Source organism: Molothrus ater, chromosome 12 (assembly GCF_012460135.2).
Source record: "Molothrus ater isolate BHLD 08-10-18 breed brown headed cowbird chromosome 12, BPBGC_Mater_1.1, whole genome shotgun sequence".
Taxonomy (NCBI): domain Eukaryota; kingdom Metazoa; phylum Chordata; class Aves; order Passeriformes; family Icteridae; genus Molothrus; species Molothrus ater.
The window spans coordinates 1813767-1882510 of record NC_050489.2 but is presented as its reverse complement, the minus strand read 5'-3'; the positions used below and the strand labels follow the sequence as shown (position 1 = coordinate 1882510).

General features: G+C 46.9%; 4 protein-coding genes and 3 long non-coding RNA genes across 10 annotated transcripts in view; 4 read left to right on the top strand and 3 right to left on the bottom strand.

The window, feature by feature from the left end:
* Positions 1-8660, top strand: part of LOC118691038 (uncharacterized) — a 12111-nt gene extending 3451 nt beyond the window's left edge. Inside the window, exons 1-3 of one of the 2 annotated variants that reach the window (XR_004980948.1) lie at positions 5793-5916; positions 7771-7904; positions 8408-8660. This is a non-coding gene — a long non-coding RNA (uncharacterized LOC118691038). Of the gene's footprint in view, positions 1-5792; positions 5917-7770; positions 7905-8407 lie in introns of those variants that run through there. The other variant, XR_008508579.1, reaches the window with a different exon arrangement.
* Positions 7070-16216, bottom strand: LOC118691034 (fatty acyl-CoA hydrolase precursor, medium chain-like). Its single transcript, XM_036390058.1, has 13 exons — positions 16141-16216; positions 14844-15036; positions 14034-14178; positions 13458-13591; positions 12969-13122; positions 12000-12101; positions 11054-11158; positions 10260-10400; positions 10089-10175; positions 8958-9105; positions 8641-8772; positions 8238-8310; positions 7070-7813 (listed from the first exon to the last, which is right to left on the bottom strand). The coding sequence occupies exons 1-13, from the start codon at positions 16214-16216 to the stop codon at positions 7639-7641; spliced, it is 1665 nt and encodes a 554-aa protein (XP_036245951.1). The 3' UTR covers positions 7070-7638.
* A 6195-nt stretch (positions 16217-22411) lies between these two features.
* LOC118691035 (uncharacterized) lies at positions 22412-25258 on the top strand. Its single transcript, XR_004980945.1, has 3 exons — positions 22412-22513; positions 24368-24501; positions 25006-25258. It is a non-coding gene; the product is annotated as an uncharacterized LOC118691035 (long non-coding RNA).
* Positions 23667-32773, bottom strand: LOC118691033 (fatty acyl-CoA hydrolase precursor, medium chain-like). The gene is made up of 13 exons (XM_036390057.1): positions 32698-32773; positions 31430-31622; positions 30620-30764; positions 30043-30176; positions 29554-29707; positions 28585-28686; positions 27654-27758; positions 26850-26990; positions 26679-26765; positions 25556-25703; positions 25239-25370; positions 24836-24908; positions 23667-24410 (listed from the first exon to the last, which is right to left on the bottom strand). Exons 1-13 carry the CDS (start codon positions 32771-32773, stop codon positions 24236-24238), a joined length of 1665 nt encoding a protein of 554 aa, XP_036245950.1. The 3' UTR covers positions 23667-24235.
* Positions 32774-36065: 3292 nt separating this feature from the next.
* Positions 36066-45840, bottom strand: LOC118691409 (fatty acyl-CoA hydrolase precursor, medium chain-like). Of its 3 annotated transcripts, none has more exons than XM_054516169.1 (12): positions 45732-45840; positions 45236-45374; positions 44851-44984; positions 43371-43524; positions 43029-43130; positions 42107-42205; positions 41494-41634; positions 40237-40317; positions 39252-39399; positions 38494-38643; positions 36676-36748; positions 36066-36526 (listed from the first exon to the last, which is right to left on the bottom strand). In XM_054516169.1, exons 3-12 carry the CDS (start codon positions 44979-44981, stop codon positions 36337-36339), a joined length of 1269 nt encoding a protein of 422 aa, XP_054372144.1. In that variant the 5' UTR covers positions 44982-44984; positions 45236-45374; positions 45732-45840; the 3' UTR covers positions 36066-36336. The 3 variants fall into 3 exon arrangements, with proteins under 3 accessions (XP_054372144.1, XP_054372143.1, XP_054372145.1); XM_054516168.1 differs by lacking the exon at positions 45732-45840 and adding an exon at positions 45562-45673; XM_054516170.1 differs by lacking the exons at positions 45236-45374; positions 45732-45840 and adding an exon at positions 45083-45217.
* Positions 45841-48288: 2448 nt separating this feature from the next.
* CIAO2B (cytosolic iron-sulfur assembly component 2B) lies at positions 48289-50584 on the top strand. The gene is made up of 5 exons (XM_054516176.1): positions 48289-48492; positions 48593-48670; positions 49322-49447; positions 49905-49950; positions 50370-50584. The coding sequence occupies exons 1-5, from the start codon at positions 48352-48354 to the stop codon at positions 50465-50467; spliced, it is 489 nt and encodes a 162-aa protein (XP_054372151.1). The 5' UTR covers positions 48289-48351; the 3' UTR covers positions 50468-50584.
* A 3745-nt stretch (positions 50585-54329) lies between these two features.
* LOC118691323 (uncharacterized) lies at positions 54330-57446 on the top strand. Its single transcript, XR_004980993.2, has 2 exons — positions 54330-55463; positions 57263-57446. It is a non-coding gene; the product is annotated as an uncharacterized LOC118691323 (long non-coding RNA).
* Positions 57447-68744: the final 11298 nt, after the last annotated feature.

Sequence of the window (68744 nt, the reverse complement as noted above, 5' to 3'; positions counted from 1 at the left end):
CTCCGTGGGGGAAACAGTCTAGCCAAGACCAAACCTATAGCCCTGCAGGTGTACTTTTACTGAAGTAAAAGTGGAGTCATTTTTATTCTCAGAAAAGCATTTTTCTGAACAAAAACACCAATACTAGAAAACCCCCAGCTTTTCCTGCAGCTTGCAGGAGGCAGCTGTGAGTTCTGTGTGTTCAGGGATGTTTGGAATAGTGTTGCAACACAGTAACAACCAGAAAGAGATGAATGATTAGCTTTTGTCAAGTGGGAGCAATATTAAAGGGTGGTATTTGGGTGGTAACTCTATATCTAATGCCTCTGGAAAATCCAGAGGATTTATTTCAATACATTGCACACCCATAATTGAAGGATGATATGAAAAGGGGAGAACAGAATAGCTGAGTAGAGATTTTCTGCTCACATTAACTAAGAGGTTGTGTTGGTTTTATGCAGGTATTAGGCTCTGCCTTTTTCTTCTTTTTTTTCTGACTCAGTAGCTCTTGCCCCAGAAAGTTTTGCAGTTTTGCAATTTCCGATCATGTGAATTCTCAGTTGTCAGAACGAGCATTTCAAAGAATCTAATGCGTTTCAAAAGCTGATCTGATGACAGAATGGTTTGGGTTGGAAGAAACCTCCAAGCTGTACTCATGCCACCTGTGCCATGGGCAGGGACACCTTCCTGTCCAAGCTGGCCTTGGGCACTGCTGGGGGTGGGGCAGCCAGAGCTGCTCTGGGCGGCTCTGGGTGCCAGAGCCTCAGCACCCTCAGAGGGGGGAATTTCTTCTGTGCATCTGATTTAAACCTACCTTAGTTGGTTTGAAGCCATCCCCCTTGTCCTGTTGCTGCATGCCCTTGGCAAATGCCCCTCTCCATTTTCCTTGGAGGCTGCCTGGGGCTCCTGCAAGGGGCTCTGAGGTGTGCCCAGAGCCTTCTCCTGTCCAGGCTGAACATCCCAGCTCTCTCAGCCTGTCTCCACAGGAGAGGGGCTCCATTTCTCCAGATCCAGTCCTGCTCACACCTCTTTTTACAGCTCAGTGGCTTACAAGAGCCACAGTCTTCAAATTAGTTTAGCACATCTCTTTTGCTCCTGTTAGTGCTGAGTGCTGTGGCTGTGCTTGTGCACTTTACTCCAAATGCTCCTTGTGCACTTTACTCCAAATCTTCCCCTGTGTATTTGCACAGGTGTGATTTACAGTGCCTGGAGATAAACCCCAGCCAGCTTTAACCTGGCTGCTCCCAGGGCAAACTGGTGGCAGGCACTGCAGGTGACCCCAAGCAGTGCTGGCTGTGTCTGCAGCCTGTGCTGGGTTTGTGGTGGCTCCTGAGCTCTGCCCCAGTGCCCTGCCTGCCCTGCCAGGCTGTGCTGGGTGCAGCTCCTGAGGCTGAGGGCACGGCCAGTGCTCACTGTGCACTGCCAGATGGGCAATGCTGTGAGTGTCAGCTGCTGAGAAAACAATGAGGACTGTAAACTCACGGTAAATTATCCTAAATACACTGAAAAAGATATACCTGTTCAGAGAAAATTCCTGTTAGAGGTTGCAAGTGAATATTTTGCTTCTAGTTCTTTGGTTTCTGATGACCTACAATTTACTAACAGTGTTTTCAACTATCACATGGGAATCAAATCCACCAGATATCTGCTGTATTCAACAAAACCCCCTTCCTCTAATAATTTCTCAAACATTTTTGTGGTTCTTAAATGTGATGGTATTATTTTCAATTTTGAATCCAGCATAATTAAAATTCCACAATTTTATAAATGTCAAAAAAAATCAACAGGACCCCCACTGCTGAAAAGTCTTCTATGCAGATTCTGCAGTTGACAGCGGCTTTAGCTACAAACAAATCCAATGCTGTCCCCAATCCAGGCACAAGAGGCCAGAAGTCCTCACTGTAACCCCTTAGTTAAATATTTCACTAAGAGATATTTTCAGTAACCACGCTCAACAACTGTTTTTCAGGCAACCTTTACTAAACCTTCAGGTATCTTTCCATCAGCCAGCTCTCTAGCCAAAATCCCTACAAAAATTAAACTCCTAAAAATGCCACTGAAATGCAAGAAAAGCTTTAGGCCTGTAAAGGGGAAAGTGTGGAATGTCATGATCTAAAGTCCTGCCATTTGGCACAGATCTTGCATCAGAGATTAACCATCCACTGCACCTCCTGGAGCCCATGAACACGGCTCAGTCACTCAGAAACAGCTGAGCTAAAAGCACCTTGGAGTAACTCCAGCTTTGGCAGCACTGGGTGCACTGCACAGCGCCCCAATGGTTCCTAAAGGAGCTTCCAGACAATTGTCACCATTCAGGTTTAGTGAGAGTGCCATTGAGATTCTCAGCCAGCGTACAGCAAAGCACACAATTCCTTCAGTTTCACCATGACCTGCAGACCTGTTCTCACCTTTCTGACATCATCTGTTCCAAATCAAGACACTCTCTCTGCTGATACTCCTTCAGTAGCTTATCTGCATGATCCGTATCAAGGAAACCCATGTAATCTTCCTCCTCCACAACATTAATGTAGAAGGGCTGGAACACAGGAGCTGAACCAGCCATTGCCATCAGCATGTCCTCACTGGCTGCAGGATGTGTGTCCTGTAGAGTGTGAGAACCTTGGTAGAGTTGAAGCAGGGGAAGGCAGGGTGGCTCTGGGGCTCTGCTGAGCTATGTGGGGTAGCTGGTATGTTGGTGTTGCTTCGGCTGGTGCTGGTAAATTTTTTAGTTTGCCTCTTCAGTGCCCACGCTCAGGAGCTGCTGGTTTCCCGCTGGGCTTGGTGAGAGGGTGTCCTGCTCTTAGCCACTGACTGATGGGGTGCCATGTGGTCAGCACCATTTTTTTGGCAAAGGCAGGTTTGTTTGCTACAGTCCCCACGGTATAACACTCCTGCATGATTTTCCCTCCACCCTTTGTTTGGTGGGAACCCCTGCAAGGGCTCTTCCCACGCTCTGGAAACTTACAATTGGTGTTTGGAAATGTAGAAAGGCTCAGAGAGGCTGTGGCAGTGGCAGGATCGGGGAGGGCTGTTGGCAGCAAAGCATCTGTGGTGTGTCACAGTGTGTACCAAGCAGCCATGCAGTGCTGCCCTGCCTGCTGCCACGCTGCAGACTGCAGGGGACGGGACACTCCTCCGTGCTCGGGATGCACAGGGGCAGCTAAGGGTGCGGCCCTTTCCTTGGGAGAGCACAGGTGAAGGAAGGGAGTAGGAATTCGGAGGGTAATTAGTCCAAAGCTTTATTAGGAGCCATGAAGAGCTCCCAGCCTCAGGGCTTACCACTCTGAAAAGCCCTGAGACAATCAGAGCAGTTATCTTTTATTCAGTGGTGGTACCAAAGGAGGGGGTTTAACTACCCATCAATAGGGGATCAAGGGGGACTGAACTGGGAGACAATTGACAACTAGAACAACCTTTCAGGAAACTTAGTGGGAGGGATCCCTGAACCTTGACCAATCATCCAACACTCTTCATGGAAGTTTCTAGAGATGAGGGCAGAGAACCAAGTGACAGACGAGGCACTGGGGAGGGGATTTGAGGACTGACAAGGAAGTCTCCAGTGAAATGGGCAGAGCGGGGATAGGATTGACATTGGGGAAAGGAAGGTATCTTAGTGTGAAACCACAAACGGGAAAAATCAGGAATAAACAAAATAACACAACACAACAGCAGTGCTCTCATGGTGTTCTGCAGGGAGACGATGATCCCTTGTGTCTCTGGAAGGCTTTAACTCTGGCAGGGGTGGTTCTGAGGGAAGAGTGGCCCCACTTCTTGGTACGGCAACTGCAGGAGCTCCTGGTGATGTAATTGCCACATCTGCCCATGGAGGCAGGGCCAGGGGCAAGGCCACGCCAGGAGTGATGCTGGCTTGGGGACAGGCCCTGCCCCCCGATGTAGGCTGGATTGGGGCTGTAGGTACATTTCCCCAACGGAGGCACGGCCGTGCTCCATGGAGCTGGGAATTATCTTTGGGGCCAGGCCACCTGGCCTCAAGAGGAGGCGGTCCTGGTGTGCGTGGGGTCACAGGGGGTGCTAACATGGCAGTGTGGGGCAGTGCCGGAGCGGCTGCTGCGTGGTCTGGCCCCACAAAGAGGGCGGCATGCTCGGCGTGCTATTGCCTAGACCGGCGATGCAGCCCTGGGCGGCCGGAGAGCGACTCAGCTGGGCACAGCAGTCCTGAGTGGGCACTGCGGCTGTGCTTGCCTCCGCTCCAGGCTGCATTGCACAATCCAGCGTGCCACCTGGCCAGGCACCGTCTGCCGCAGCGGCGCGGGCAGCGTGTGGGGTTCCCCGTCTGCTGGACCTGGACCCCGCCAGGGCCGCGCCACCGGCCGGGGCACTGCCTGTGCACGCCGAGGTAGCGGCTCCGCGCGGGCTCTCACCGCCCACCGGGATTCAGCTGTCCCTCCACCCTTGCCAACCCTCTGGGATGTTTGCAATCATCCCTGTGGTGCCCGTTCAGCGCCTCACGGTGCAGCGTGGCTGCTTTTCGCAGCACTCAGTTCTCACCACACATCTTGGTTTTTATCCATCTTATTAAATTCAGTATCAGTTTCCAAGGCCTTAGGATTTTAATTGCATTTCTGTTGCTTTTGTAAGCTGCATCCATTATATATTCACCAGTTTGTGTCCTTGTATGAATATTTTATGCATTCTCTTTGGTAGGTTCCAATCCCCGATTTTCAGTTCATATTATCAAATCTAATAAATTCTCTTTTTCAAAGGCATTTCTTTAGAAAATGGGTCCATACCTGCATTGCTGGATGTTCTTCCATGGAGTCGGATCCTCCCATGTTCTCTGGTGGAGTCTTCTTCTATTTAGAAGGGGTATATAAAAAAGAAATCCAGATTTTTAGAAGCTTTTTGCCACAAAATAGACCTGCCCACTGTATAAACTGGGTGGATCTTCACGCTCGCCCCTATTTATATCTTGTTATTTGCTGGCCTGGCCACCCTCTGCATGCACCTTTTGATTATTTCTTCATCTTCCCCGCTGGTCTGTCTGGTGGCTCTGCCTGCACATTGGCCTGCCTGCTCCCCTTGTAGCCACAGGAGCTGGCTGAGTCGTATCACGTCGGGGACACCACAATTACCTTGGAATCCACGTGTGCCGTGGGGTCGGTGGTGAGACAGGGATGACACACCCCCAAAGCTCCATGTGACAAACTCTGTGCTTTATTGTTTGGAGCCTTCTTATACAGGGAGTTCCAAACTCCCGGGTCGAGACAGCTCACGGGTCTGAGTCTCACACAGCCCAGCTCCTGAGCAGTGAGGTGCCTGCAGCCCAAGATGGAAGGTGAGAAGTGAAGGTGCCGGTCTCTAAACCCAGGGACTCGAATGCCACAGAGCTGCTGGAGCTGGGAGCACACTCCACCTGCTCACAGCTTCCTTTATCCCAAGCAGCTCAAGGGAGGCACAAGCAGCTCTGTTAACTTCCCACGGGGCTGAGATCATCGGAACATGTCCAGCCCCAAACCTTAACAAGGCAATGCTGCTGACCAGGAATTTGTGTTTCTAACAGCTGCACATCACTTAGAGCTTGTTGGCTGCTCTGTTTCACAGATTAAATCTCCCTCCTTGTTGATCAGGTTTGCAAGTTACAAGTTATCAAGCTGAAAACAACATCATATCTTAATAAAAAGTTGCATATTTCACACTTAGCAACAAGATGATCTGAGAAGAGGGACTGGCACAGAACAAACATACTGACCACCTTGGAAAGGCAATTATAGTAATTATGGATAATTAATAAACTTCAAAAGAAAGATGAAGGCTTTTATTGACAGAATGTGAAAAACAGAACAGCAGCAGTTCTTGCTGAATAGTATCAGTAAATATACTGCTGAGAATTTCTTCAACGATAGCTGCAGCTGGGAATCTGAACCAAGTGACCATGAATACTGAAGCTATGAAATAAAATGAGGTTTGGGACGTAAGGTAAGGATCTGCTGTTTAAATGTGGCCTATTCACTGTGGCCGTGGTGTCATTCCTTTCTCTTTAAAAGTGTGTACCAGTCTTTATATTTGGGCTTTAAAATCCACAGATGGACAGAACCCTTCCTCTCACACAGTCAGAAACGACTTTGTTCTCATGTGTGCCCAATGTGTGCCTCCTTTCTACCCAGGAGTTATACTGATGGTTCTGCATTCCCAAAGACACAGGATTCCTTCTGTCTTGTCAGGATAATGATTTTTGTGAATGTACAGGGACTGACACATTGATTCAACAAACACACCACTAATGGACATAAAGGCTGTGTCAGAGCAGAACAAGGGAAGGGGTAAGAAATGTGTGACAGAAGTGGCAGCATGGTTGCTGCAATTAGCTGTTCCTAATTGCCACAGCTGGAGTTTTTCACAAGTTATGGAAAATGCAGAAAAGGGGGTGGCCAGATAGTGCAGATGGCACTGCTTGAGATCCACAGGTGTGCAAAAGCAAGTGAACCCAGGGGTGAGCAGGAAGAAGAGGACACCTACAAGGGTCAATACCTGCAGCAGGAGCTTGGGCTGTCCCTGTGAGAGCCCCCTGGGTGCTGTGGGATGTGGGAGCTGGGCAGCAGTGCAAGGGGTAGTTGGAGTAGGGCTGTTTGTTTGTTAATGGCCATGAGGAGAGCTCTCCTGGCTTCCTGGATTCCCACATTGTTCCTCTGTATCCTGCTTGCCATGTAACTTGGCAAAAAGCCACTTGCCTCCCGGTGTGCCCTGAGCCCTTCCCCAGCTGGGGGAGGCTGGGGGTGCACACTCTGCGCGTCAGCAGATCTTCTCTCTGGTGCTGCTGAGCCAGCAAAGCGCAGGGAGCACCAGCAGCCTTTGATCCCCCCCTGCCTCTGTGGGCGTCTGTCCTGCCAGCAGTGCGTCCTCCTGCAGCCCCTGGACTGGGCAATTGCCAGGAAGGAATGAAGGACACACAGTCACACCCCAGAAGAGTCTGTGGAAGAGCCTTAAGCCTCAGGTCCTGCACAGACACCTGAAAAGATTCATACCTGAAACCATTTGTGTGGAAGAAAGAACCTGGGCAGGTTTCTGGCTCCTCGCGTGTGCCTCGACCTCTCGGAATGAGCCTCCATCAGTTAAGTGAAAGAAAAGGAAGTTCCAAAAAATCAAAGCAGCATTTATTTAGAACAATTCACAAAGCAATAAAACAGGTAGAGATTTTCTGTCCTCTTTTGTGAGATGTCAAGCCCACCTCCCAGGCGTAGTTTGATGGATGCTCTGCTGCCTACAAGCTATTTCCAGTTAAAGAAAGCAGAAAGAGTCCCTAGGAAGGACAACTGGCCATGCCTTTCTGCAAGAAGAAGGGAATAAGCATATAAAATATTCTGACACTTATGGTATAGTCTATATCTATAACTTCTTACAGATTTCAGTTCATTTGCCCATTCCCACCTCAGTATTCAGTTTTGATTTGCCCTGAGTAGGTACCATGGTCTGTCTGGACCTGGACAGATTGGGGTTTTGTTTTTCTGCTTGCTTCATTAAATAGTGATTTTCAGTCTGACAAACATTCTGAATGCCCCTTGTTTCTCTCCCTTCACTGTGATTAGGATAGCAGATTACACAACAGTGAGTTAGGAGGTGATTATTACTCTGTATGCTGACAAACTCATTTTGTTTGACTTTCCTTTGGGCTTTAAAAGCAAACTGTGCCCTCCACAGTTCTTATAAATCTGTGTGTTTTCTCCTTCCAGTCTGACTTTGTTTCATGAGCTGTGCCCAAAACTGCACTCTGTGTTCTTTCAGTTTCTCTGCTGCCTTTTGCTCCAGGTCTATTTCCAGGTATTTTTCCTCCAGGTCATACTGTGGCCAATGGACCAAGCCCTCTCCGTTGGGATTTCTGGAAACAACAGAAGGACAAGTTAGCTCTCCATTTGCCAATCCATTGCTGTCTGACTGCTCAGGTTCAGAGCAGTTCAGAAAACCAACAGGTGAGCCCAGCTGATGTGATTCTGGTACCTGAATAAATGGACAGTATTTTATGAAAATGCTCATCAGTGGAACAGCAAAAGTGTAAAAGTTGCCATTCATTTTAGATCTAAAACTCCATTGCAGGTGGAGTAACTGCTCTTAGATTTTTTTCTTCCTCATTTCCGCTGTTTTTTTTATTTTAAGAGACCATTAAGAAGAGATATTGCTTCAATATTTCTCTTAAATTCTGTCAAATTTCTAGGAAGCAGCATGTAAGTACTGCTTCAGGCAGGTAAGTACCTTCTGGGCAGCACAGACTGAACTTGAGCTGTAATTAGCACTGTGATTCTCACCCATTTTTAGCAAAGTTGGTCCAGTATCTCATAACAGTTCTGCTAAGTTCATTTTCTTCTTCTGTAGCCCCTCCTGCAAAGGGAGAGAGGGAAGGGCCACATTAGAAAGTAACTAATGAGTATCAGCTGTATCAATTGCAACACTTCTCCTGGTTGCCCTGTTTTTCTAGGAGGTTTTTGTAGGAGAGACCTGCAGATGAATGATATAATGAAAAGTATCTGCTCCTGAAGACAGAAGGTGCTTATGCTCATAATGATGCTTATGATATATAAGGTATGCTTATAATAAGTATAATGTTTATAATGCTTATAAGAGAGAAATTCTATTCTAAAGCCCTGCAGTAATTGAAATGAGAAATAATGAGGGTCTAAAAGGAAGATGGAGTGCATATGGGTACATTACCAGCTAAGAATGGCTTTCCAAAGACAAAGGCAATCTCAGCTCCATGATCTGCTTTTACAAACTCTGGTACCAAACCTTCCGCGGAACTCGGCCGATGTTGGAATTCATAAAAGTAGACTGGGTTGCCAGCATCTAGAGGATACAGAAAAGTGCTGGTTTGAGAGCTGAAAATACTGCTCCAGAGATGATAAACTTTCATGAAAGACTGTTTTGGTTAAATAAAAGCACTGTCAGTGCTCTGGATGGTGAAAAGTGCTGCACACTGTCCACACCAGCCCCCGACAGAATTGTACAGCTGTTCTGAAGCTGCTGGGTACCTCTGTGGTATCTGGCCACTTCCACAGATGAGATGACAAAGTAGACATCTCCCATTGCATCCAGGAGGCCATCTCGGACCTGAGCAGGGCTTTCTGCATCCCCCATGTACTCCTTGTACACTCTGTCAACAACTTCAGATGTAAGGCCCTGAAACAGCAATGAAAAGTATTATAATGATGATGAATGTTACAAGGAGCAACAGCAGTGGGTGAGTGTGGCCTCTGCACATCCCTGGCTAATCCTCAACAACAGCTTTCAGAGAAAATCCCCAGCTGTGTCAGAGTGTGGCTCAGAGCTCAGAGTGAAGTTCCACAGCTGTGGATACAGGTGATCTTGGGGAAAAGAGGGATGCAAGATCAAAGGATCAAGCACCTTTAGATAAGCAGCAGTCAGTGATGCTGACTCTTCTCTCTTCTGTGGAAACACCTTCACAACAGCACAGAGATCCTGCTGGATTTCATAAAATCCATTGATTGTGGTAGATAACCATAATTTTTCCCGTTCAGTACAAGCTTGGGCTCTGCATTTCCAAGTTCATGGTGGATGTTTGTGTCATTGAAAGATCCTTGCAAGTACTGGCCCTGCTTCTAGAGTCCTTAATTCTTACCTCATAATCTGTACTTTTCTATGGATTAGCTTCAGGAGAGCACAAAGGCACCACAAAGCCAAGAGATTTGTAAATTACAGGGAAGCAAAACCTCGAGAAACCTGAAGGAAGGTGTCAGAGCACCCCAAACCTCTCAGGCTTTCCTTTCCAGTGCCCAGCTACTGCTTTAGGAGGTTGTGTCCCATAGGTGTCCTGCCAGACCTGCTGCTACTCTGCACGTCTTGCATAACTGGGAGGATCTACAATATCCAAGAGACCTTGTTTATGTACCTGCATCACTCCTGGATTCCCACAGAACTCCTTTTGAGGAAGATGGACATTTAGGCTGGAAATGGAGAGGGTATTTGCAGTCACTGGAGGTAACAGGAATGCAGCACATGGGTGCCTGTTTCTGCCCCAGTTCAGGGAGCTGTCCAGCACAATGGCATTTCCCTGTGAAATGTGTCCCTCCAGGGGTGAAACCAGCCTGACCAGCCAAGCAGCAGCACTGAGTTATTCTGAAACTGCTAAACTGCTCTCTTACCTTAATGAATACTGCTAAGTTGCTCTGTAAAGTTTGACGTGCAACATCTTTATCCAGACCATCTACAAAAGGAGGATATTTCAATCCCTGCGTGATACACAGAATCATACTTAATTAAAAATCTTCAATTCACAAAATGATGTTTAAATATCAATATGTTTAGTGTCTTACCATAGGCATTACCCATCCAAATTCACAGTTATTTATTCCTATGATGTATGGGACAGCATTGATTGATTTTTCTGAGAGTAGTTCCCTGGGACTCTTTGGAAAAAATACACCATCTACACATCCACTGCTGAAAAAGACATCCTGAACAAAAAGGGAACAAAGAAAGTTTCATTAGCGCATTCATTTTGCTTCCTAAAAAGTTCAGATTTTAACCGCAGTTCCAAACTGAAGCTAAAATAAAATTCAAAAATTAATGGTATCCATGCCATCTTAACATTTTTTCCGACTGATTTTTTGCATTCAGCCAAAGACTGTGAAGATTACATTGTATTTCTAGTATTTGTGAAGCAGAAGTCTTTATGTTGAATTATATCTTTTCTTAGTACAATATGGCCATAGATGTGTGGAACAGTGGGGGAAAACCACTCCTATATTGAAGTTTCAAAGGCACATAAGTAATGTGATAAGAAGTTTTAAGTTGGACATAATATATGGTTTGATTTTCAGGTTCTCCAGAATCATCTGTGCCATTTTCTTTTCCTTGCCCTGGTAGAGCATGACAGCAAACCACAGGCAGCTCCAAGTGCATGCAGAATGAAGGGCAGGAACCTGTTTGCACTTTTCAGGCAAGAATTCACTGCAGATCTGCAGTGCTGTCATGTCCTGAAAAAGTCAAGAACGTCAGATTTTACAACCACTTCAGGTTCTGCTAATATTACAGCCCACAAAGAGTATTCTCTGGGATGAAAAGATCTGAGATGTCATTTAAATGCAAGAAGAATCATTTCACCTACCATTTTTTGTGTTATCTGTAGTAGTTCTTCTTCTGTTTTTCCTCTCAAGCATTCAACCATTGCAGCTGAACTGGATTTTTCACAGCCAGAGACAGCAGCAATTTTCTGCAAGCAGTGAGAACAAACAGTCTTGGACACATTTCCTCTGTCTGGCTCTGTGAGACACCGAGTGCAGCAGGAGCAGCCAAAGCTCCTGCACAAAGGGTGCTGGAGCCTGGCTGTCCCAGCTCCTGAGAGAGGGCACTGGAAGCCCTCACAATCCTTCACACCATGGGCTGGGAAGAAGGGGAAAACCTCTGACTGCAGGTTTTTTTGATACAGAAATATTCTGAGACAATGCTGGTGAATAACAGGCTGGGCTGAGAAGGCTGGGTGACATAAAGGAGTTAGAGAATAAACCATCTGCACCAGGGAGCACATTCTACCACTCTTGGTGATGTCTTTTTGGCTGGAGCAAGAGCTGTCATTAGAGACAGCTGTCTCTCTTATGTCCCAGCTTCCAGGTTCTGGAAATTGTTCCTTGCAGTTGAAGAGAAAAGAAAGGGCTGGAAGCCTGTAGTTCTCAAAGTAAAAAAAACAACTGAATAAAGTCTTGTTTATTTGCACACTACAGGCATCAAACAGGAGGGGAAGAGAAGAGTATTCAGAGTCTGATACTGGTTTCAGTATCAGACAGTATAAAACTGAACAGTATAAGTTCAGTTTTTTTGAAGATACATGTTACAATATTCCTGGACTTTTCATTCTTCTCTCATTGGGGATATTTGGGTGTTTGAAAAGCAACACATCATTAAACATGTACTATTTGCACACAGAAATACTGTCTTTAATGACTGCTTTGATCCACAAGAAATGTGAATTCACATGATTCAATATTTTGGACTGGACAGTGTAATATATGCAGAACTATCTGGAAAAAGGAATTAAAATTCCCACAAGTACCCACCTGTGCATCCTCCTTAGGCTGGTCAGTGAACAAGCCCAGGGCTGCAGTGCCACTCTCTGAAATGGCCTTGTGGAACAAGCCCTTGGCCAGGGGAGATAAGACCTGTGAGAAAGCAAGGACAAGCATGACAAGCACTGTGTTCTCCCCTGGGATTTTGGGTTTCAGTATCAGCAGTGGCCATTGGGAGCATTTGGAAAGGCCATGTGCTAAGAGTGTCCCTGTGTAGCCTCTGGCCATAGCCCAGCTGTGCAAAGTGCTTTGGCAGCCCTGGCAGGGATGAGGAGTTCAGGGCCTTTCCCTCCCCCTGCCCTTTGCTCCCAGGGCCTCCCAGCACCGCCCTGCAGGGCAGGTACAGATGGGATGTGCCCAAGGCAGGCTGGCTCTGCTGCAGAAGGGCAGGAAAGAGCTTCTGGCCCGAGGAAGCAGGGATGTGTATGCCAGGTACAAGGAAGCCTGGCTGGGCTGTGTGAGCTGTACCAAAGCGGCCTCCTGGAGAAGGAGAGAGTCACAGCCAATGTGCTCCGTGTTGGAGTAAAGATTTTACACAATCTCAGCATCACAAACTGCAGGGCTGCACCAGCTACCAGAACTATTCACCTCAATCACTTTGCGCTGTCAAAGCAAACAGAATTGGGCAAGAGTCCACAACTCCTCCTAAAGGACTTTTCTCATGAGATTAGACCTTGAGGGTTTTTTACATTGGGGAAAAAAACCCAAATCGACCAAAATTTAATTCAACAGATGAGTAATAACATTCTCTTCCTTAACCACAACATTTGAGCATGAAAATGACACATTTTTGTCATTCAAAGTCTGTGTTGTTTTGCCTTGTTGTGTTATCAAAGACCCAGGTGATGTGTCACTGTAACCCCGCCCTTTTCTCTCGCTGACTTCCCATGCGGATACTGAAAATGGAAGGAGGGGGTTTTTCCCCTAAGTAATTACAATTCAATATTACTGTGAACTTACAAGAGCAGAAACACTGATTCCTCCTGCAGATTCTCCAAAGATAGTGACAGATCTTGGATCTCCTCCAAAATGCATGATATTTTCCTGAATCCACCGAAGAGCCGCCACTTGGTCTAAATATCCCCAGTTACCTCGGGCATGCTCATCACCAGTGCTGCCGGGAGAGAACAGATTTGTTCAAGTGCTCAATGCAAGCCAGGAGGCAGAGGAAAGTACAATCTGTGGTGTGAGAAATCATCTGCCATTCTCTGCACAGAACTTGCCTCCACGACTGACAAATGGATGGCTCGGGCATCCCTGAGATTGGAGCAGCAGCCCCACAAGAACAGACCTGGAAGCTGCCTAGGGACTGGAAATTGTCCCCAGTGCTGCAGGTGCAGTTCAGAAATGTTTCTTTGCATAAGCAAGTCTTCTGCACTTCTCTTTACAAGGGCTTTGCACACATCCTTTTAGAAAACACTTAGGAAAAACTGAGAGCAACCAACTTACCTAAAATATCCAGCAATACCTAATCTGTACTGAATTGCTACAACCACCACATTGTCAAATGCCGCAAGTACTGAGCCATCATATGATGAAGCTGCTCCAAAAACTAATGCACCTCCATGGATCCACACTAGGACCTGGAACAAGAAACACAGGATCAACCCAGCAAGGTAAGAGCCCGCAGTGAGAAAAACTAAATATAGCCCAAGAAACAACATTTGGTGCTATTTCTCTCCTGATTCTTTCAGAATACATTTCACAAATTGTAGAAATCATTCAAATCTAAGGTCTGCAGGGCTACAAAATGGCACTGCTTTTGTTAAATGCTTACACTGTGTCAGTGCCCTGTGACTTTGGACAGATCCTTTGGATTAAATCAAGCACTGCTTAGCCAAATGGCAATACAATTTTACTTGTAAAATAGGGTGTTGTGTCTCTTTAATTCCAGCTAATATTGGCTGGGACAAAGCATGTAAGTTGTTCACCGCTACAAAAGTGCCCCTGCATGTCTGCTCATGGGAGAGGTTGAACTTTCCTGTCAGATAATTTTGCTCAAAATGTTTTAAGGGTTTTGCTTACAGGCAGCTTCTCGTTTTCTCCTGTAGAAACAGGTGTGTAGACATTTAGGTACAAGCAATCCTCAGACACTTGCAGAGCAACTTTCTCTTTTCTGTTGGTAACCATGTCTGAAAAATCCTGTCCATGTACTTGGTCCTGAAGACACCTGAATAAATACAAAAGTAACAGGCAAGAGAATTCACTAAATCCTGAAAGCAGTGAAGAGAAGCTTTTTTGTACTTCCACAACAAAGTGCCAAGCAGAAATTGATCTGCAGCAAACTTTTAGATTGGTATGTGAAATACATATGAAAATATAAATGAATTATTTGAAGTCCCCAATAGCTTTTTGCATTGCAATGGCAGATATTAGCCTTGAGACACTAAACAAGGCCAGTAGGACAACAGGAGTGAGTGAGACATTTACAAGGTAGATTGGAATTGCTGTGCATTTCCTATGTGCCCTTTTAAGCACTTGACTCGGCAGTTTCCCCCTAAGGTTGTGTTCCAGCATTTCCTCAGCTCCTTTCTGTCCATGCTGCCAAGGTTTCCAGTGCTTGGTAAGGGATGGCCAAGTGCTCCTGAGGCAGAGCATTGTCTGTAGGTGCTGCTCCATCTCAGCTCATCTGTGATGCCTGTCAAACAGCAGCTGCTGGTACAGAGAGCAGCTCCCAGAGTGTCTTTAGAAATGCATCCACTGGGACAGCTGCAGGTGCAACGAGGGGGCACCAAGGAATTTGCCTTCATGGATGGCCCTGTGAGCACATCAGTGTCATGGAAGTGCCCAGAGTTTAACATCATGAAAGATTCAGTGGTTTGGTCATTGCCTTACATTGGTGGGTAGGAAGTGGCATCTCTGACACCTTCCCATGGCTCAGGTGGCTGGGGTTCAGAAAACCTCAGTGATCCAAGTGGAGGCTTAGCAAAAGGAAGTCCCAAAAAGACATTTACAGTCCTGTCAGCTGTGTCCACTTGGAATTGGTACCCTCGGACTCTCCCGTATTTGGTCTCTGCTTCTGGTTGTTCTGTGGGACAGCAGCACAGAACCACATCACTGGTCTGTTTGTAAGGAATTACTAGATTTGCTGCTTAAATATACCCCATTTGTGCACTTAAAGAAGTAGTTTTTATACATAAAGCTTCAACAAACTCTCATCAGCTTTAACACTATACTATCTTAATATGCTATATTATTTTACTCTTTTATTTTACTAATTTGATTACTAGAGTTTACGCATGTAAATTTTAGTTTAATTGAATTTAAGTTTTAATCTTTAATTTTTTTTAGTTTAATTTTAATTTATTCTGATGTACTTTCATTATACCCTAATTAAATCAGTAGAGCTGCCATTATTACCGCCTTCATTTTGATTGGCCTGTATGTCCATCCCCTTCAGGTATATAATTTGTATTGTCTTACCACATACGCATTGGTGGTTGCATAGAGATCTTAATATTTTTTTTTCAGCCCTGGGTGGTTAGATAAAAACCCATTTTAAGATCTGTGTGAAAGTTCTAACATCAAATACAGATGTGGTACTGTGGCTGCTCAGCCTCAGCAGGCAAGATTTTGGGACAGGGATTTGACTTTGCTTATTGCAAAGGAGGCAAGTAAAACAAATGATTGAAAGCAGATTAAAAATAGAAATGAACTTTTTGCTACTGCAGCTCAGTTTGTGTCCAGATAAGCCCAGGGTTTTTGCCCATCCCTGCTCAGGGTTTGAGCCCATCCCTGCCCAGGGTTTTTGCCCATCCCTGTCCAGGGTTTGTGTCCAGCTCAGCCCAGGTGTTCTCCAGCTCAGCCCAGGGTTTTTGCCCATCCCTGGCCAGGGTTTCTGCCCTGCTCCCAGCCCAGGGTTTTTGCCCATCCCTGCCCAGGGTTTTTGCCCATCCCTGCCCAGGGTTTGTGCCCATCCCAGCCCTGGGTTTGTGCTCAGCTCAGCCCAGGGTTTTTGCCCATCCCAGCCCTGGGTTTGAGCCCATCCCTGCCCAGGGTTTTTGCCCATCCCTGCCCAGGGTTTGAGCCCATCCCTGCCCAGGGTTTGTGCCCTGCTCTCGGCTGGCCCCGGGAAGCAGCTGCAGGTGCCGTGTCTCCTGCAGCTGCCCTGGGCAGTATCCCCGGTGTTTACCTGTGTTTACCAGCAGCGCCGTGCCGCCGAGGCAGAGGATCCAGGCCAGCAGCGCCGTGTCCCTCGCAGCTGCCATGGTGCCACTGGCACCGAGCCCGCGGGCCGGGCCTTTATAGGCTCGGCCTGGGCCGCCTTACGCAAGGCAAACCCGGCTGAGGCGAGGGAGCGCTCGGGCTGCGAGCCAGGCCGGCACTGCCGGGCTGGGCCCGGGAGCCCTCCTGCCCACGGCGCTCCTGCTGCCTCCCCAGCGCTCCTTGGCCATGGCATTGCCAGAATCCCGGGCCCCGCGGGCTCCAAGTGCTTTGGAAACGGCCCGGCATTGCCGGGAGCGCTGTCCTGCTGCTGCGGCACCTCCGGCTGCGGCTCCGGGGGAGGCTTTGCTCAGCCTGCCCCGCACACACCTGCAGGGCACCTCGGCTCTGCTCGCTCGCATTCACTGCCTTTGGCTACTGAGATCTCCGTGGGGGAAACAGTCTAGCCAAGACCAAACCTATAGCCCTTGCTTGTGTACTTTTACTGAAGTAAAAGTGGAGTCATTTTTATTCTCAGAAAAGCCTTTTTCTGAACAAAAACACCAATACTAGAAAAACCCCAGCTTTTCCTGCAGCTTGCAGGAGGCAGCTGTGAGTTCTGTGTGTTCAGGGATGTTTGGAATAGTGTTGCAACGCAGTAACAACCAGAACGAGATGAATGATTAGCTTTTGTCAAGTGGGAGCAATATTAAAGGGTGGTATTTGGGTGGTAACTCTATATCTAATGCCGCTGGAAAATCCAGAGGATTTATTTCAATACATTGCACACCCATAATTGAAGGATGATATGAAAAGGGGAGAACAGAATAGCTGAGTAGAGATTTTCTGCTCACATTAACTAAGAGGTTGTGTTGGTTTTATGCAGGTATTAGGCTCTGCCTTTTTCTTCTTTTTTTTCTGACTCAGTAGCTCTTGCCCCAGAAAGTTTTGCAGTTTTGCAATTTCCGATCATGTGAATTCTCAGTTGTCAGAACGAGCATTTCAAAGAATCTAATGCGTTTCAAAAGCTGATCTGATGACAGAATGGTTTGGGTTGGAAGAAACCTCCAAGCTGTACTCATGCCACCTGTGCCATGGGCAGGGACACCTTCCTGTCCAAGCTGGCCTTGGGCACTGCCGGGGGTGGGGCAGCCAGAGCTGCTCTGGGCGGCTCTGGGTGCCAGAGCCTCAGCACCCTCAGAGGGGGGAATTTCTTCTGTGCATCTGATTTAAACCTACCTTAGTTGGTTTGAAGCCATCCCCCTTGTCCTGTTGCTGCATGCCCTTGGCAAATGCCCCTCTCCATTTTCCTTGGAGGCTGCCTGGGGCTCCTGCAAGGGGCTCTGAGGTGTGCCCAGAGCCTTCTCCTGTCCAGGCTGAACATCCCAGCTCTCTCAGCCTGTCTCCACAGGAGAGGGGCTCCATTTCTCCAGATCCAGTCCTGCTCACACCTCTTTTTACAGCTCAGTGGCTTACAAGAGCCACAGTCTTCAAATTAGTTTAGCACATCTCTTTTGCTCCTGTTAGTGCTGAGTGCTGTGGCTGTGCTTGTGCACTTTACTCCAAATGCTCCTTGTGCACTTTACTCCAAATCTTCCCCTGTGTATTTGCACAGGTGTGATTTACAGTGCCTGGAGATAAACCCCAACCAGCTTTAACCTGGCTGCTCCCAGGGCAAACTGGTGGCAGGCACTGCAGGTGACCCCAAGCAGTGCTGGCTGTGTCTGCAGCCTGTGCTGGGTTTGTGGTGGCTCCTGAGCTCTGCCCCAGTGCCCTGCCTGCCCTGCCAGGCTGTGCTGGGTGCAGCTCCTGAGGCTGAGGGCACGGCCAGTGCTCACTGTGCACTGCCAGATGGGCAATGCTGTGAGTGTCAGCTGCTGAGAAAACAATGAGGACTGTAAACTCACGGTAAATTATCCTAAATACACTGAAAAAGATATACCTGTTCAGAGAAAATTCCAGTTAGAGGTTGCAAGTGAATATTTTGCTTCTAGTTCTTTGGTTTCTGGTGACCTACAATTTACTAACAGTGTTTTCAACTATCACATGGGAATCAAATCCACCAGATATCTGCTGTATTCAACAAAACCCCCTTCCTCTAATAATTTCTCAAACATTTTTGTGGTTCTTAAATGTGATGGTATTATTTTCAATTTTGAATCAAACATAATTAAAATTCCACAATTTTATAAATGTCAAAAAAAATCAACAGGACCCCCACTGCTGAAAAGTCTTCTATGCAGATTCTGCAGTTGACAGCGGCTTTAGCTACAAACAAATCCAATGCTGTCCCCAATCCAGGCACAAGAGGCCAGAAGTCCTCACTGTAACCCCTTAGTTAAATATTTCACTAAGAAAATATTTTCAGTAACCACGCTCAACAACTGTTTTTCAGGCAACCTTTACTAAACCTTCAGGTATCTTTCCATCAGCCAGCTCTCTAGCCAAAATCCCTACAAAAATTAAACTCCTAAAAATGCCACTGAAATGCAAGAAAAGCTTTAGGCCTGTAAAGGGGAAAGTGTGGAATGTCATGATCTAAAGTCCTGCCATTTGGCACAGATCTTGCATCAGAGATTAACCATCCACTGCACCTCCTGGAGCCCATGAACACGGCTCAGTCACTCAGAAACAGCTGAGCTAAAAGCACCTTGGAGTAACTCCAGCTTTGGCAGCACTGGGTGCACTGCACAGCACCCCAATGGTTCCTAAAGGAGCTTCCAGACAATTGTCACCATTCAGGTTTAGTGAGAGTGCCATTGAGATTCTCAGCCAGCGTACAGCAAAGCACACAATTCCTTCAGTTTCACCATGACCTGCAGACCTGTTCTCACCTTTCTGACATCATCTGTTCCAAATCAAGACACTCTCTCTGCTGATACTCCTTCAGTAGCTTATCTGCATGATCCGTATCAAGGAAACCCATGTAATCTTCCTCCTCCACAACATTAATGTAGAAGGGCTGGAACACAGGAGCTGAACCAGCCATTGCCATCAGCATGTCCTCACTGGCTGCAGGATGTGTGTCCTGTAGAGTGTGAGAACCTTGGTAGAGTTGAAGCAGGGGAAGGCAGGGTGGCTCTGGGGCTCTGCTGAGCTATGTGGGGTAGCTGGTATGTTGGTGTTGCTTCGGCTGGTGCTGGTAAATTTTTTAGTTTGCCTCTTCAGTGCCCACGCTCAGGAGCTGCTGGTTTCCCGCTGGGCTTGGTGAGAGGGTGTCCTGCTCTTAGCCACTGAGTGATGGGGTGCCATGTGGTCAGCACCATTTTTTTGGCAAAGGCAGGTTTGTTTGCTACAGTCCCCACGGTATAACACTCCTGCATGATTTTCCCTCCACCCTTTGTTTGGTGGGAACCCCTGCAAGGGCTCTTCCCACGCTCTGGAAACTTACAATTGGTGTTTGGAAATGTAGAAAGGCTCAGAGAGGCTGTGGCAGTGGCAGGATCGGGGAGGGCTGTTGGCAGCAAAGCATCTGTGGTGTGTCACAGTGTGTACCAAGCAGCCACGCAGTGCTGCCCTGCCTGCTGCCACGCTGCAGACTGCAGGGGACGGGACACTCCTCCGTGCTCGGGATGCACAGGGGCAGCTAAGGGTGCGGCCCTTTCCTTGGGAGAGCACAGGTGAAGGAAGGGAGTAGGAATTCGGAGGGTAATTAGTCCAAAGCTTTATTAGGAGCCATGAAGAGCTCCGAGCCTCAGGGGTTACCACTCTGAAAAGCCCCGAGACAATCAGAGCAGTTATCTTTTATTCAGGGGTGGTACCAAAGGAGGGGGTTTAACTACCCATCAATAGGGGATCAAGGGGGACTGAACTGGGAGACAATTGACAACTAGAACAACCTTTCAGGAAACTTAGTGGGAGGAATCCCTGAACCTTGACCAATCATCCAACACTCTTCATGGAAGTTTCTAGAGATGAGGGCAGAGAACCAAGTGACAGACGAGGCACTGGGGAGGGGATTTGAGGACTGACAAGGAAGTCTCCAGTGAAATGGGCAGAGCGGGGATAGGATTGACATTGGGGAAAGGAAGGTATCTTAGTGTGAAACCACAAACAGGGGAAAATCGGGAATAAACAAAATAACACAACACAACAGCAGTGCTCTCATGGTGTTCTGCAGGGAGACGATGATCCCTTGTGTCTCTGGAAGGCTTTAACTCTGGCAGGGGTGGTTCTGAGGGAAGAGTGGCCCCACTTCTTGGTACGGCAACTGCAGGAGCTCCTGGTGATGTAATTGCCACATCTGCCCATGGAGGCAGGGCCAGGGGCAAGGCCACGCCAGGAGTGATGCTGGCTTGGGGACAGGCCCTGCCCCCCAATGTAGGCTGGATTGGGGCTGTAGGTACATTCCCCCAACGGAGGCACGGCCGTGCTCCATGGAGCTGGGAATTATCTTTGGGGCCAGGCCACCTGGCCTCAAGAGGAGGCGGTCCTGGTGTGCGTGGGGTCACAGGGGGTGCTAACATGGCAGTGTGGGGCAGTGCCGGAGCGGCTGCTGCGTGGTCTGGCCCCACAAAGAGGGCGGCATGCTCGGCGTGCTATTGCCTAGACGGGCGATGCAGCCCTGGGCGGCCGGAGAGCGACTCAGCTGGGCACAGCAGTCCTGAGTGGGCACTGCGGCTGTGCTTGCCTCCGCTCCAGGCTGCATTGCACAATCCAGCGTGCCACCTGGCCAGGCACCGTCTGCCGCAACGGCGCAGGCAGCGTGTGGGGTTCCCTGTCTGCTGGACCTGGACCCCGCCAGGGCTGCGCCACCGGCCGGGGCACTGCCTGTGCACGCCGAGGTAGCGGCTCCGCGCGGGCTCTCACCGCCCACCGGGATTCAGCTGTCCCTCCACCCTTGCCACCCCTCTGGGATGTTTGCAGTCATCCCTGTGGTGCCCGTTCAGCGCCTCACGGTGCAGCGTGGCTGCTTTTCGCAGCACTCAGTTCTCACCACACATCTTGGTTTTTATCCATCTTATTAAATTCAGTATCAGTTTCCAAGGCCTTAGGATTTTAATTGCATTTCTGTTGCTTTTGTAAGCTGCATCCATTATATATTCACCAGTTTGTGTCCTTGTATGAATATTTTATGCATTCTCTTTGGTAGGTTCCAATCCCCGATTTTCAGTTCATATTATCAAATCTAATAAATTCGCTTTTTCAAAGGCATTTCTTTAGAAAATGGGTCCATACCTGCATTGCTGGATGTTCTTCCATGGAGTCGGATCCTCCCATGTTCTCTGGTGGAGTCTTCTATTTAGAAGGGGTATATAAAAAAGAAATCCAGATTTTTAGAAGCTTTTTGCCACAAAATAGACCTGCCCACTGTATAAACTGGGTGGATCTTCACGCTCGCCCCTATTTATATCTTGTTATTTGCTGGCCTGGCCACCCTCTGCACGCACCTTTTGATTATTTCTTCATCTTCCCCGCTGGTCTGTCTGGTGGCTCTGCCTGCACATTGGCCTGCCTGCTCCCCTTGTAGCCACAGGAGCTGGCTGAGTCGTATCACGTCGGGGACACCACAATTACCTTGGAATCCACGTGTGCCGTGGGGTCGGTGGTGAGACAGGGATGACACACCCCCAAAGCTCCATGTGACAAACTCTGTGCTTTACTGTTTGGAGCCTTCTTATACAGGGAGTTCCAAACTCCTGGGTCGAGACAGCTCACGGGTCTGAGTCTCACACAGCCCAGCTCCTGAGCAGTGAGGTGCCTGCAGCCCAAGATGGAAGGTGAGAAGTGAAGGTGCCGGTCTCTAAACCCAGGGACTCGAATGCCACAGAGCTGCTGGAGCTGGGAGCACACTCCACCTGCTCACAGCTTCCTTTATCCCAAGCAGCTCAAGGGAGGCACAAGCAGCTCTGTTAACTTCCCACGGGGCTGAGATCATCGGAACATGTCCAGCCCCAAACCTTAACAAGGCAATGCTGCTGACCAGGAATTTGTGTTTCTAACAGCTGCACATCACTTAGAGCTTGTTGGCCGCTCTGTTTCATGGATCAAATCTCCCTCCTTGTTGATCAGGTTTGCAAGTTACAAGTTATCAAGCTGAAAACAACATCGTATCTTAATAAAAAGTTGCATATTTCACACTTAGCAACAAGATGATCTGAGAAGACGGACTGGCACAGAACAAACATACTGACCACCTTGGAAAGGCAATTATAGTAATTATGGATAATTAATAAACTTCAAAAGAAAAGATGAAAGCTTTTATTGACAGAATGCGAAAAACAGAACAGTAGCCGTTCTTGGTGAATAGTATCAGTAAATATACTGCTGAGAATTTCTTCAACGATAGCTGCAGCTGGGAATCTGAACCAAGTGACCATGAATACTGAAGCTATGAAATAAAATGAGGTTTGGGACGTAAGGTAAGGATCTGCTGTTTAAATGTGGCCTATTCACTGTGGCCGTGGTGTCATTCCTTTCTCTTTAAAAGTGTGTACCAGTCTTTATATTTGGGCTTTAAAATCCACAGATGGACAGAACCCTTCCTCTCACACAGTCAGAAACGACTTTGTTCTCATGTGTGCCCAATGTGTGCCTCCTTTCTACCCAGGAGTTATACTGATGGTTCTGCATTCCCAAAGACACAGGATTCCTTCTGTCTTGTCAGGATAATGATTTTTGTGAATGTACAGGGACTGACACATTGATTCAACAAACACACCACTAATGGACATAAAGGCTGTGTCAGAGCAGAACAAGGGAAGGGGTAAGAAATGTGTGACAGAAGTGGCAGCATGGTTGCTGCAATTAGCTGTTCCTAATTGCCACAGCTGGAGTTTTTCACAAGTTATGGAAAATGCAGAAAAGGGGGTGGCCAGATAGTGCAGATGGCACTGCTTGAGATCCACAGGTGTGCAAAAGCAAGTGAACCCAGGGGTGAGCAGGAAGAAGAGGACACCTACAAGGGTCAATACCTGCAGCAGGAGCTTGGGCTGTCCCTGTGAGAGCCCCCTGGGTGCTGTGGGATGTGGGAGCTGGGCAGCAGTGCAAGGGGTAGTTGGAGTAGGGCTGTTTGTTTGTTAATGGCCATGAGGAGAGCTCTCCTGGCTTCCTGGATTCCCACATTGTTCCTCTGTATCCTGCTTGCCATGTAACTTGGCAAAAAGCCACTTGCCTCCCGGTGTGCCCTGAGCCCTTCCCCAGCTGGGGGAGGCTGGGGGTGCACACTCTGCGCGTCAGCAGATCTTCTCTCTGGTGCTGCTGAGCCAGCAAAGCGCAGGGAGCACCACCAGCCTTTGCTCCCCCCCTGCCTCTGTGGGCGTCTGTCCTGCCAGCAGTGCGTCCTCCTGCAGCCCCTGGACTGGGCAATTGCCAGGAAGGAATGAAGGACACACAGTCACACCCCAGAAGAGTCTGTGGAAGAGCCTTAAGCCTCAGGTCCTGCAGAGACACCTGAAAAGATTCATACCTGAAACCATTTGTGTGGAAGAAAGAACCTGGGCAGGTTTCTGGCTCCTCGCGTGTGCCTCGACCTCTCGGAATGAGCCTCCATCAGTTAAGTGAAAGAAAAGGAAGTTCCAAAAAATCAAAGCAACATTTATTTAGAACAATTCACAAAGCAATAAAACAGGAAGAGATTTTCTGTCCTCTTTTGTGAGATGTCAAGCCCACCTCCCAGGCGTAGTTTGATGGATGCTCTGCTGCCTACAAGCTATTTCCAGTTAAAGAAAGCAGAAAGAGTCCCTAGGAAGGACAACTGGCCATGCCTTTCTGCAAGAAGAAGGGAATAAGCATATAAAATATTCTGACACTTATGGTATAGTCTATATCTATAACTTCTTACAGATTTCAGTTCATTTGCCCATTCCCACCTCAGTATTCAGTTTTGATTTGCCCTGAGTAGGTACCATGGTCTGTCTGGACCTGGACAGATTGGGGTTTTGTTTTTCTGCTTGCTTCATTAAATAGTGATTTTCAGTCTGACAAACATTCTGAATGCCCCTTGTTTCTCTCCCTTCACTGTGATTAGGATAGCAGATTACACAACAGTGAGTTAGGAGGTGATTATTACTCTGTATGCTGACAAACTCATTTTGTTTGACTTTCCTTTGGGCTTTAAAAGCAAACTGTGCCCTCCACAGTTCTTATAAATCTGTGTGTTTTCTCCTTCCAGTCTGACTTTGTTTCATGAGCTGTGCCCAAAACTGCACTCTGTGTTCTTTCAGTTTCTCTGCTGCCTTTTGCTCCAGGTCTATTTCCAGGTATTTTTCCTCCAGGTCATACTGTGGCCAATGGACCAAGCCCTCTCCGTTGGGATTTCTGGAAACAACAGAAGGACAAGTTAGCTCTCCATTTGCCAATCCATTGCTGTCTGACTGCTCAGGTTCAGAGCAGTTCAGAAAACCAACAGGTGAGCCCAGCTGATGTGATTCTGGTACCTGAATAAATGGACAGTATTTTATGAAAATGCTCATCAGTGGAACAGCAAAAGTGTAAAAGTTGCCATTCATTTTAGATCTAAAACTCCATTGCAGATGGAGTAACTTCTCTTAGACTTTTTTCTTCCTCATTTCTGCTGTTTTTTTTTTTATTTTAAGACCATTAAGAAGAGATATTGCTTCAATATTTCTCTTAAATTCTGTCAAATTTCTAGGAAGAAGCATGTAAGTACTGCTTCAGGCAGGTAAGTACCTTCTGGGCAGCACAGACTGAACTTGAGCTGTAATTAGCACTGTGATTCTCACCCATTTTTAGCAAAGTTGGTCCAGTATCTCATAACAGTTCTGCTAAGTTCATTTTCTTCTTCTGTAGCCCCTCCTGCAAAGGGAGAGAGGGAAGGGCCACATTAGAAAGTAACTAATGAGTATCAGCTGTATCAATTGCAACACTTCTCCTGGTTGCCCTGTTTTTCTAGGAGGTTTTTGTAGGAGAGACCTGCAGATGAATGATGTAATGAAAAGTATCTGCTCCTGAAGACAGAAGATGCTTATGCTCATAATGATGCTTATGATATATAAGGTATGCTTATAATAAGTATAATGTTTATAATGCTTATAAGAGAGAAATTCTATTCTAAAGCCCTGCAGTAATTGAAATGAGAAATAATGAAGGTCTAAAAGGAAGATGGAGTGCATATGGGTACATTACCAGCTAAGAATGGCTTTCCAAAGACAAAGGCAATCTCAGCTCCATGATCTGCTTTTACAAACTCTGGTACCAAACCTTCCGCGGAACTCGGCCGATGTTGGAATTCATAAAAGTAGACTGGGTTGCCAGCATCTAGAGGATACAGAAAAGTGCTGGTTTGAGAGCTGAAAATACTGCTCCAGAGATGATAAACTTTCATGAAAAACTGTTTTGGTTAAATAAAAGCACTGTCAGTGCTCTGGATGGTGAAAAGTGCTGCACACTGTCCACACCAGCCCCCGACAGAATTGTACAGCTGTTCTGAAGCTGCTGGGTACCTCTGTGGTATCTGGCCACTTCCACAGATGAGATGACAAAGTAGACATCTCCCATTGCATCCAGGAGGCCATCTCGGACCTGAGCAGGGCTTTCTGCATCCCCCATGTACTCCTTGTACACTCTGTCAACAACTTCAGATGTAAGGCCCTGAAACAGCAATGAAAAGTATTATAATGATGATGAATGTTACAAGGAGCAACAGCAGTGGGTGAGTGTGGCCTCTGCACATCCCTGGCTAATCCTCAACAACAGCTTTCAGAGAAAATCCCCAGCTGTGTCAGAGTGTGGCTCAGAGCTCAGAGTGAAGTTCCACAGCTGTGGATACAGGTGATCTTGGGGAAAAGAGGGATGCAAGATCAAAGGATCAAGCACCTTTAGATAAGCAGCAGTCAGTGATGCTGACTCTTCTCTCTTCTGTGGAAACACCTTCACAACAGCACAGAGATCCTGCTGGATTTCATAAAATCCATTGATTGTGGTAGATAACCATAATTTTTCCCGTTCAGTACAAGCTTGGGCTCTGCATTTCCAAGCTCATGGTGGATGTTTGTGTCATTGAATGATCCTTGCAAGTACTGGCCCTGCTTCTAGAGTCCTTAATTCTTACCTCATAATCTGTACTTTTCTATGGATTAGCTTCAGGAGAGCACAAAGGCACCACAAAGCCAAGAGATTTGTAAATTACAGGGAAGCAAAACCTCGAGAAACCTGAAGGAAGGTGTCAGAGCACCCCAAACCTCTCAGGCTTTCCTTTCCAGTGCCCAGCTACTGCTTTAGGAGGTTGTGTCCCATAGGTGTCCTGCCAGACCTGCTGCTACTCTGCACATCTTGCATAACTGGGAGGATCTACAATATCCAAGAGACCTTGTTTATGTACCTGCATCACTCCTGGATTCCCACAGAACTCCTTTTGAGGAAGATGGACATTTAGGCTGGAAATGGAGAGGGTATTTGCAGTCACTGGAGGTAACAGGAATGCAGCACATGGGTGCCTGTTTCTGCCCCAGTTCAGGGAGCTGTCCAGCACAATGGCATTTCCCTGTGAAATGTGTCCCTCCAGGGGTGAAACCAGCCTGACCAGCCAAGCAGCAGCACTGAGTTATTCTGAAACTGGTCTCTTACCTTAAAGATTAGTGGTAGGGTGCTCTGTAAAATTTGACGTGCAACATCTTTATCCAGACCATCCACAAAAGGAGGAAATTTCATCATCTGTGTGATACAGAGAATCATACTTATTAAAGCAGCCTCTATTTACAAAATGATATTTATATATCAACTTTATAATTCTCTTACCATAGGAAGTCCATATCCAAATTCACAGTTATTTACTCCTATGATGTATGGGACAGCATTGATTGATTTTTCAGAGAGTAATTCCCTAGGGCTCTTTGGAAAAAAATCACCATCTACACATCCACTGCTGAAAAAAACATCCTGAACAAAAAGGGAAAAAGGGAAAAGAAAGCTTCATTAGTGCATTCATTTTGATTCTGAAAGTAGTTCAGATTTTAACTGCTGTTGCAAAATGAAGCCAAATGAAAATACAAAAAGTAATGATATCCATGCTAACTGAACAATCTCTGACTGATTTTTTGCACTAGGAAGGAGGTTCTGTGAAGATTAACATTATATTTCTAATGTTTGTGAAGCAGAAGTCATTATGTTCAATTTACATATTTTCTTAGTGCAATATGGCCATAGATGTGTGGAACAGCAGGGAAAAAACCACTTCTGTATTGAAGTTTCTAAGGCACATAAGCAATGTTATAAGAACTTTTAAGTTGGACATAATATATGGTTTGATTTTCAGGTTCTCCAGAATCATCTGTGCCATTTTCTGTTCCTTGCCCTGGTAGAGCATGACAGCAAACCACAGGCAGCTCCAAGTGCATGCAGAATGAAGGGCAGGAACCTGTTTACACTTTTCAGGCAAGAATTCACTGCAGATCTGCAGTGCTGTCATGTCCTGAAAAAGTCAAGAACGTCAGATTTTACAACCACTTCAGGTTCTGCTAATATTACAGCCCACAAAGAGTATTCTCTGGGATGAAAAGATCTGAGATGTCATTTAAATGCAAGAAGAATCATTTCACCTACCATTTTTTGTGTTATCTGTAGTAGTTCTTCTTCTGTTTTTCCTCTCAAGCATTCAACCATTGCAGCTGAACTGGATTTTTCACAGCCAGAGACAGCAGCAATTTTCTGCAAGCAGTGAGAACAAACAGTCTTGGACACATTTCCTCTGTCTGGCTCTGTGAGACACCGAGTGCAGCAGGAGCAGCCAAAGCTCCTGCACAAAGGGTGCTGGAGCCTGGCTGTCCCAGCTCCTGAGGGAGGGCACTGGAAGCCCTCACAATCCTTCACACCATGGGCTGGGAAGAAGGGGAAAACCTCTAACTGCAGGTTTTTTTGATACAGAAATATTCTGAGACAATGCTGGTGAATAACAGGCTGGGCTGAGAAGGCTGGGTGACATAAAGGAGTTAGAGAATAAACCATCTGCAACAGGGAGCACATTCTACCACTCTTGGTGATGTCTTTTTGGCTGGAGCAAGAGCTGTCATTAGAGACAGCTGTCTCTCTTATGTCCCAGCTTCCAGGTTCTGGAAATTGTTCCTTGCAGTTGAAGAGAAAAGAAAGGGCTGGAAGCCTGTAGTTCTCAAAGTAAAAAAAACAACTGAATAAAGTCTTGTTTATTTGCACACTACAGGCATCAAACAGGAGGGGAAGAGAAGAGTATTCAGTCTGATACTTGTTTCCAGCCAAACAGTATAAGTTCAGTTTTTTGGAAGATACTACATGTTACAATATTCCTGGACTTTTCATTCTTCTCTCATTGGGGATATTTGGGTGTTTGAAAAGCAACACATCATTAAACATGTACTATTTGCACACAGAAATACTGTCTTTAATGACTGCTTTGATCCACAAGAAATGTGAATTCACATGATTCAATATTTTGGACTGGACAGTGTAATATATGCAGAACTATCTGGAAAAAGGAATTAAAATTCCCACAAGTACCCACCTGTGCATCCTCCTTAGGCTGGTCAGTGAACAAGCCCAGGGCTGCAGTGCCACTCTCTGAAATGGCCTTGTGGAACAAGCCCTTGGCCAGGGGAGATAAGACCTGTGAGAAAGCAAGGACAAGCATGACAAGCACTGTGTTCTCCCCTGGGATTTTGGGTTTCAGTATCAGCAGTGGCCATTGGGAGCATTTGGAAAGGCCATGTGCTAAGAGTGTCCCTGTGTAGCCTCTGGCCATAGCCCAGCTGTGCAAAGTGCTTTGGCAGCCCTGGCAGGGATGGGGAGTTCAGGGCCTTTCCCTCCCCCTGCCCTTTGCTCCCAGGGCCTCCCAGCACCGCCCTGCAGGGCAGGTACAGATGGGATGTGCCCAAGGCAGGCTGGCTCTGCTGCAGAAGGGCAGGAAAGAGCTTCTGGCCCGAGGAAGCAGGGATGTGTATGCCAGGTACAAGGAAGCCTGGCTGGGCTGTGTGAGCTGTACCAAAGCAGCCACCTGGAGAAGGAGAGAGTCACAGCCAATGTGCTCCGTGTTGGAGTAAAGATTTTACACAATCTCAGCGTCACAAACTGCAGGGCTGCACCAGCTACCAGAACTATTCACCTCAATCACTTTGCGCTGTCAAAGCAAACAGAATTGGGCAAGAGTCCACAACTCCTCCTAAAGGACTTTTCTCATGAGATTAGACCTTGAGGGTTTTTTACATTGGGGAAAAAAACCCAAATCGACCAAAATTTAATTCAACAGATGAGTAATAACATTCTCTTCCTTAACCACAACATTTGAGCATGAAAATGACACATTTTTGTCATTCAAAGTCTGTGGTGTTTTGCCTTGTTGTGTTATCAAAGACCCAGGTGATGTGTCACTGTAACCCCGCCCTTTTCTCTCGCTGACTTCCCATGCGGATACTGAAAATGGAAGGAGGGGGTTTTTCCCCTAAGTAATTACAATTCAATATTACTGTGAACTTACAAGAGCAGAAACACTGATTCCTCCTGCAGATTCTCCAAAGATAGTGACAGATCCTGGATCTCCTCCAAAATGCATGATATTTTCCTGAATCCACCGAAGAGCCGCCACTTGGTCTAAATATCCCCAGTTACCTCGGGCATGCTCATCACCAGTGCTGCCGGGAGAGAACAGATTTGTTCAAGTGCTCAATGCAAGCCAGGAGGCAGAGGAAAGTACAATCTGTGGTGTGAGAAATCATCTGCCATTCTCTGCACAGAACTTGCCTCCACGACTGACAAATGGATGGCTCGGGCATCCCTGAGATTGGAGCAGCAGCCCCACAAGAACAGACCTGGAAGCTGCCTAGGGACTGGAAATTGTCCCCAGTGCTGCAGGTGCAGTTCAGAAATGTTTCTTTGCATAAGCAAGTCTTCTGCACTTCTCTTTACAAGGGCTTTGCACACATTCTTTTAGAAAACACTTAGGAAAAACTGAGATCAACCAACTTACCTAAAATATCCAGCAATACCTAATCTGTACTGAATTGCTACAACCACCACATTGTCAAATGCCGCAAATACTGAGCCATCATATGATGAAGCTGCTCCAAAAACTAATCCACCTCCATGGATCCATACTAGGACCTGGAACAAGAAACACAGGATCAACCCAGCACAGGTAAGAGCCCGCAGTGAGAAAAACTAAATATAGCCCAAGAAACAACATTTGGTGCTATTTCTCTCCTGATTCTTTCAGAATACATTTCACAAATTGTAGAAATCATTCAAATCTAAGGCCTGCAGGGCTACAAAATGGCACTGCTTTTGTTAAATGCTTACACTGTGTCAGTGCCCTGTGACTTTGGACAGATCCTTTGGATTAAATCAAGCACTGCTTAGCCAAATGGCAATACAATTTTACTTGTAAAATAGGGTGTTGTGTCTCTTTAATTTCAGTTAATATTGGCTGGGACAAAGCATGTAAGTTGTTCATCGCTACAAAAGTGCCCCTGCATGTCTGCTCATGGCAGAGGTTGAACTTTCCTGTCAGATAATTTTGCTCAAAATGTTTTAAGGGTTTTGCTTACAGGCAGCTTCTCGTTTTCTCCTGTAGAAACAGGTGTGTAGACATTTAGGTACAAGCAATCCTCAGACACTTGCAGAGCAACTTTCTCTTTTCTGTTGGTAACCATATTTGAAATAAACTGTCCTTGTACTTGGTCCTGTAGACACCTGAATAAATACAAAAGTAACAGGCAAGAGAATTCACTAAATCCTGAAAGCAGTGAAGAGAAGCTTTTTTGTACTTCCACAACAACTTGCCAAGCAGAAATTGATCTGCAGCAAACTTTTAGATTGGTATGTGAAATACATATGAAAATATAAATGAATTATTTGAAGTCTCCAATAGCTTTTTGCATTGCAATGGCAGATATTAGCCTTGAGACACTAAACAAGGCCAGTAGGACAACAGGAGTGAGTGAGACATTTACAAGGTAGATTGGAATTGCTGTGCATTTCCTATGTGCCCTTTTAAGCACTTGACTCGGCAGTTTCCCCCTAAGGCTGTGTTCCAGCATTTCCTCAGCTCCTTTCTGTCCATGCTGCCAAGGTTTCCAGTGCTTGGTAAGGGATGGCCAAGTGCTCCTGAGGCAGAGCATTGTCTGTAGGTGCTGCTCCATCTCAGCTCATCTGTGATGCCTGTCAAACAGCAGCTGCTGGTACAGAGAGCAGCTCCCAGAGTGTCTTTAGAAATGCATCCACTGGGACAGCTGCAGGTGCAACGAGGGGGCACCAAGGAATTTGCCTTCATGGATGGCCCTGTGAGCACATCAGTGTCATGGAAGTGCCCAGAGTTTAACATCATGAAAGGTTCAGTGGTTTGGTCATTGCCTTACATTGGTGGGTAGGAAGTGGCATCTCTGACACCTTCCCATGGCTCAGGTGGCTGGGGTTCAGAAAACCTCAGTGATCCAAGTGGAGGCTTAGCAAAAGGAAGTCCCAAAAAGACATTTACAGTCCTGTCAGCTGTGTCCACTTGGAATTGGTACCCTCGGACTCTCCCGTATTTGGTCTCTGCTTCTGGTTGTTCTGTGGGACAGCAGCACAGAATCACATCACTGGTCTGTTTGTAAGGAATTACTAGATTTGCTACTTAAATATACACCTTTTGTGCACTTAAACAAGTAGTTTTTATACATAAAGCTTCAACAAACTCTCAGCTTTAACACTATACTATCTTAATATGCTATATTATTTTACTCTTTTATTTTACTAATTTGATTACTGGTGTTTACTCAATTAAATTTTAGTTTAATTGAATTTAAGTTCTAATCTTTAATTTTTTTTAGTTTAATTTTAATTTATTCTGATGTACTTTCATTATACCCTAATTAAATCAGTAGAGCTGCCATTATTACAGCCTTCATTTTGATTGGCCTGTATGTCCATCTCCTTCAGGTATATAATTTGTATTGTCTTACCACACACACATTGGTGGTTGCATAGAGATCTTAATTTTTTTTTTCAGCCCTGGGTGGTTAGATAAAAACCCATTTTAAGATCTGTGTGAAAGTTCTAACATCAAATACAGATGTGGTACTGTGGCTGCTCAGCCTCAGCAGGCAAGATTTTGCGACAGGGATTTGACTTTGCTATTTGCAAAGAAGGGAAGAAATACAAATGACTGAAAGCAGATTAAAAACAGAAATGAACGTTTTGCTACTGCAGCTCAGTTTGTGTCCAGCTCAGCCCAGGGTTTTTGCCCATCCCTGTCCAGGGTTTGTGCTCAGTTCAGCCCAGGGTTTGTGCCCATCCCAGCCCTGGGTTTGTGCCCATCCCTGCCCAGGGTTTGTGCCCATCCCTGCCCAGGGTTTGTGCCCATCCCTGCTCAAGGTTTTTGCCTGGCTCCAGACAGGGTTTGTGCCCAGCTGAGCCCCAGTTTTGTGCACATCCCTGCCCAGGGTTTGTGTCCAGCTCAGCCCAGGTGTTGTCCAGCTCAGCCCAGGGTTTTTGCCCATCCCAGCCCTGGGTTTGTGCCCATCCCTGCCCAGGGTTTGAGCCCATCCCTGCCCAGGGTTTGTGCCCTGCTCTCGGCTGGCCCCGGGAAGCAGCTGCAGGTGCCGTGTCTCCTGCAGCTGCCCTGGGCAGTATCCCCGGTGTTTACCTGTGTTTACCAGCAGCGCCGTGCCGCCGAGGCAGAGGATCCAGGCCAGCAGCGCCGTGTCCCTCGCAGCTGCCATGGTGCCACTGGCACCGAGCCCGCGGGCCGGGCCTTTATAGGCTCGGCCTGGGCCGCCTTACGCAAGGCAAACCCGGCTGAGGCGAGGGAGCGCTCGGGCTGCGAGCCAGGCCGGCACTGCCGGGCTGGGCCCGGGAGCCGGGAGCCCTCCTGCCCACGGCGCTCCTGCTGCCTCCCCAGCGCTCCTTGGCCATGGCATTGCCAGAATCCCGGGCCCCGCGGGCTCCAAGTGCTTTGGAAACGGCCCGGCATTGCCGGGAGCGCTGTCCTGCTGCTGCGGCACCTCCGGCTGCGGCTCCGGGGGAGGCTTTGCTCAGCCTGCCCCGCACACACCTGCAGGGCACCTCGGCTCTGCTCGCTCACATTCACTGCCTTTGGGTGCTGAGATCTCCGTGGGGGAAACAGTCTAGCCAAGACCAAACCTATAGCCCTTGCTTGGGTGCTGCTGTGCATTCTCTCACTGCTTCTTCCTACCTGGTACTGTTTGGGTTCCTGGTAAGGGAAAACTCTTTCCATGCAAATTGGAACTGCAGGAATCCCTCCTTGTGGCTCAGCTCCCGCACTGGTGGGCATTCATGCCTCACTAGTGACACACAAGCTACACGAGGCGTCCTTTGCTGCAAAGCCAAATATCCTGTATTCCACCTGCTGCTCTCTCCTTTTGATGAATTTATTATCTATAACCTGGTCTTTGCTGATTTTCTTAGACTCCATATTTTCCCATTTACTTTCCTTTTATTTTCCACCTTCATTACTATTTTAATTTCCAAGCTTTTCTCTTCTTTGTTCTGCTCACTACTTCTCTCTCAAGTACCTACTCTGCAACAACTCTGAGCCCACATCCCATCCACAGGCCTAGAGAAGCAGCCATTCTGAAAATGGTGTGTGTGCAGACCAGTTTCTGTGAACTCTGCCGATCGTACTTACAGTATGATAAGATAACAAAAAATGGGACTTTAGATCCCTACAGCCTTGTCTGGAGATACTTTGGTAGATCTGCAAGCATGGCATATATGCTTTGCAAATGTGGAGACTCTTACTCCAGTGACACAGACTAGTAGAATCTGAGGACAGTGCTACATACCTGGTGAGTATGATTCTTGAATCCTGTTTGGCATTAAATTAAAGAGATTTTGCAGCTTGCCCTCAATCAGTGAATAATGCATAAGTCTTAATGTGACATAATTCATAAGTGAATAATGCACAAAGGTCAATGAAAAAATCCTGCCTCATGATGACCTTTGCCTCTTTGTACTGTTATAAACAGCTACCTGTCCTGATTTCAATAGCTGAAAAAAATGGACAAATATTGGGGTAATCACATATTTGTGAACAGAGAGAGACATAATTCTCTCCCAGGATTTTCCTGGGAAGCTTTGAGAAGCTGTGAGAAAGCTCAGAGAAAACAATTCTTATCTCCATTTGCTGCACTGGTTGTTGTGCACACGTGGAATGTGTTATAGAGATTGTTTACCAAAGAGTGGTTTCTTAATTGGACACTGGTGGTGGTGTTTGGATTCATTGACCAATTGAATCCACATGTGTTTGTTGTGACTGTCTGTCAAGGAAGATGGGTTTTTCATATAGTATAGCATAGCATAGTATAGTGCAGTATAGTGTAGTACAATAAAGTGATTGATCAGCCTTCTGCAATCACTGACTCAATGCTCGTTATTCCCTGCTCAGGGACTCACTGCTACAATAAAATATCACAGCCCCTGCTGAGGATTCAATGAAACTCCAGAATATAAAACTTAGAGCTAAAGCCTCTGAAGTTTGGAGAGCTTTACCACATGCTAAAGAAACAATGTGAATCTCACCTCAGGAGACAAGAGCGTCGCAGTGCTTATCTCGACATAGAAATGAGTAAGATCTTCTGACATTTTCCACTGTGATTATTTTTAGTGCTGGCCTGTGCTAGGAAGTCAATTCAACTGCACTTCTCTGCATACACAAGATGAGCGTGTATTCTGTGCACACCCATACAGCACTGCCTGTTTATCTCCTTTTAAAGGAAGTGACACAACATGTCAAAGGTTTGTGCAATGAAGATTTAGCACAACTGTTTTGAAATTATATTCCCCTCACACAACAAAGGAGGTAAGAAGCAAGGACAGATGCTTAGGAGGAAGTTTTGCTTACCAAAACTGCAGTGGTAAAACAGTCTTACCCTGCTTCTGAGTTCTGCCTGGCAACAGAACTTGGGCAAGAAAATGTAGAAAATCCCCCCCTACTTCTTCCAGTAAGTAATTGGGAAAGAAGGGATGGGTAGCTACTTGCTGTAGGACATTATTAGCCATGAACAATAAAAAGTCTTCCAGAGATATAGAGGGAAGCTGAAGGGAGGGGGAACAGATGTTCATTGCCCTGTAGGACATGTGGAGCTGAATCACTGCTGTGAGGCACCAGTGTGACCAGGAATGTGGCTGGGATTGTGGTAATCACATAACCTCTGAACAGAGAGAGACACAGCTCTCCCAGGATTCTCCTGGGAAGCTGTGAAAAAGCTCAGAGAAAGAATTAAAACAATTATTATCTCAATCTCTGCACCTGGAAGGCAATCTCTGTTTGTCAGAGACGTTTACAAGAAGGAGTTGTCCCTTCTTGACCAATAGGTGAAAGAAGATTCCTAAAGGCCAATTCAGGTCTTAGGTCCACCATTGTTTCTATAAGAACTGTGGATTTCTAATAATAAAGTGCTTTTCATGCCTTCTGATGATGGGGTCTCTGTATCACCTTTGTCTGTCCCCAATACCCCTTTGGTGATATGGGATAGCTGGAGCAGCCTAGGAGCCAGGTACAGCAAACAAAGACATGGCAGAGAAGTGATTGGCAACTCTGCCATGAAGAGTGCAAGCCTTGTTCTTGACAGCCAAAGCACCCTGGAGTGGCCCTGGGACAGACCTAGGGCTGGCAGTGAGGCTGTGAGCCAGTGCAAACAGGGACAGTGGCACAGGGGACAGCCTGGAGCACACAGAGAAGCACTGGGCAAACGACAGAAATGTTAATCCTTGTAGGGGAGCTACAACTGAATTTAAAAGCAGAGAATTGTGGGTACTAGAGAATTTTTCTCCCTTTTCTAACATTTGGGAGAAATCTTAATTCCAGCACTATTGTTACAGGTTAAGTACCACAGCAGTCAGAACTATCCTGTCTCAGTTGTAAAACCAACAGACAAAGCAGAACCTTCTGTATTTTCATCTTCTTTCCACAGAGGACATTTCTGTATCTACACCACACCAAAGCTTCTGTACCACCAATAAACTTGGCATCAAGAGAATCTTACTCACAAATTGGGTGTTCATTGATTTCCCTTTATTAAAACAACATTGCTGCTACATTCTGTCTTCAGTCATGGGGAGTGACAGAAAAACATGAGCACTGGGGAAATTTGGTAGATGTATTTGACAAGTGAGGATCAACTGGAATTATTACAGTGAATAATTTCAGGTATGACAACTGTGAAGAAAAGGTGAGGGAAATGCAATTTTATCCTCAAATATACTTCAATTAATTTTTAATATCCTAATATTTTGCATATTATGTGCATGTTTAGACTGTAAATTATAACTCTAATTTAAACTTCTTGTTTTGTGTGCTTTTGCTATTTGTCTTTTCAAGGATCACTTTTTTCCAGAATTCTACCTTCTTTTCTTTCAACTTTCTGTCTTTCTTTTGTTGTAGATTTATCTGCAAGTATTCTTCATCTAGGTTGTAAGATGGCCATTCAACCAGACCCTCTCCATTAGGATTTCTGTAAGCAAGAGGAAAGAAGAGTGAGTGCCCTTTTCAGCCACAAGGGAATTCAATCACACGAGTTAAGACTGAATCAATTAAACCAGCCAATTCCTCATAGAGTCAGTGCAAAGCAGCAATATCTGTCATGAACTTCATGATTCTTACCCATTTCGAGCAAAGTTAGCCCAGTACTTCATTAGAGTTCTGCTGAGGTTCTTCTCTTCCTCTGTAACCTCACCTGAAGGACAAAACACAGAATAGCTACTCTGTGTGGCATAAATCAGGACATGGCTCCTACAGCAGCAGCATTTCCCTCTGTGAATATACTGGCAATTGCAAAATTCCAACGTGGCAATTGCAACACCACTGGCCAACATCACTCCTACAGCAAGCATCAGGGTATTTCAGCACTCCTCATGAATGACTTCAGCATCATTACCCCACTGTAGAAATCTGGGAATTTGGGAACAAGGAAATAAGGTGATGTGCCTGTAACCTTGCAGGAAATCAGAGCAGAACCAAAAAACCCCCATGTGTCCTGCATCCCAGTACAACTCCAGGAATGGGCCACATGGCTGTGTTTCCTGGATCCCATTCTAGTTTTGTGGGACTGAAATTCTCCCTATTATTCAGAGCATGACTGTGCAAAGATTTCTTCATTCTCACACAAGATGGTGCCACTCCATTTCTCTTAAAATACTTTAAGAGTATTTCTTTAAATATAGTTACACATAACATAAGCTCACTGTATCACTAGGTGAGAATTATTTCAGTTCCTGTGCGTTTTTAATTATAAATGCATCTCAATACACTAAGAAAAATGTTTGGTATTTTAAAGCCCTTGATAAATTCAGGCAAAGGGGAAAAGAGCTGTTCAGTGTTTCCTAGTGCCAAAGGTATGTAAGTAAAAAAAAAAAAAGGAAAAGGCTCTGGTAACAGATTAACAAAGGGCTTTACAACATAGCTGGATTGCTCCAAAGTTCAATGAAGTAAAAGGAAATACTTTCATTTATGTAGGCTTTAACCTATATATTTGATCAGACTATGAACTACTGTGCAAATCACAAAAATAAAAGCAGAAAAAAATAGTGAATTCACTTAAAATAAGCAGAATTTTTGTGTCTCTGTCAAAATAAGAACTGTTCCTAATATGTTCCACAGGAAAGAAAATACTTCATGCTGAGTACTACTGTCTTAGGCATATGTAATTAAAGGATATTGCTGGATTAATAATGCTCCTTAGGAAGTGGCATCATGTTTCTTAACTGTCCAGTGATTGGCAGATTCATTGGGAATATAAAAATGTGGGATTCTGACAGAGGGAACTTCCAGAATCCCATGGAAATTTTGGGAGTACACCCTTAATTCTCCCTCAGTGGATTGGTTCCATTTGAATGAATGCTCAAGTATTAATTGAATTGTGAGGCAAAACAGTCCTAACCATTGGATCTTCACACAGAAAATGAAACACTGGAATTCCAAGCCTTGCTCTGAACATGGCTGGAGTCACTTCCTGCAAAAGAAGCCAAGTCCCCCATTCTCTGTAGCCTGACAGCCCACGGGATTTCCTCCAAGGAGGAGACACTGGCCTAAACTCCTCAGGAAAAGAAGAGATCCTGGATTTCCTGCTTCCCAAGCACCCTACAAGTTTAATTGACCTTTCCTTCAATTTCATTTTCAGCCAAAGCCATTTGGCAAATTCAGCACAGTGCTGGGACAATGACAGTGAATTTTCTAGGAAATATCCTATTTGCTGAATTGCTGACAAGATGTGGGACTGTGCTTCAGACCAAGCAAACTGTAATGGAGAGAAGCTGGAGAAGATGGTTAAATGCATAAAACCAATTCTGCCAGGAGAAAGGGTTATGGCTTGGTCTCACTGCCAATATATGCACTTTATCTGATGGAAATTAATAGAACACTGAATAGAAAAATGCCAGGGCTACAGGAGTCATTCAGGAGTGAGTGGTGTCTGTTCCTTACTGCGGAGCTGGATGTCCCCAGCCAGAAATGGCCCCCCAAAGACAAAGCCAACTTCATCCCCGTGGTCAGCCTTCACATAGTCAGGTTTGCTGTCCCTGAATGCACTGGCCCGGTGCTGGAACTCAAAGAAGTAGGTAGGAGCTCCAGACTCTGCAAGACATAACATACAGGGAGTTACAGAAGAGATAAATAAACTTCAGCTGTCATCAGCTGTTTAAAATACTGCTTTAAAAAGAGCTTTATACTGGGCACTTTTCTAGCGTAATTGTTACATTCAAATATGTACTTTTACTTTTAATGCAAAATTAAGTGCTTAGCTTACACAAAAAAACCCCAAAATTGGAAGATCCACTCTAAGATAACATACAGAAAACAAAATATCAAATTATTTCCACTTTGGAAAATCTTGGCATGACTTGTCTATACCTACACACCAGAAAATTTACAGACCACAGAGCTGCTGACTTCCCAAACAGCCATGGGCCAAAGGACAAAAGTGCTTTGATATGTTTTAATTTTTAAGCCTGTATACTTCAGTTAGCAAATATTTACCTGTGTTATCATGCTCTGCTCTCAATATATTGTGATTATGAGCACACTTGCACAGAGATAAGGGACACAATCCTGCAGACCTGTATCATTGCTCCCAGTGGCAATCTCAAGAAGGGCTGCCTACATATGACAGGATTTGTGTCTGCATCATTTGATCCAGCCTGCAGTAGGGGGTTTGAGTGTCCCACTGCTGTTGATCAGCTTACCCCTGTGATAATTCAGTGCTTTAATGGCTGGCATGACAATTGCCATGTCCCCCAGCAGGTCCAGGAATCCGTCCCGAAGCTCTGCAGGGTCCTCTGTGTCTCCCAGATATTCATCTAAGATCATGGGCAGAAAATCTGAGGGTACATCCTAAGAGACAAGAAACAAACAGACAAACAATCACTGTCTGAATGAACACCTAAATTTGCCATCTTTTAAACTTCAGAGATTCTGCAAAGGCACAAATGTCCAGGACAGCACCCATGCTGATGGGAAACAAAACCTATTCATGCTTTTTGTGGGCAAAAAAATACCAAACAAACCAACCACCTCAGGTCAAATTTGCTCCAGATTCATAAAATTAAATTATTAAATTAGGGTTAAAACTCTACAGGAATAAGTGCAGATCTAGCAATTTTTCCTGACAATATCTTCAGCTTCTGTCTTCATCAGGAGAAGAGAGATGGGAATTACAAAAGTAAATTCTCAGTCCTTGAAAGATTTATGGACCATTAGACAAGAGGACAAGGCCAATGGGATCTCCAAACAGTGTAAATTGTCAGGGTTAGAATTTGCTGCTTGAGGGATGCGCCTCAAAATGAGGAGTGCCAAGTAACTACTTTAAAAGCTACATTTAATGTAAACATACTGAAAAATACACCTTGAAACTCCCTAAGCAGGAGATTAGCCATAAGATTCCTTAACATTAGGGAAGCTATTACAGTAATCCCACAAATAGGTAAGATAAAAGTATTCTTTGAGGTCTAGAATGAAAAAGGCATTTTCCCAAATCCCAGGTCTGGCTCAATCCTATTTCTGTGTAATTCCATACACCCTGGTCCTGTCAACTTTGCTGGGATTCTCCCCAAAGCCTACCATGGCCTCAGCCCTCAGTAACACTATGACTCAAGCAGTAAGACCCAAATCTGTTACATACATGAAAAAGAAAATTCACTTCTCAAATTAGATTAGTGCAGCAGTACTTACAATCATTGGTAGAAAAACCTCTACAGTTGAGGCAATTGATTTTCTATCTCCTATTTCCCTCAAACCTTTCATTTTTGATGTCTGTACAGAGAAAAAAAACCAATGTTATTAGCATACCATTCAATGTCTCTATTATTTTAAACATTGAAACTACATTATTCCATTAATTCTTACTAATGGTGTTTATTTTTAAAGCATCATATCATATGCAAAAGTGCAGCACAACGCAGCAGCTGTCTTGAAAAGCTTGTATTTACTGCAGTAAACGTTGTCTTGGTGAAGGTTTCAACATAAACCACTCCTAATACATAATTTATCCTTAAATCAATGTTAAGAAACTTGTAAGACTAGAAAACACGAGGGCAGAGTTGAAGCAAAAAGCTGCTTCTGTCTCACAGGCTTATTGTCATTCTGCTGGGGGAGATCTTAAAAGTCACTGGCAGTCTGTCTCTAGTCCAATTGTTTGAGCCCTTTGAAATAAGACTAATGCAGTGTTCTTCCTCTTTTACAGCATCACATATAACAACTCTTCTGTCTGCAAAATAAATTCAAACAGATTTCACTTTGCATGGTTCTTCTGGGACTTACAACCAGCAACAGCTGCTTCATAGAGTCAGAACAAATGCTTGGTACTACACAAAGGAAATATTTAGGAAATAAAAGAAAGGGACAAGAAAGGAGAGGACACAAATCCATCTCCTGCAGTTTTTGTGCACTGAGAGCATTTGCTCATGTTTTGGAGGGACCCATTGAGTTCCCATGAGAAAGGAGAAAGGGCTGGGCACCTGCATTGTGCCCTCACTCTGCCCCAGATGAGATTTTCAGATGCAAACTCTTTCTGCAGGTTATGATACCAAGGGGAAGCTGGTTGAGGTGATCAGTGGCACATTTTTAAGCACACTGTGTATCAACCCTGACTACTGAGCCTTGTGGGGAAAGGATTGGCTTTACTTGTCTTTCAGGAACAAGTCCTTGATTGTTGCATTCTTTTTCCTCTCTCTGCCTGGATGAGGGATCAAAACCGTAGGATAAGAAAGCACTGTACAAAACTGATGCTCCAGCTGATGTGTCCATGCAGTTTAACTTGCAGGATGAAGCCTCTCTCACCCTCTGTGACCCAGTGGTTCTGGGTCACTGCAGAGCCGTGATCTAAGCAATGTTTACCTTGTATGTATTTCCATCACTGCAAAGACTTGTCCTATCACTTGACACAAACATTAAAAACACATTAAAAACAAAGAATAGACATTAAATCACCGATCTAATGTTCCAGCCAAATTCATTGTTGGTGACTCCTATCATGAACGGGACTGCATTGAATTCTTTTCCAGCCAATATCTCCTCAGGTGGCTTATGAAGAAACACTCCATCCAAAACTAAGGGTAGAAATGAGATTTCCTGAAGGAAGAGGAAAACAAAAAGATCAAATTAGTTGTTAATAATATTTCCAATTTTTCCTTCAAATCATGTAAGATGTCCACACTGAATATCCAAAATGCAAAAAAGGGCTTTAAGAAATTCAAGTACCTACAGCCACTGTAACATAAATTCAGTTTGGCACAGGAGTGTAAAATGCAGGCCTGGCTGGGTCAAGTGTAGAGGAATGTAATGGGTTCCTGATCCTGGGCTCTTCTGACATTAAAACACAGGGATGCTCAGGCCTTGCTCACAACTTCACAGGTGCTGTGACACTGCCAAACTTCCAGAAAGAATTGATGTGTGAAATTGCTTCAGCATTTAGGGAGTATTTTGACAAAAGATAAGAAAAATCAACTTTGGAACGGACCATCAATGAACTCTGATCAGAGGCTGAGCTAAAGTTTTGCAAGTGAGCCATTAAAAAGTTCTGTTGCCATGAAGTCTCACCTACCTTGCTGTTAAGGACTATGTGCTCTGCTTCCAGCTTCCTCAAGCAGTCCAGCAGGGAGAGGGAACTGCTTCTATCACATTTGAAGATTTTGGCAATTTTCTGAAAATTATCAACAAAGACAAGCACTGTTATAAAATCATTATACATGCTGCTGTTAAGAGCTTCTTAGTGGCAGATTTAAGTGAGCTTGATAGATCTTTGAGTATTTTGTTTTACTGGAAATGCTACAGTTTGATCACAAAGTGAAATCATTCTGGTGTACTTCTCTTTCTTGCTGTATTTTCATTCACTGTTTTTTCAAACTTTGCTGTAGAGATAATGCAAGCTTTAGCATAAAGCAAATAAAGAAAGAAAATACAGAAACATTTACATTATTACTGTCTGCCATTACAGGAAAAGATATTAAAAAGCACTTATAGAAAGTGATTTTATTTTAAGTTTGGGGGTTTTATGTTGTTTTATATTTAATTAATTTACTTCACATAAAGGCCCTCCCTAAAAAACTGTAGGTCAATAAAAAACTGAATTCTTCTTCTGGATTCTTGTCAAACTTTCCATAATAAATGCCAGAGTTACTGTATCAAGTACAGTGGGTATAGAAATGGACATTTGCCTAGCTTGATATGTGTGTGACTGAAATGCCTTTGCCAGCCCACAGCTGTTACAATCATACAGTGTCCAATCTGTTTCTAACACCAAACAGACCAAAATTCAACAGGTGTGCTGCAACAATAAACTGGATCAACTTTGTTGCATGGTATACAATGACATTTTCCCCTTTTCTCTTTTAAACAAATTATCACATAGAAGTATCCTTTAGATATCCATATATATCCTATATAGATATTTAATATCCTTCTATCCATAGAAGAAGCCTATTTTAGGCTATAAAGACTTTAAAATGAAAAAATAATGAGCTTACCTCAAGATCTGTTGAAAGACGTAAATCTTTACTGGGGGGAATGATAATTCCACTCTCTGCTATTGCTTTATGAAAGAGACCCTTAGATAAAGGAGATAACACCTGCCAAGAAGGGAAGAACAAAAAGTATTTATTCTAGATTAACATCCTTACCTTACAACTTTATGCTAGTTATAGTCTATTAACTCCTGGATTCAGTTGGGAATTATACATCTTCATTTGCTAAATCTCCAGATTTAGCCCAATGTGCTGTTAAACTTACTGTCAAAAACCAGATTGAGCATGAAATGTTACATTAATTAAGCTTTTGAAGACTTTTATTTTTATCTACTATATACCTACATGTGCAAAAACAGAGCAAGATCCTGCAGATATCCCAAAGAGAGTGACAGAAGCTGGGTCTCCACCAAAGTGCTCGATGTTTCCTTGCACCCACCGAAGGGCAGCGACCTGGTCCAGGTACGCCCAGTTCCCAGGGGCGTGCTCGTCACCAGTGCTGGAAGGAAAGCACAGAGCCCTGCTCAGCACAGTGACAGTGGCACAGCAGAAAGCACAGAGCCCTGCTCAGCACAGTGACAGTGGCACAGCAGAAAGCACAGAGCAGTGGCACAGTGACAGTGGCACAGCAGAAAGCACAGAGCCCTGCTCAGCACAGTGGCACAGCAGAGAGCACAGAGCCCTGCTCAGCACAGTGACAGTGGCACAGCAGAGAGCACAGAGCCCTGCTCAGCACAGTGACAGTGGCACAGCAGAAAGCACAGAGCAGTGGCACAGTGACAGTGGCACAGCAGAAAGCACAGAGCCCTGCTCAGCACAGTGACAGTGGCACAGCAGAAAGCACAGAGCAGTGGCACAGTGACAGTGGCACAGCAGAGAGCACAGAGCCCTGCTCAGCACAGTGACAGTGGCACAGCAGAGAGCACAGAGCAGTGGCACTGTGACAGTGGCACAGCAGAGAGCAGAGCCCTGCTCAGCACAGTGACAGTGGCACAGCAGAGAGCACAGAGCAGTGGCACTGTGACAGTGGCACAGCAGAAAGCACAGAGCCCTGCTCAGCACAGTGACAGTGGCACAGCAGAGAGCACAGAGCCCTGCTCAGCACTGTGACAGTGGCACAGCAGAGAGCACAGAGCAGTGGCACAGTGACTGTGGCACAGCAGAGAGCACAGAGCCCTGCTCAGCACAGTGACAGTGGCACAGCAGAGAGCACAGAGCAGTGGCACTGTGACTGTGGCACAGCAGAAAGCACAGAGCAGTGGCACAGTGACAGTGGCACAGCAGAGAGCACAGAGCAGTGGCACTGTGACAGTGGCACAGCAGAGAGCACAGAGCCCTGCTCAGCACAGTGACAGTGGCACAGCAGAGAGCACAGAGCAGTGGCACTGTGACAGTGGCACAGCAGAGCCACCTCAGCACTCTGTGCTTGGTGCAAAGTGACCTACAGCCCCTCAGGGTCACACCTCAGCCCGACTCCCTCCATTCTCTGCTCACCCCTGCTCAGGTACACCCCTGGCCTTTACTCTGCCTGAGTTTTTGCTTTACACAGCAGAGGATGGAAGCAAAGGCCAGAACAAACACCCTGTCCAGCACCAAATAAGCCCAGCTATGATCTGATAGCAGGCTGCAATCACATGACCATGCAGATGGAATGTACAGCCATTTCTCAGTGCTCTGAAGTCCTTATGTTGGTGAATTATGTACATTTAAACCACTCTAACAGTGGGAAGCTGATATAGAAGTTCAGCACATTTAGCAATCAGAACTTCCCATGCTTTAATCATGACAGCAAGTACTTTTTACAGAGTGAAATAGGTGTTCTTACTTGAAGTATCCAAGGAGTCCCAGTCTGTACTGAATTAATACCACCACAACATTCTCATAGGCTGACAGTGCGGAGCCATCATACCGAGCAGCACCACCAAATATGAAATTGCCTCCATGGATCCACACCATTACCTTGGAAACAAGAGGGTGAGACACACCTTTATGCACTGGTTTGCAGATTTCACTTGAAAAAGGAAAACAACATCAGAGAACTAGGAACACCAAATCACCGAAGCACGATGGCTGCTGAATTTCAGATTGGTGGACTTGGAATTTCACATGCTGATATTATTTCTGTTTGTGCAGCATCACATTTTCAAAAGCAGGAGCAATCATTATTTGCAAATTTTATAAAACACAAGTTTGTTCAATGGTTTACATACAGGTAACTTGTCCTTCTTGCTTGAGCCAGCAGGGCTGTAAACACTGAGATATAAACAGTCCTCAGAAGTTTGGAATGCAAGGTGCTTTTCTTTGAAGTTTTTTTCAGCTGTTTTCAACAGGGACAGATCTTGAGGACAGCTTCACAAAAAAAAAAACAAACCAAAAAACCAAAACCACAATTATTAGTACTAAACCTGCAATAGCATCAAGGTAACAACAGTAGAGAAAACTTCTTTTGCACCCAGCTGAATCCCCACAGGGTGCTTGAATTTTGTCTTATCTATAATCAGTGAGAGGTGCAGCCTGTAAAAGCACATCTCCACACCTGTACTAGAAACACTCCAGTACTGGCAGTGTATCCACCACCAAATATCAACTCCTCAGCAGAAGGAGGCCTCTGCACCCCAATAAACACAGCTCTGACCAGCATGGGCAGGCTCTGCCTAGAAATGAGCAGCTCTCACAGTGGTGGGTAAGAAGTTGCATCTCTCACACCAGTCCAGGGTTCAGGCGGTTCAGGTGGAGAAAACCTCAAGGATCCAAGAGGGGCTTTTGCAAAAGGAATTCCGAGGAAAACATTTACAAGCTTGTCTGTGCCCTTCACATTTGTCTGTGTTCCTTTGAGCCGTCCGAGTGCAATGGTCACTTCTGGCCCAGCACCACTCTGTCCTAGGTAACACAAAAAGTAAAAAAAAAATTAAATTGCATCTTCATAATTATCACACAGACTTTTCCATTAAGTATTTTTTAACTGATTGTTTAATTTAGAACATTTCAGGTTCCTTTCAATTTTGTTCGGTCTTCATTTTGCTTTGGTGGAGTGACAGACACCCCCTGCCAAACCCTCATGCCAGTGTCACCTGGAGCCAGGTAGGGCAGGATTTTGTCACCCTGCAAGAGCAAATTTCAGAGCAAACAGCAAAACCATTAACACTTACTAAATTTACCATTCAACAAGATCTTAAAAATATTTTGTTTAGAGAATTCAGAAATGTTGCTGCGTTCTACCTTTTAAAAAAGACAGAATGATTTAATGAAAATAAACCTTCTGAAAAAGTTTCATCTCACAAAACCAGTAATTTTTGCATCATGAAGGCATTTTGGCAGATTGGTAATCAAAGCAGAAGAGCTTTACTGCCTTTATAAAAATCATTGGAACTTGGTGCAGCGGCTTCCCCAGCAGCAAGAACAAGACCAGCAGCTCGCGGGGCTCACCTTCTGCCCCGCACACGAGGAGCGCTACAAACCCAAACCAGGCACAAAGCGACGCGATCGGGCTCGCCGGAGACATTGTCACCCCGGCCGGGCTGCCGGGGACCCTCCCTGCTTTTATGCGGAACAGGAGGGGACAAAGGTCCCGGCGAGGGCACCCGGGGCACGGAGCGCGGCTGAACTGCAGCGTGACCGGCAGCAGCGCCTCGTGAGCGCCAAAAACAAACAGGAGAGAGGGACAGATCCTGATCAGGGATACAGCCCCTGACCAGCGATACAGCCCCTGATTATCGATACAGCCCCTGACCAGCGATACAGGCCCTGATTATCGATACAGCCCCTGATTATCGATACAGCCCCTGACCAGCGATACAGCCCCTGATTATCGATACAGCCCCTGACCAGCGATACAGACCCTGATCAGCGATACAGACCCTGATCAGCGATACAGCCCCTGACCAGCGATACAGGCCCTGACCAGCGATACAGGCCCTGATTATCGATACAGCCCCTGATCAGCGATACAGACCCTGATCAGGGATACAGATCCTGATTATCGATACAGCCCCTGACCAGCGATACAGACCCTGACCAGCGATACAGCCCCTGACCAGCGATACAGATCCTGATTTTCGATACAGCCCCTGATCAGCGATACAGATCCTGATTATCGATACAGACCCTGATCAGCGATACAGATCCTGATTATCGATACAGACCCTGATCAGCGATACAGCCCCAGACCAGCGATACAGATCCTGATTATCGATACAGATCCTGATTATCGATACAGACCCTGATCAGCGATACAGATCCTGATTATCGATACAGACCCTGATCAGCGATACAGCCCCAGACCAGCGATACAGCCCCTGACCACCGATACAGACCCTGATTATCGATACAGCCCCTGATCAGCGATACAGATCCTGATTATCGATACAGACCCTGATCAGCGATACAGCCACGATCACCGGCACGGCCCCCGATTATCGACACAGCCCCCGATTATCGACACAGCCCCGGTCACCGGCACAGCCCCCGGTCACCGGCACAGCCCCCGATTATCGATACAGCCCCGGTCACCGGCACAGCCCCGGTCACCGGCACAGCCCCGGTCACTGGCACAGCCCCGGTCACCGGCACAGCCCCGGCGCCCGCCTCGCAAGGCGGGAGGGCCTCAGCCGGTCCCGGCAGTGCCCAGCGCCGATCGCCGCTCCTTCCCCGGCTGTCAGCGCCACCGGCAGAGAACACAGGGCGAGTCTGAACACAGAGCTTAAATGCTATAAAGTTCTTTAAAACCCCCTTAAAACAACAAAAATATCACCAAAACACCGCGACAAGCAAAACAAACAATAAAACCCCCTAACTTGACCGCCCCCCTCCCAAACAACCGGGACTAGACTACAAATAACTAGAAAGTAACAATAAACAAAGAAGAAAACCAAATCAAAATAGCTAATTCTTGCCTTAGTCTCCTTTTAGAGCGGTGTATGAAGCCAAAGTATGTCATTGCCACACTCTACCACTCCAGTTTAAATTTGCGCGGGGTTCTTTTGTTTGACTTTTCAGAGTAGGGAACAGATGAGATAAACAATTGCATCGGAGCATCCTCGGCAGCGCGGGGCACAGGCGGGCACTGCGCCGCCGACTCCATTCGCTTCCAGCCCGGTGCTGCGGCCGAGCCGGGCTCCGGGCAAGCGCCCGAGGAGTCGGGCCCGCCCCGGGCCCTGCCGGCTCCGCTCCCGCCCCGGGCCCGCCCCGCTCCCGCCCCGCTCCCGCCCCGCTCCCGCCCCGCTCCCGCCCCGGGTCCTTCCTGCTCCGGGCCCGCCCCGCTCCCGGCCCCTCCCGCCCCGGTGCGGCGCCGATCCCGCTCCGGGCTGGTTCCGGTGTCGGTGCCGCCATGGTGGGCCCGGGCCCCGGCGCGGCTCCGCTGGAGAACGCGAACCCGCTCATCTACCGCCGCTCCGGGGAGCGCCCCGTGACCGCCCGCGAGGAGGACGATGAGCTGCCCGACGCCATCGACGACCGGGAGATCTTCGATATCCTGCGGGAGCGGCGGGCAGGGCAGGGCAGGGCAGGGCCGGGCCGGGCCGGGCCGGGCAGGGCAGGGCGGGCAGCGCCTCTTTCCTTAACGCGCACATCTCATCCGCTCCATCAATGACCCCGAGCACCCGCTCACCCTGGAGGAGCTGAACGTCGTCGAGCAAATGCGAGTGAAAGTGAGATCCCGCCGGGATGTGCTGCCTCAGGCATCCGATAATAAATATAATATAATATAATATAATATAATATAATATAATATAATATAATATAATATAATATAATATAATATAATATAATATAATATAATATAATATAATATAATATAATATAATATGTTTAAATAATAAAACAATATAATATTTAAATATTATAATAGTTAATAATATATAACGCAATATTAATTATATATTAAATAATACATCATAATTAATGCATATTATTTGATAATTGATTTTAAGTATAATAATAAATATAATAATATATAATATATTAAAGCTACTCAATATATATTAAATAATATATATTAGTTATATTACATTATACATGTTAAATAATATATAATATAATGTTTAAATATATAATATTTAAATATATTTAGAACAGTTATAATTTTAATAATTATAATATGTGTATTTTTATATTATATATTTTAACATATGATTTACATATTAATGATACATCATATTTTATAATATTTAGATACATCTGTAGTATTTTACAATATTGAACTATTTACAGTAGTACCTGAGCACAGCACTGACTGGTGCCAGTGAGCCCCGTGCCCCAGGCTGGGTGGGGTTTGGGTGTGAGCAGCGGTGTCCCCGCAGGTGGACGATGCCCAGAGCACGGTGTCGGTGGAGTTCACGCCCACCATCCCTCACTGCAGCATGGCCACCCTCATCGGCCTCTCCATCAAGGTCAAACTGCTCCGCTCGCTGCCCGAGAGGTTCAAGGTGGGGATCAAAGCAAAAGTGGGGGAGGTGTTTGGAAAAATTTAAAAAAAGGAAGAAAAATGAAAGAGCTAACCAGCTTGCAGTGAAAAATAATGAGAGCTTTTTTCATTTTTTGTGTGAGGGACCCTGCAGGAAGCAGAGAGGGCAGTGGGTGAAATAGCAGCGCACAGTTCTGGGGTTGCTGGGGTCCTGGGGCTGTTGTCTGAGGGCAATCACTGCATGCTCTGTTTCAGGCAGGAGGGCGGCTCTCACCCTTGTCTGGAGCAGCTTAGACACCTGCAAATGCAGAATTCTCTGCAATTTTAGACTTGTATTTTATTCCATTATATAGAGTAACTGATAGTGGCAAGACTGTCCGTTCTCCCTGCTTTTTGTTACTATTTCATTTTTAGTTTGAACTTAATCTTCCAATATTTTGTTGAACTCATGCCCTATTTCCTGTGTGCTGCTGTTTCAGCTGGATGTTCATATAACGCCAGGAACACATGCCTCTGAGCACGCAGGTAAGGCTTTTAGTCCTCTCTTGTGTGGTCTTCATATTTGTTTAATCTTGAAAATTAGCGAGGAGAGAGAGGTTCCCACAGCTGCAGAGCATCTGCTTAGGTCTGGGAATTTCTGTGCAGATCCTGGGGGATGTTCCAGGGCAGGACCACTGAGTGTCACTGAGATTGGGCTGCAGTGTTCTTTAAACATCTCCTCAGGCTCTGCTCTCAGGCAGTCACTGATTATGTGCCTGAGCACTTGGAAGAGGGGAGGAAATTGGGATTTCTTGTGTCCCACCTGAGGAGCAGCTGCTGTGACAGAGACAGAGCCTGGGGCGCCCTTGGCATGCCCAGCCCTGCAGCACCACGGAGCTGTGCTCACCCAGCCTGAGCACACCCAGTGCCTCTGTCCTGATGTTTCCTGTGGGTTTTTCCTGCAGTTAACAAACAGCTCGCTGATAAGGAGCGGGTGGCAGCTGCTTTGGAAAACACTCACCTGCTGGAAGTGGTGAATCAGTGTTTGTCTGCTCGGTCATGATTGCCTGCTGAGGAAATCATTGGTGTTCTGATCTACTCAACTAATTTTGTATATAAGTGGTGATGTTACAATTTACATAAAACTGTGAGCAAAATAAAATCACTTAAATTCTCTTCAGATGTTTCTTTGCTCTTTAAAAAAATACTATGCTTACAGAGAGCTACAAAAATACAATAAAAATTGGTTTCTTAATTGTATGACATTGCATAGGTATAATTTTCCTATTAAAAATATTCTTTCAACCTGTTTTTAACTGGTTCCTCACTACTAAAAATAAGTTGTAAGCTACACTTTAGAAGTGGATTTTGCGCAGTGGACTTCACAAGTACACCAAGATAACTTTTAGTTAAAATCTTTACATTCCTGTGACAGTTTCAGACTGTTAATACAGTTTTACTTTCAGACATCACAAGTTGTAGAAGCTGGTGTGTGCAAAGCTGGAGGACATGTAGCAGTAAGTGTCCACACTTCCAAATCATGTGTCTGGTTTTAATTATCTTAACTTAGATTAGCCAGATGTGGAGGGCTCTTCAGACCTGTGTAAAACCATGATTTATTTTTAATTACTACTTCATTGTGGTAGGAAATGCAGTATCTTTGAAGAGATTTTATTTGTGCACCTGCAATATAGGAGTCATTACGAGTTCTCAGTATGAACAGCCCAGCAGGCTCTGCTGAAAGACTCTCCTAGCAGTGTTTGACAGCTAAAGCACCAGTTTTGCTCTAAATGCTTTGAGATTTAATGCTCAAACCCAGCCTATGCTTCTGGTTTGGGAACTGTGGCACTCACTAAACTGTTGTCTTTGGCAGACATTGACAATAGAAGAACTCATTAAGAATTCATTTGAATTTTTGTAAAGGATGTCTCTAGTCCTGGACCACATGGAAAAATAAGAACCTGTTGAGAAATCCTGTTGGGTATTTTGGCACATACATCTCAGGTTTCTGTGGTTGAAATGGCTCCTGAGGTGTTTGAAAGTCTCTTTTTTCCCAGCTCTGCGACCAAAGAAGCCAGGATTTGTCGGTCCTGTGTTTATTTTCTCTTATCTGTTCCATTCTTTCTCTGACCTGCTGAGATCTGTCCAGGTTGTGGCACAGTCCCTGCCCTTGGGGTGGTGTTAACTTTTTATATTACAAACTACATGTACTTTATTTACAATAATTTTGCAATACCTATCCCCTATGTTAGACAGTCTGTGTCTACTCTAAACCAATCCAAAAGTGCCACCATCCCAGCAGAAGATGGAGGACAAGAAGAAGGAGAAGAAGGACAGGACATGCCCAGATTCCTCCATCTTGCCTCCTGAACCCCCATTCTAAAACCTCAAAATTCTTTATTTTCACTCTGTGACAAATTCACTAACACTCTACTCAAACTCTTGTGGCCTGTAACTCCTCACACAAGGTTGGTAATTGTTTCCATGGGCTAAAACCAAAGGCACAGGTGTTTGTGACTCCATGCCAAGGTCTCTGAGCCCCTGCCAGGGTCTGGAATCACCCAGGGCAGCCAGAGCAATGTCCTGGGTCCTGACACATACACCCATTGCAATGTTGCCTTCTTTGCCATCAGTTATCTGGAAAATTAGAGGTACACTTTCTATAAATATAGGCTGTGCTCAGCAGTTTGATGGCAGAGCTTTGTACTCCAGTAGCATTTTCCCTGGGAGGGTCTCAGATGCTGTTTGGAAAGGGTGAAGCTCATGGACATTGTGTAAAGCTCAGCCTGGCAGTCCAGTCCAGTCCAGTGCTCCAAGTGTGAGTCCAAAGTCACCCAGCAAAGCAGGAGAGGACAAGGCCAGACCTTCCCAGGGCAGAGCTGAGCCCCCCTCTGCACAGGGCTGCAGAAAACCAACTCTGCTGAGCTCACTTGGCTCAGCAGCCTTTGAATGGGCAGCACTGCTGGGATGTATGAATGAAACTGCAAATAAAGACAGTATTTATGTAATATTAGTGTTGGGCAAGGAACAGAAGGACCCAGCTTTGCTCTGCCTCTCTTGTTGAATCACTGAACTGATGAGTTCTGACACTGCCAGCATTTGCAGCACAGATGAAGCTCCAGCCAAGGCAATGCATGCAGGCAGCTCCTGGGCACCACGCTTGGGTGGGTTGATTTTGCTTTCTGGTTTTTGGTGGCTTTTTACAAAGAAAATAAATTTTGCCCCCAGATTTTGGGGAAGAAGGAAATGCAGGTATGTGCCAGGGGGAAAACAGGAGGATGACTAAGCTGCCAACAGATTGCTTCAACCAGCACTCCAAACAGAGAAGGGATCAGGAAATGGTGCTTTGCTGAAGCTCTCTGCTTGGCTTTCACCACTACATAATAGTAGTGTGAAATCATTTATTGGGATGTTGGCACTTGCCTTGTGAAGCCCACTGTGCTCAGCAGCCCTGGGGAGGAACTTTGGACCATTTGCCTTCTCAGAGAAGCAACAGAATGTGTTTGATGGTTTATGTTTATTGGTAATAGTTGGGGGATGATTTTTCAGTACGGGGGATCTGCTGTGGGTTTTCAAAGCAGAGGTCTGACTTCTACTATTGAGGGATGGAGAAGCTGGTTGGTTTAGATCTGCTGTGTTTGTTTAGGTGATGTGGGTGTTGTATTTACCACAGAACCAACCACAGTGGCTTTGCTGAAGGCCCCAGGCCCTCCTGTCCAGGCTCCTTCAGCTCTTGCTGATCATGTACCACCAGTTCTGGTGAAAACCTTCCTCCCTGCTTTTGAAGATCATTAACTGGTTCCTATTGCATGGAGACAAAGTGGGAGAACAAAACACTAATTTGTTAGAAATATTTCTTTTCAGATGTTTATTATTCCAAAACTCCACTCCTAAATTTAGCCTCTGGAATGCTTTGTAATAGGACACATTCCATGAGAAAGGATGACCCTTTGGAGCAGCTGTGTTGCATACAAACAGCCTCATTCAAATCCAGGAAAAATGCCAGGAGCAGACATCTGCTGTGCATTCCTGAGCTCTGGGCAGAGTCTTCCAGGGCAGCTGGAGATGGCATTCCCCACTCCCAGTGTGCTTCTAGAGCAGCTGGATGGCATTCCCCATTCCCAGTGTGCTTCCAGAGCAGCTGGAGATGGCATTCCCCATTCCCAGTGTGCTTCCAGGGATGGCTGGCTGGCATTCCCCATTCCCAGTGTGCTTCCAGGGCAGCTGGAGATGGCATTCCCCACTCCCAGTGTGCTCCCAGGGCAGCTGGAGATGGCATTCCCCACTCCCAGTGTGCTCCCAGGGCAGCTGGAGATGGCATTCCCCACTCGGGGTGTGCAGGCAGGAGCTCCCCAGGGCAGCTGGCTGGCATTCCCCTCTCCCAGTGTGCTCCCAGGGCAGCTGGCTGGCATTCCCCACTCAGGGTGTGCTCCCAGGGCCGGTGTCTGTGCTGTCCCTGCTCTGGGCTGTGTCTGAGCCCACAGCCCGAGGCAGCTCCTTGGGAGGGGCAGGATCCCCCCAGTGCTGCCCCATGGCTGAGCCCCTGCATCCCCTCATCCCCTGCATCCCCTGCAGCCCCTGCATCCCCTCATCCCCTGCATCCCCTCATCCCCTGCATCCCCTCATCCCCTGCAGCCCCTGCATCCCCTCATCCCCTGCATCCCCTCATCCCCTGCATCCCCTGCATCCTCTGCAGCCCCTGCAGCCCCTGCATCCCCTCATCCCCTGCATCCCCTCATCCCCTGCATCCCCTGCATCCTCTGCAGCCCCTGCAGCCCCTGCATCCCCTCATCCCCTGCATCCCCTCATCCCCTGCATCCCCTCATCCCCTGCATCCTCTGCAGCCCCTGCAGCCCCTGCAGCCCCTGCATCCCCTCATCCCCTGCATCCCCTCATCCCCTCATCCCCTGCAGCCCCTGCAGCCCCTGCATCCCCTCATCCCCTGCATCCCCTCATCCCCTCATCCCCTGCATCCCCTGCATCCCCTCATCCCCTGCATCCCCTGCATCCCCTCATCCCCTGCAGCCCCTGCAGCCCCAGGCTCAGCAGTGCCAGGGAAGCAGCTCAGCAGCTCTGTGTCCAAGGATGCAGCTGAGCATCCATGGAGGAGCTTCACCCTTGCATGGCATTGCTGCTGGTGGCCCTGGGCTGGAGCAGTGTGTGCCACTCACTGGCAATGTTAATTAATGAAAGCTCTATGTTAATTAATGAAAGTATTTCAGCATTCTGGCCACGCTCAGGAGTGATGTGTCTGTGTCAATGGAGGGCTTTGATAAAGATCTCCCTCTGGAGCTTTGATTTAGAAACTCTGTGTTTTACAATTGTTTTTTATAGCTGTTAAAAGCATTTCCCTTTGGCCTGTCAAGCAGAGAACTGCACCACTTTCCTTCCTTTACCAAATGCACTGTTTGGCATAAATGCAGACTGAAGAAGTGGCAGAGTCAACGTTTATCCATAGGCAAAAGAAAAGTTTGTAGTAAAATCTCTCTGATGTTACTAAGTAACAGCAAAGAGAACCAAAGTAGGGAAAGTTGAGATGTGTTTGAGTTTGCTGGTCTCAAAGCCAGCAACATTTAATAGCACATAAAGTTTTCGTTCCACAAAATGCTAAAAATACAGGGCATTTCTACAAAATGCACAAATAGCAGAGAGCCCTCATTTTGTCCAACACACTTGGGTAGCTGCAGAAGACATTCTGTCACACTCTGAGACCTTTTTACCTCTTTCTTATTATTAACTCATACATTTATTATGTCCTATCTCTAAAGAACTTTTGCATCCTGCTGCACACAAGTTATCTCCATTCCTTAACTTTTCTTTTGAGGATCTAAGGAGCAGCACTGTCTGCAGTGATGAAGACATCCTGGTTCTTGGGATGGATGGAACCCTGCTCTCCCAGTTTCATTCCCCCTCTGCTCAGGCTCTCTTGCCAGCTGTCTCATTGGTTTGTTGCCTTGCAGCCTCTCACTGCAGCCCCTTCCCTCAGCGAGGCTCTCGGACAGGAGCTCAGACAGACTCTGCTTCCAGAGCAGCACAGGAGGGAGAGAACAGGCCAGAAGGTAATTTCCACTAAATCGGTGGAAAAAAAAATGACCTGGAAATGAGGAGCAGCTGCTGCCAGGGACCTTTGGGAAGAGAGAGAGAGGTGGCAGGGATGTGCCCAACCTTCCTGAGCTGCCCCTGCCCTCACACGGGGCTCTGTCCTTCCCCTTTGTGGGAGCCCAGCACATCCCTCTGGCTGTCCAGGACACCCAGGAGCCCTGCCAGGGCTCAGAGACCCTGGCACAGAGCCCAGAACACCTGTGGGTTTGATTATGACCCATGGAGCAAATTACCAACCTTGGATGAAGATCAGCAAGCCACAACAGTTTAGGTAGAATAATAGTGAAGTTATCACGGGGTGGAAAAGTAGATTTTGGGGGTTTTGATATGGGGGTTCAGGAGGCAAAATGGAGGAATCTGGGTGTGTCCAGCCTTTCTCCTTCTTGGCCTCCATCTTCTGCTGTGATGGTGGCACTTTTGGATTGGTTTAGAGTAGAAGCTCAGTGTCTAACACAGGTGATGGGTATTGGGAAGGAATTGTAAACATTGTACAGGTAGTTTTTAGTATAAAGACATAACCCTGCCCTGGGGGCAGGCAGAGTGCCTGGAACTGTCCTGCTGGATGGGCCTGGCAGGGCAGGAGAAAGAATTTTATAGATAAGGAACAATGAACAACCTTGAGACCAAGAAATGAAGAGCCCTGACTGCTTCTTCAAGCACCTGGACTGGGAAAAGAGACTTTGAACAATCTCGGGGTCACTGTGAGCAGCAGAGATCCTGAACCCTGGCAGGGACAGTGAGCTCCCATCACCTCGTGCTGAGCACTCCCTGCAGGGCAGGATCCCGGGTGGGCACAGCCCCAGCCTGGCCCCGTGCCCGCCCTGCCTGGGCTGTGGCACATCCCGAGTGCCCCGTGCTGCTGCCCTGCTTGGGGGTCACACACAGCAGGAGGAGGGGACAGCCACTGATAACCCCATAAACCAACCCCACGTTTCAGGCTGCCAAAGCCCACTGGGCAGCTCTGAGTGCAGTGGCCCAGGGTCTGGGCACAGCTGTGTCCCTGCTGAGCCCAGTGGCTGGCGAGGAACCCCTGCCAACCCTCCTGGAGCTGACCCGGCCCTCATTGTGCTGTAACTTGGAGATGGGGGTTTGTCACAGCACTTTCCCCCCCATCTACCCAAATTAGCTCCATCTGGGCTCCCATCAAATGTGCCACACATGGCTTTGACTGGAATAACCTCAGGAGGTCGTCAGGAGCTTGCTTAACCCTTAAAGCTTCATTTCCCCGCTTTGCTAATGGGAGAGCTGCACATGCTCTGCCTAAGGATTATGGAGGTGTCTAAGCAGCAAAATACTTTTTATTTTCCCTGCAAAGTGACAAATAAATCATCCACATAATCTGAAATGCTTGCAGAGAAAAACAATCAATGCCAACAAATTCCATTCTTTTCCCCTTTTAATACAAGTCACAGTTTTAATACAACAAAACTAGGTTTTTATTACTGAAAATCAGAAAACGGTTTCACTAACACTGCAGCCAACTTAAAAAAAAAACAAAAACAACCAAGCAATTGCTTTTTAGGCAGAAAGAAAATAATTAGGGCTGAGTCACATAAATTCTTTCTCTTCAAATTTGTACTGACTTATATTCATAACAACACATTTATGCACTGGGTTTTTTGAAACATAAGTCAACATTGTAAAGAGTCTGTCAAATTCTTTAGCAATGCTTCTTACTAATGACAAAATTGACTGGGAGCCTGAAACAGGAGCTGTTGTTTAAAAAATTTCTTCCCCTTTCCACTTACCATTTTAGGTCTGATCCTGACAACTGAAGACCTTTAACTGAGGTCATACTCTGGATTATATTTTTAGTATAGAAGTGATGAAGTTTTGTCACATTTATCTTTGTTTGCAAGGACAATATTGGGCCATTCCTTGTAAAACAAGAGAGTGAATTTATTTTTTCAACCAAAAAATAAACATTGTATCAACTTTAATTTCAGTCATACCTGCCTTCCTTTAAGTGCATGTGTCATTTGGGTGCACACAGTTCAGTTCATCTGGAGTTTAAGCCCTTGGCTGCACAGGAGAAGTACCTATGCAGGTACCAAGTCACTCAACTGTTTTTCTGCATTTTATGGCTGAATAAATAAACACTGCAGCTTAGATGCAAGTTCTGTACACATCAGGTAATGCATCATATTACTGCAATATATTCTGCTAATCCTTAAAACCGCAGGAATTTCGCTGGGAGCGTTGTGAAGCCGGTGCACCTTCCTCTGACATTCTGCTGCCCTGCGGGCTTCAGCCTCCCAACCCTGCTCGAGTCTTTCTTTCCCTGCGTTTTCCCCCGGCTGGCGCGGCTCCCTGGGCAATCCCAGGATGGGCGAGCCTCAAACCGCGCCTTGGTCCAGCTGGAAGAATGAAAGCCAGCCCGCAGAGCGGCTCTGGAGTACACAAATAAAACAGGATGCCAAGGAGAGGAGAGCTGCCAAGGCTGTGATGTAACAGCCCTGATCAGCCGCAGGCGGCTCCTGCACCGGGAAAAGCGCCCGGCACCGGAGCCCCGCAGGGACCCCGGGCCGGCAGAGCCCGCACAGCTCGGGGGCTCCGGGATGGGATCGGGCTGGGATCGGGATGGGAGAGCCCGCACAGCTCGGGGGCTCCGGGATGGGGTCGGGCTGGGATCGGGATGGGAGAGCCCGCACAGCTCGGGGGCTCCGGGATGGGATTGGGCTGGGATCGGGATGGGAGAGCCGGAACAGCTCGGGGGCTCCGGGATGGGGTCGGGCTGGGATCGGGATGGGATCGGGATGGGATCGGGATGGCAGAGCCGGAACAGCTCGGGGGCTCCGGGATGGGATCGGGCTGGGATCGGGATGGCAGAGCCGGAACAGCTCGGGGGCTCCGGGATGGGATCGGGCTGGGATCGGGATGGCAGAGCCGGCAAAGCTCGGGGGCCCCGGGATGGGATCGGGCTGGGACCGGGCCGGGCTCCCCGCAGCTCTCGGGGCTCCGGGCCGGGATTTGTTCGGGCTCCCCGCAGCTCTCGGGGCCAGCCCAGCCTGGCAAACCCCGCTGGGCAGCGCCGCGGGCTCGCTGTGAGACCGCACCAAGAGAGCGAACAGGGCCGGCCAGCCGAGAGCGGGGAATGGGGAAATGAGGAAATGGGGATGGGAAATGGGGAAATAGGGATGGGGAAATGGGGAAATGGGGATGAGGAAATGGGAACGGGGATGGGGATGGTCCCCGGGCGGGCCGGGTCCCCGGCAGGTGGAGCCGCAGGTTCAGCAGCGCGGAGCGGGTCCCGCCCTCGCGGCTCCTGCTGGGCACGGCCAGCCCGGGGCACAGGGCACAGACACTGCCCGGGCACAGGCACTGCCCGGGACACAGACCCTGCCCGGGCACAGGCACTGCCCAGGGACAGACCCTGCCCAGGCACAGGCACTGCCTGGAGCACAGACCCGGCCCGGGGCACAGGGCACAGACACTGCCCGGGCACAGGCACTGCCCGGGACACAGACCCTGCCCGGGCACAGGCACTGCCCAGGCACAGACCCTGCCCGGGACACAGACACTGCCCAGGGACAGACCCTGCCCAGGCACAGGCACTGCCCGGGGCACAGACTCTGCCTGGAGCACAGACCCTGCCCAGGCACAGACCCTCCCCAGGCACAGAACACAGGCACTGCCCAGGGACAGACCCTGCCCGGAGCACAGACCCTGCCTGGAGCACAGACCCTGTCTGGAGCACAGACCCTGCCCAGGCACAGACCCTGCCCTGGCACAGACCCAGCCCAGGCACAGGCACTGCCCGGAGCACAGACCCTGCCCGGGGCACAGACCCTGCCTGGAGCACAGACCCTGCCCGGGCACAGGCACTGCCCGGGGCACAGGCACTGCCCGGGCACCTCTGCCCATCCCTTGGCCGCGCTCAGCGCCCTCACCCCGGGCTCCCAGGCAGGATCCTGCTGCATCATATCAGCTTTTCTACTTGCACTTGACCAAATTCCTTCAAAAAATCAGTGTATAACATCCACAGAAGCTCTGTCCCTACATACAGTGATGGACTGTTCTTACAGGATGTCTTTTCCATTCATAAAACCTTTTTATTTCTTTTTCTTTTCTTTTCTTTTTTTTCTTTTTTTTTTTTAAGCTGACACAATTTCAGCTGAGCTGAGATACAATTTATTTCAGCTGACTTGGTAATTATTGAAGCATTCCATTTTAATCTGAGTGATGGTTAATGAAATCTGCCATAAAATCGTTTGTGGCTTTAGTCTTTGTAGAAAAACCTCACAAATATGTGATAGATATGGAGAAATAAATAGGAACAATATAGAATGCATTGTTATTTTCTGTCACAGTTAATCAAGGGAAGCCTATACATCAACATGGCTTGATGGTGCCAGGATGACAGACTCATTTCTCCAATGAACCATTTTCTTCTTATATGGCAAAAAAGCACTGCATCTGTATGACATCATCTAGAAAAATCCTCCTTCCTGAAAAATACTATATTCCTTTTTGTTGCTTAGCTACGTGCTGCTGTTACCTTAGAAGGCTGTAGATTCATCTGAGTGATCCTGGTGGAGCTGGTGTGCTTGAACAGAGGAGTGAGTGATGCAAATTTATAACCCTTGTAAAGATATGAAAGAAAGGACTGAGTGTGAAAGACAGGCTTTGCAGCAAAGCAATTTTCTGTGTATGTCATATTTTTTTATGGCATTAATTGTTGAATAAAGAGCATTTCGCCCCACAGCTGGGGGTACACGAGCATGCAGAGCCTGACTGACACACACGTGGTGTTTTTAACGTGAGAGTCTGATGCCAAGGCAACATTTGCCTGATTCATGTTAATGACTGCTGTAAGCGTAGAGGAGGGAAAAGAATGCTGAGGCCTGATTCTGATCTCATTCCCAAAACTGTGACATGGAAAAATGCCATCAAAAGCAACCAGTGTGCTGAATTCCACTGGCACCAGAGAATGGGATCATCACTGAGTCTTTCCCTGAATGTAAGAAGCTTTGATGACTTGGGAAATGAAGCGCCTGAAGCCCAAAGGTTTGCACTGTGATGTGCCTGTCAAAAACACCCTGGCTGGAAACCCTTCATGCCTGAGACACCCGAGGCTGGGAGCAGAGCAATCCCTCCCTGCCACTGCCCAGGGATTGGCAGCTCAGGGTGCCTGGGTGAGCTGGGCTGGGCTGGGCTGGGCTGGGCTGGGCTGGGCTGGGCTGGGCTGGGCTGAACTGAGCTGGGCTGGGCTGAGCTGGGCTGAGCTGGGCTGGGCTGGGCTGGGCTGGGCTGAGCTGGGCTGAGCTGGGTTGGGCTGGGTTGGGCTGGGCTGAGCTGGGCTGGGCTGGGCTGGGCTGGGTTGGGCTGAGCTGGGCTGGGCTGGGCTGGGCTGGGCTGAGCTGAGCTGAACTGGACTGAGCTGAACTGGGCTGGGCTGGGTGTGCTGGGCTGAGCTGGGCTGGGCTGGGCTGGGCTGGGCTGGGCTGGGCTGGGCTGAGCTGAACTGGGCTGGGCTGGGCTGGGCTGGGCTGAGCTGGGCTGGGCTGGGCTGGGCTGGGCTGGGCTGAGCTGAGCTGGGCTGGGCTGGGCTGGGCTGGGCTGGGCTGAACTGAGCTGGGCTGGGCTGGGTTGGGCTGGGCTGGGCTGGGCTGAACTGAGCTGGGCTGGGCTGGGCTGGGCTGGGCTGGGCTGGGCTGGGCTGGGCTGGGCTGGGCTGGGCTGGGCTGAGCTGGGCTAGGTTGGGCTGAGCTGAACTGAGCTGGGCTGGGCTGGGTTGGGCTGGGCTGGGCTGGGCTGAACTGAGCTGGGCTGGGCTGGGCTGGGCTGGGCTGGGCTGGGCTGGGCTGAACTGGGCTGGGCTGGGCTGGGCTGGGCTGGGCTGGGCTGGGCTGAGCTGGGCTGGGCTGAGCTGGGCTGGGCTGGGCTGGGCTGGGCTGGGCTGAGCTGAACTGGGCTGAGCTGAACTGAGCTGGGCTGGGCTGAGGTGAAGCCTCACTGAAGGCTCCAGTGTGCTGCCATTCCCTAAATGTGGGGTTTGCCTCTGGGAGGATGAACAGGAAATAAAGTTATTTCTTACCTGCTTCACTGTAGCTGGTTTGGGTGCAGGATGTCCTTGATACCCATCAGGATTTTGCAGTTTTGTCTCTAGGACTGACAGACTTCTAGCACTGGATTTGGGTTCAGATTAATCTAGTTAGGGCTGGCTTTCAAATTAAGATCTGCATTTGCTTTCACACTAACATTTTTCAAATCTACTGCCTATAAGCCCCTTTACATAACAAACACATTTCATACCATTCTCTTAGCCCAGTCTAGGCTCGTGCTTGCTCTCTGTATTTAACCAAGAGCCTAAACACTGACCATTTTATATTTTTTGAGACAGTGGTGGATAATGAAGCATATTGTGATTATAATAATTACATGATTTCTCAAGAATAGAATCAGAATGAAATTTGAAAACTTAAAATGAGAAAAAAAATATAAAAAAAGAAAATTCTTTTCATTCTAGTAGAACTCTACAATTAGAATTGTGGAGGTTTTTACCAAAATGTCTTGTGCAGCAGCAGAGGCAAAGCAGGAAATGTGACATTCAAAAGAAGCAGAGATTCCTTTTACTGCTATGATGCAAATGTGGAATTTGCCAAACTCAGCACATTCCAACTGGACGAATTCTGAGTTTTTCCTGGAAGAAATGATAATATCTCTCACATCCAAATTCCCACACACTTTACATGGGTGATTCCACCCACCACAGGAAAAGACACCACAAATTCTGCACTGGCTTATAAAGAAGTACAAAGCTTTTCCAATTCAAATTCCTAAGTGTCCCCTGTGACTGTAATTTTTTGTCCCTGTTTCAAGGTTTCATTTCTGGAAATGTAAGGAAAATGGGGTTTCCCCTCAAGGGAGACAAGAGCAAGCTTTGTCACCCAAAGCAGAGGGGCAGCTCTGTTTGATTCTGTCCCCACAGGTCCCCACCAGGAGCTCACGTCACCTGCAGGCGTTCTCAGCCTTGCAAATGCACATTTGGACACAGAACTGAAGGCATTTGTGTAAAAAAAGATACATTAAACATTCCTTGTCCCCTTTTTCTTATCTGGTACACAGAAGAGGGCAGCACAGCTGAAGTTTCACTCTGTACTGCCACAAACACTCTCAGCTGTGTTTCTGTCCTGTGTCCTTTCTCAGCAGTGCATCCCCGTGGCTCTGAGTGCTGGAAACCTCCTGGGTGTTTCCTCTGAGGACCACAGGGCTGCTCCTCTTACAGGTTTTCAACCCAGGGAGACTTTTCCTTCTCCACCATAATTTTCATGGAAATATCTACATTATGACAACTCCATCCAGATTTTCAGAGCTGCTAACAGGTAACTTTTGAAGGCTCTGTCCTGCAGGTGTATGGAGAATTGAGCTCTTGGGCTAGCAAGGGTGACTTGAGGCTGTTTTTACCCAATGTCCTACCCATCAAATGCTTAGCTCCTCAATAAAATAGAAGTAGGTCTGCAAAAATGTTACTCCGTGCTCAGCTGACAGTGTAAACAGATGCTAGGAATTCTTGGGATTAACAAAGAAAGCAGAAGGCCTCATTCTCTACAGTGAGAGTCCATGGGAACATGTAGTTTGAATAATCCATGCTTCTAATCTGTGCTTTCTGTCCCCTAATGTCCAAAGAGATGTATTAGTTAAGATAGAGAAGGGCAAGTAGGGATTATTTGTGTTTATACACGGAGTGAGGACCCCCAGGTTCCTAAGCCACAAGAGAAAACTACTGCAGAAAGCTCTAGAACCACTGCAGGCATGAGGGAGACATGAGGGAAATCTCATTTTCTGCTTCACCATACAGTAAAGGGGGGTGGTCTATGTGTGTTAAAAAACAATTAGAAAAATATACAGAAAAATCCTCCATCAAGAGCCTCTGGTGGTTGTGTGTGTGGAGTTTTAATTGTGTTTACCATGTTCTTATTGTCCATTCTTCTTTAGATATCTGCCACAGACAGCTGCTGGAAAGTGGCTGTAAGTTGAGTCTGACCCAGGATGGCTCCTGTAATTTGTTATTGTAAATAGACTCATCCTCTTGCCAGGAGCTATTGCTGGCAAACAGTAAATCTTCCTTTCTCAGTTTGCTCCCTTAGCACTACATGATTCCTGTAAGACAGACACTTACTTTGGCCCCTCCCTAAACCAACTGTCTGTAAATTCAGAAACCTTTTCATGGTCTCTGAATTCCAGATATTTCTCGTGAAGGGGCTCTGGCATCCCCCCCTGAAGGAGAATACATGGTGCAGGAACTGTAAGAGGATATTTGGCACTCCAGTCACAGGGGATGATGTATGTCCCACACATTGGCTATGACAGCTTCAGTATGAAAAAGAGGAATTGGGGTGATTAAAGAAAACAATTATGGAAATGTCTTAGGTCATGTTCTGCTTTTACTCTGCACTTGAAATGCAATAGGGGCAGGCAGCTGAGCACATCCAGTGGGTGCTGTGAGCCCAGGGGATCCCAGGCTCTGCCGCCCGCTGAGAGGGAAACCCGCGGCTGAAAATCTAAAATAAAGTGGGGCTTTGAGTTAAACTGAGACAGAATCCTTTCCCCAAGTATACCCCAAGATTTATCAGTGGTTTACTAACAGTCTGTGGAAAGGAAGAGGAGGAACTCTGTGGGCACAGTGAAATTGGAGCTGCCCCTTGTGCGAGTGCTTTTTTCGGGAGCCGTGATTCACCTGGTTCTGCTGGTCACCAGCTCATCAGGGCTGGAAGTTTTGTGGCTTACTCAGAGCAGTGAGAAATTTGGAGCACCTGAAAGATGAACCATATTTCCAGTTAGTCTTGACCCAAGTTATTTTTTGCACTCCTTCGCAGGAGTTTAAGTTCTTTGCTTTACATTATGAGCCATGGACTTAAAACTGCCTATTTTATCATTCTCTACCTGAAAATGCAACAGTTCTGCATTCTTTTGCAGTGATCTTTAGAATTTCTGGTCTGGAGCTGAGAGGAAGCACAGCAGCCATGAAAGGCTTATTAGTTGTGCAGCTGTAACAATGGATTTAGTTGGGTTTCTGCTTGCATTTCCCCCTTGGCACTCTGTGTGAGCTTTCTAAGCTGTATCGATTTCTATTGACTCCAAAGCTCATATTTCTCACATTATTGTTTCAGTCCCAATTCATGGCTACCACTACTCCATCAAAAACATCACCTGCCATTAAATCCAAGAGTAATTCTGAGGGGAAGCTTGCCCTGGCTGCAGGGCTGTGCTGCCTTCCCTCAGCACATCCCGAGGCAGGGGCAGCGTGGATGGGACATTTGTCACCTCCCCACAGAGGAGCTTGTGCAGGGCTGAGAGCTCCACCTCTGCTGGTGATTGTACAGCTCAGAGTTCCCTGCTCTTGCCCCATACATGAACTGCCAGACAATGGAATATAAATAGGCCTCATGGGAAAAGGTCTGACACAAACTGAACCAGTTGGCCCAGGGCTGTTCAGTTCACACTAATCTGTGATTTTAAGGGTGATGGTGAGGAAAACTTAATACCATATTTGTACTATATCCTACTTTTTGTAGGATAATGAAAAAAATGTTGTTTTTCATTTCCCTGTATCTCTCTCTCTCTTGCTTAGGTTAAAACCCCAACATATTTCATGCTGCTGCCCCTGTCTCTTCTCCCAGTGGCCTGAGGGTGTCAGTTCTGTAATAAAAACAATAATAAATGCTGCTATTTCTTTCTCAGTCCAGGTATTTGGGAGGCAGCCAGGCTCACACTTCTGCAGGAGTAATGCTTCATGTAACTTGGCAAGAACAGACCCTTGTGGGTATCTCTACCATTTGTATAGAAATAACTTCACCCACACAATGGCTGAATAATCAGACTTGAGCAGTGCAGATGAGTTGAAAGGTAGGGAGGAGAGAAACCCACAACTTCAGTGTAGAGCCACACTGAGAGCAATGCTGACCCCCAAACCTCACTGCTGCTGATCCAGCCTTTGCACTGTTCAAAATATTCCTGTTACTCCTAATCAGTTGTGAAAGAGGTCTGATGTATGACAGCAGTGATCACAAAAGTCATAATATTAATTTGATGTAAAAAATAGAAATGCTATTTATAATATGGCATTTGACCTTGAACAAACACCGATGAGGAAGACTCACATAAAGTTCATGCAACCCCCAAATTTTTCTTTTTTAACCTGAAAATTCAAAGGGGAGGACATTAGGTGTTAGGTTTTACATGCTTGGTTTGGTTAAGTTTAGTTTAGTTTAACTTAGTTTATCACTGCACCCCCTGCAAAGTCTGTGCTTGTCATTTAGACCATGAAATGCCCCCTGCAGCTAATACAGAATAAAGGAACTCTTTGGCTTTGTTACCCCAGGAAGACATAACTGGAAAAACAGGATCAAACTGCATGTTTTACATTTTCCAGATGATGAAATGTACTCAGGACGAGAGAGTGCACTAGAAATGAATGCTGGCACTTCTCAAAAGCTTGAGGAAAAGTGAGAGGGAAAAGAAACAGAGAAATAATACAACAGGAAAGAGATTACAGAAAACAAGAAACTGGGTGTACTACAACAGTGAAATGCAAAAAAAAAAGGCACCTTAAGTGGAAAGTCTATGAAATGAGGAAAATTAAAATAATGCAAAGATGAAATGAAAATGAAAATAAATGTAATCCCTTTTTAAGAGAAAAGTAGAAGCTTGAACAATAGAAAATAAGGGTAGAAAAAGCAAGGCATGAAAATCTCTTTTAAATAGAAATAAATTCCAGTTCATGAATCTGTTAGAATCATGGTGAGGCAGAAGTGGAAATGGAGGGCAGGTGAGAAGGAGATGATCCCAAAGTCCTTCAAAGAAACTGGAAAATCACCATTTGAAGCCTGTGGAGTCATATGCACCTCACTGAAATCAGTGGGGGGTGCCACAGTAATGTATACATGAAAATACAATAATTATAATAATTACCAGCAAATAGGAAAAATACAGTAATAATTACCAGCACCCATATGCTATGTGAAGAGATATGTTTCTCAAGTGATTAACCTGAATTATCAGGTAGTTCCTTCCAGCTTCACAGAATAGCTGGGCCTCCAGAGATCAGAGGAGGTGGCCCAGCTGGTGACCCCAGCGATCCCCCAGGGATCACAGAGGAGCAGGAGCAGCCTTGGCACCGTGCTGCTCATCCCTCCAGGAACCAGCACAGCCCCAGGCCATCTCACTTTCCAGTAAAGGACGCTGCAAGAACCCAGCGCCAGATCCTGGGCAGGATCCTGTGACCATGGTGGTATTCCATAACCCTTAATTCATTACTTGTACCTGGGTGCTGGCACTGTTTGCCATGGAATCCTGAATTTTCTGTAGGATTTCTACAGGGTGTAACTTTATTTTCAATCCCTTTTCCTGCTGAAACACTGTTCTCTCAAGGTTTTTATTCACCACTTTGACATATGCTGATAGTTTTCCTGCAAATGGTCTATCTCACATTTACATCATCAAAATACTCATAATTCTCACCAGCAGAAAGCTTGATTACTTTTACAGGATTACAGGATTACTTTTTCAGCCTGTAAAGCAAAATGCAGCTTCTTTGAGTTGTGCCAATGAAATCTCCATTTTTAGTGTGTTTCCAGGCCAATAGTGCTCTATGTGGCACAGAAGTGGCACTGTCTCTTTGGCTCTGTTGCTTCTCAGATTTCTCTTTTTTTCACACAGAAAATAATTAAAAACACCCCCACTTCATATGTCAACTTCTGAAGTGTGACCCTGACACACAGCAAAGTCTGGTGCAAAAGACATAAAACCCCCTGAGAATAGTTTCAGGTGACAATGTTAGGCAGAAAAACCCCAAATTTTAAGGAAGCCAGCTGAAGACCAGCCATATCTAGAAGTGTATTTACATAATTAATTGTCTATAAATTCAGAATCAAGGCAGCTTGGCAGATTCCAGTTTTTCCAGCTGAAGTATCCACAGTGTAGTTCCAATGCTACCCATAATTTATTTACCATATGGTTCCAAATGCCAGCCAGAGGTTTCTAACTCGGTTCAGTCAGCTGAAGCACACACGTTTTGCCTCCAAACTCTGTCTGTTCGAACTGACAAGGCTATTTTGGTTGCTGTTTTGTGAGACAGGCAGGGACAACTTGCTGCAAGCACTTGACGATCTTTAACTGCCACGTTAACACTCCCGACCGCAGTTTATCAGCGTGAAGCGGCCAAAACCACCCCAAAAGTGTGGACTGGAGAATTATAATTGGCTCCTGAAAATAACAGGATATTCACCCACTTAGCCCAAACCCACAGGGTTTTCTTTCCCTTACTTTATTCCCTACATCTCTGACTTGGTTTCCATCACCTCCCTGCCTCTTGCCTTCTTTAACCTTGTTTCTGCCGGTGATTTGGAAACCTAAAACTGACACGAGTTTGATGGCAGCCGTGGCTGTCCGGAGGCACCGGGATTTTCCCGCTCTGCCGGGGCTGTAATCTTTCGGGAGCAGAGGCCGGGGCTATTTTGGCCGTACAATGTCTGACATGTTTCGGTTGCTAGGTAAACAGCGAGCTGTATACACGGCGCTGGGTGAGCCATGCAGGGGACGAGTAGAGTTATCTGCTGAGTCCTTTCTTCACCCGATCACATGCGCATGACTGTGCCGCTCATGAGATAAGACTTTCACTGTCTCGCTTTGCTGCTCAGGTGAAAGCGAGAGGAGAATTTGACCTTTGTGTTGCTGCTGGCCTCTCGAGCCGCTCACCCCGCACGTGTGTGCGTGTGAGCCCCGCACGGGCAGCGCTCCGAGCGCTGGGCAGAGCCGGCACAGGGGATGCGAAGGGCGCGGGTATTGCCATTAACAGCACCGGAGAACGCCCAGCTCCCAGCCGGGACAGAGCCGAGGGAAGCTCCCTGTGCGCTCCGTGCGCTCTCACACGGGCTGGGAGGGGAAACAAGGGACACACAGAGCAAATGCTGCGGGCATTGCACCGGGGCAGTGGAAACAAGGGACACACACAGCAAATGCTGCGGGCATTGCACCGGGGCAGTGGAAACAGGGGACACACAGAGCAAATGCTGCGGGCATTGCACCGGGGCAGTGGAAACAGGGGACACACACAGCAAATGCTGCGGGCATTGCACAGGGGCGGCGGGAGGGGAGCACCGGCCGGCGGGGCAGGGCAGGGCAGGGCAGGGCAGGGCAGCGGGGCCGAGCCCGGCAGCCCCAGGGTTCGCACAGCCGCGCTCCGGAGCCGGCCCTCGCCTCCCCCCGCGCTCGCTGCCGGCCCAGCCGCGCCGACG

Bases quoted from the DNA above. Each gene is read 5' to 3' on its own strand.
- LOC118691034 (XM_036390058.1), bottom strand. From the start codon at position 16,216: ATGGCAGCTGCGAGGGACACGGCGCTGCTGGCCTGGATCCTCTGCCTC. The intron at 15,037-16,140 runs GTAAACACCGGG...GCTGTCCCACAG, and splicing joins GGCGCTGCTGGTAAACACAG to AACAACCAGAAGCAGAGACC. The intron at 8,311-8,640 runs GTAATGTACCCA...CTCCCTTTGCAG, and splicing joins TGGAAAGCCATTCTTAGCTG to GAGGGGCTACAGAAGAAGAA.
- LOC118691033 (XM_036390057.1), bottom strand. From the start codon at position 32,773: ATGGCAGCTGCGAGGGACACGGCGCTGCTGGCCTGGATCCTCTGCCTC. The intron at 26,766-26,849 runs GTAAGAGAATTA...TGTATCACACAG, and splicing joins TTGGATATGGACTTCCTATG to ATGATGAAATTTCCTCCTTT. The intron at 24,411-24,835 runs GTGAGAATCACA...TGTTGTTTCCAG, and splicing joins ACCAACTTTGCTAAAAATGG to AAATCCCAACGGAGAGGGCT.
- LOC118691409 (XM_054516169.1), bottom strand. From the start codon at position 44,981: ATGGTGTGGATCCATGGAGGCAATTTCATATTTGGTGGTGCTGCTCGG. The intron at 40,318-41,493 runs GTGATTTAATGT...TTCTCTGTACAG, and splicing joins TTGGCTGGAACATTAGATCG to ACATCAAAAATGAAAGGTTT. The intron at 36,527-36,675 runs GTAAGAATCATG...TCTTGCTTACAG, and splicing joins GCTAACTTTGCTCGAAATGG to AAATCCTAATGGAGAGGGTC.
- CIAO2B (XM_054516176.1), top strand. From the start codon at position 48,352: ATGGTGGGCCCGGGCCCCGGCGCGGCTCCGCTGGAGAACGCGAACCCG. The intron at 48,493-48,592 runs ATCCTGCGGGAG...TAACGCGCACAT, and splicing joins ACGACCGGGAGATCTTCGAT to CTCATCCGCTCCATCAATGA. The intron at 49,448-49,904 runs GTGGGGATCAAA...CTGCTGTTTCAG, and splicing joins CGCTGCCCGAGAGGTTCAAG to CTGGATGTTCATATAACGCC.